General features: G+C 46.4%; 1 protein-coding gene across 7 annotated transcripts; it reads left to right on the forward strand.

The window, feature by feature from the left end:
* Positions 1–227: 227 nt before the first annotated feature.
* On the forward strand, positions 228–54,042 carry KMT5B (lysine methyltransferase 5B). 7 transcript variants are annotated; one of them, XM_070359723.1, is made up of 12 exons: positions 229–544; positions 20,290–20,525; positions 26,729–26,876; positions 30,197–30,265; positions 30,454–30,537; positions 34,562–34,727; positions 35,103–35,212; positions 36,662–36,828; positions 37,104–37,123; positions 37,205–37,341; positions 42,030–42,226; positions 49,710–54,042. In XM_070359723.1, exons 2-12 carry the CDS (start codon positions 20,366–20,368, stop codon positions 51,185–51,187), a joined length of 2,736 nt encoding a protein of 911 aa, XP_070215824.1. In that variant the 5' UTR covers positions 229–544; positions 20,290–20,365; the 3' UTR covers positions 51,188–54,042. The 7 variants fall into 7 exon arrangements, with proteins under 7 accessions (XP_070215829.1, XP_070215824.1, XP_070215826.1 ...); XM_070359725.1 differs by having other exon boundaries at positions 229–433; XM_070359724.1 differs by lacking the exon at positions 229–544 and adding an exon at positions 643–830.
* The last annotated feature ends 16,788 nt before the right edge of the window (positions 54,043–70,830 follow it).

Here is a 70,830-nt window from a genome sequence, read left to right on the forward strand (position 1 = left end):
TAAAGACCTAAAGCCCAGGTAGCGCCCGAGGGGCGCGCGGCAACGCCGCCTCCAGCCGCGATTTAAAGGGCAGCGAGAGGCGGAGGGATCCTTTCCGACCGCTCAATACGAATCCCTCCGCTGCGAGCGAAGCGAAGCGACGACTGGCCCCGTCCTCTCGAAATTCGCTTTTTTGTTCCTCCGCCGCGGGAAGCAGCCGGCGGGGGAACTCATTTCTTTCTCGGGTTTCTCCGCCTCCCCCACCCCCACCCAACCCCCAGTCCCGTAAAAGCAACAGAGGCGGCCGAAGAAGCGCGAGCTGAAGTGGTGTCCCTCCGCCCGGCCGAGGGTACTCCTTTTCGTGTCCTTCCACCGTTCCCGGGCGGCGTCCGAGCGGCTCACCGGGGGCGGCGACGCGTCTGCGGCGCGGACGGCGAGGCTCCGGGGCTATGAGGTGAGGGCGCCCGGGCACCGGAGACGGCACGCGCGGCGCCAGGACCCAGGGCGCGGAGTCGCCAGGCCAGCGGCTGCCTCCGGGATTCCCTGAGGCCGCGCGCGAGGCGAGGTGAGGCCCGCGGCGCGGGGGCGCGGGGGGCGCGGCGCGGTGGGGGCGGGGGGCTCCGGCCGCGGCTGGGACTCATTTCCCGACAGCGGATGGAGCGGGCGGTGCTGCGGCGGGGGCCGCCATCTTGGATTTTACTCTTCCCATTTTTCTGTGGAATTTTTTTTGGTGATTAATTTTCTTGGGGGACGAGAAAGTGTCGCCGGGCATAGCGGGGGCCCCCCCCCAGCGGCGCAGCGGCGGGGCGGCGGGGCCTCCACGCGCCCCGAGGAGGAACGGGTAGCGCCCGGTGAGCAGGGGGGCGGACGCCGGCGCGGGCGTGCGGGGGGCGGCGGGGCACCGGCCGCGGGCGGCGGGCTGGGGGCGGGCCGGCAGGAGCGCGGGGGGCGCCGGGCCGGGCCGGGGTGGGGGGGCCGGAGCCGGGGCCGCGGGGGCGGTGGGGACGGCGGGGGGAGGGGCGCGGCGGCGGCGGCGAGCGGGGGGCGCGGGCCCTGCAGTGGGCGCCGCGGCCGGAAGGGAGCGGTAGCGGCCGCCGGGCAGCGCCGGGCCGGCCCGCGGCCGCACGAGGGGAGCAGCCCCGCCGCTCGCGATTGGGGGACTCTGTTTTCCCTCTTCTCCAATGGGCAGCCGTGAACGGTCTCGCCCAATCTGCTGTCTCCGCCGCGCTCAACTTTGGGTTGTTTTTGTTTGGGCTCGAGCCTCATTCCTGGTCTCCTCCCGGGCCCGTCCTCCGCCCCGCTCCGTGCCTTCTGACGGCGGCCCCGGCACCTTGGCCCGGGCTGGCCTCCCTGGCCCCTGGCTCCCCCCGCCCCCTGCGCTTCGGCCCGGTCCCCCTCGGTCTGTGGCGTCTCGGGTCCCGAGGACACGCGCTGGTCCTCCCAGAGTGACACGGTCCCCTGCATCCCCGGAGATGATGATCCGCGTCACCCCCAACTGTGAGAGTGGGGGAAACGTGAAGAAGGTGACAACTGGACCTGACTTGCTGGAACGGTATAGAAAAGCACTTGGGACCCAGAGAAAGTCACTCTTTGTCGGTTTGGGTTCCGTTGACCCGGTTTTGGAGCTCTGGCTTCCGACCCATTGAGTAGGGGAAACTTTTTTAAGAATACTGAGGAGGCGAACGTGTGTTTTTTGAAAATAAGTTTTTCAGAACTTACCAAACGAAATTCTCTCCGGCGGCGGGGGGGAAGGGGGGTGGTGGGGATCTTTATTTAGAGTAGGACGCAGAGGAATTGATTGGTTGTGATTGTGCTACTTTTCATCAGGATCTTTTTCAGGTGTAAAGCGTTTTGATATAAACTACAATGGAGCATGGCTTAATAAGATCATTAGTGGAAACAGTTGCCAGCTGAAGCTTTTTTTTCCTTCCCCTTTTGGTCTTTAATAGTAAGAACACGCCTATAACTTTTGGTGATTAATTGTCCAAGTATAAGCATTGACTTTATTTTTGGGGGCTCCAAAATCACTGCAAATGGTGATTGCAGCCATGAAATTAAAAGACGTTTACTCCTTGGAAGGAAAGTTATGACCAACCTAGATAGCATATTAAAAAGCAGAGACATTACTTTACCAACAAAGGTCCGTCTAGTCAAGGCTATGGTTTTCCACTGGTGTTGTATGGATGTGAGAGTTGGACTGTGAAGAAAGCTGAGCACCGAAGAATTGATGCTTTTGAACTGTGGTGTTGGAGAAGACTCTTAAGAGTCCTTGGACTGCAAGGAGATCCAACCAGTCCATCCTAAAGAAATTCAGTCCTGGGTGTTCATTGGAAGGACTGATGCTAAAGCTGAAACTCCAGTACTTTGGCCACCTCATGCGAAGAGTTGACTCATTGGAAAAGACCCTGATGATGCTGGGAGGGATTGTGGGCAGGAGAAGGGGACGACAGAGGATGAAATGGCTGGATGGCATCACGGACTCGATGGACGTGAGTTTGAGTGAACTCCGGGAGTTGGTGATGGACAGGGAGGCCTGGTGTGCTGCGATTCATGGGGTCACAAAGAGTCCGACAGGACTGAGCAACTGAACTGAACTGAAGCATTTTGAAGAAGGAAGGGAATATCAGTTTTGCCTGAAATCATCACAGATAATTTATACCTGTGGGGGAAATCGAAGAGTTACTTAGTATAGACACAAATTTACTTTGTAGCCAAATGTTTAGGGCCTTCACCACAGGTGTGGTCCTGTCACTGTGGGGCTCCCTAGATTCCAGGATTAAAGTCCACAAACGCTCTGATCCCAGCCCTGTGGGAACTCAGGCCCCTTTTCCAGTTTCTAATCACTCAGCATTCTCTTCAAATGTCCAAGCTCCGGCCCCAGCAGTTTCCCCTTCTGCCATCTTTTGATGTCTTGCCCAGCACTCTTGCATTCCTGACCCTGGAATGACACTCTTCAGAAGGGCCTCATGAGAGTGTGACCTTCTGGGTAACTCTTCCACACCGCACAGAGCTCTTACACACGTGCAGAGACTGAGCCCTCAGGTTAGAAGGCACACCTGTGTGTTCCCTGAGCAGTTGTTACATTGAATTTGGTTATTTACCTGCCCATCCCCTCGTCTTTTTGGTAGCTTATTGAGTTATCTTCTCTGCTCAGAGCAGGTGCTCAATAGACACTTGATGAAAAATACTAACTTATTAATAGAGCTTGGTGATTTATATGTAGTTCTTCAAAATACGTGCATTCTATTATTACAACATTGTTTTTGTCAACAAAACCACTTAGTTTGAGAGCGAAAGGAGTAATGGGCATATTTACCCTTCAAGGGGAGAAGAGAGTAGGGCTTAATTTTTTACCCATAAACTTTGAAACTAAACTCAAAGTCATTTCCAAGTGCTGTCCTGCCTGTGTTTTCATTTGTCGTCTTGTGCACGCTGAAGTGCTTCTGTTCTAACTCTCCACACCGGAAGCAAATAGCAGTGGGCAGCTTGGGGGTCTGGTGGAATATGCCTGTAAAGGAAGTGGCTGCAGGTTGTTTGTGTCTTTGAGCTTTGAGTTTTGTGGGTGGGGCATGCTGGTTTACAAGTTTTCCCTTGGGTCCTACATATCTGGGATTGAATCTGGTTTCTCTGAGTATCAGTTTGTGGCCTTGTAGGACATGAGCATGTGGCCTGATTGTGTTGCAGAGTCATTTGTGTGTGTAGCGTGGTAGCAGCTCCCTGTCCACAGGGATGCCCTTCACACGGCTTAGGAAAGCAAATCTGTTCAGACAAATGCTGTCGATTCCGTTATCCTGTGCTGCCTGCCATGGATGAGCTTTACTTTCTCTCCTCTCATAAAATCCGTCTTTGGTGGGCAGGAGTTACAGGTCTCTGTCAGCCCTGGAACACTCTAATTGCTAAGTTTTCCACACGTTGTTAAAGATGGGGACCGTGTGTCTTTGTTCCAGTGTGTATCTTAGTTCCACAGATACACTGAGGAAATAATAGAGTGTGGATAGCTGTGTCTCAGGTGGAGCTCTGTGCAGTAGAAGTTTCATGTGTAAAGATGTAACTCAGTTTTTCGGCCTGATTTTTAGTTACTTTTTATTTGGAGGGAAAATGTATTTGCTGATGTGTCTTGGTGTAGGAAATGGTTTTAATTGCAATTAAAAGCACACACTTAAGTTTACTACTGTGTAAAACTAGCCAGTGCACTTTAAATTGCAAGTATTAGGAGTTCTAACCATTAAAACACAGTGATTTGAAAAGTAACTTTTTTCTTGGATAGACTGTCAACTTTGAAATCTTAAAAAACATACTCTGAAGCTCTTAAGTATGAAATGTGAATTGAACCCTGTTGTGTCATGACCGAGCTCCACGGAACAAGCTGTACAAGGAAGGGTCCTAGTGAACAAGTCAGGAGTTCCACTGGGCTTAGGCAAGTTTCACAACTTTCTTTAAATTCTATCAACTCTACATTCCGTCCCCCCTACCCCTCCCCCCAAAAAACCCTTTACAAATCTGGTTTTACTTTAGTTCTTACTATAAGCCCCTTCCCCATAATTTGGTGTTTCCAAGAAGATTAGAAGTGTTGGTTGGGAGAAAATGGTCATGTTTAACCAATATCTTAACTCTGTATTTTTCTACTAATGTGACTAGAGTTCGTCTTTGTCCAAATCAGATTACAGAAAGTCTGAGTAACTTTTCACTTACAAATGTATCTTGTTTTATTCAACAGACACGTCCTCAAATTTTAGTCACGCACATCTTATTTAACTTGCTTTACAGGACTTTACTATTTTAAAGGTGTGGAATAGAGAGAATCCATCTGTGCAGGAAAGACTCATTATTTTGTTTTTCTAAACCCACATTAATGTCTAGTTTAAAAATAAAAACACTTTTCTTTTGATCCCCATGTTGCTCAGAGGCAGTGGATATATTGTCTTTATATAGTTGGTGATGGAAGCAGAACTGTTTGCATTAATTCTAAAATATTCTCACAGAATGGGAAAAAAAGTCACTGATTTCCATAGTCATTGATGCTCTGAATTATGTTTTGCTTCATGATTTTCCTCCCATTGGGTTGAAGGGCTCCTGGGACCGCTGGAGCACTTTGGTCGCTCACTGCCTCTGTCTCCCGTGCCAGCCAGATTGGGGGCTGGCAGCGTCTGCGTGAGACGGACGCAGACGCGAGCACTGCACGGTCTTCTCTGAGGATGTGCATAATTTCATAGTATAGCTATACAGACAGTTCCGGGGCTGGATGAAGGGCCACCGGAGTAAGAATCGATACCCGTGTTCCAGTCTGCCCCTCCTTATTTGTTTAAAGCATTGATGGGGCCAAGCCTTAGTTTCTTCATCTGTAAAACAGCTAAACGTTAACCTCTGACATCACTTGCAGTTCTAAAGTATACTCTTTTACACTTAGTCACACCCATTTTCTCACTTCTAAGAGCCAACCTAATCACTTTGCCATCTCTCCAGTTGGTTTACATAGTTCACCTGTGTATTTCACATAGTCTCGCCTCCTTGTTTTGAAATATTAAGTTGATGGTACAGCTTACAATCAGGCTTCCCTGGTGACCCAGTGGTAAAGAATCCTCCTGCAATGCAGGAGATGCAGGTTCAATTCCTGGGTCAGGAAGATCTAGACAAGGAAGTGGCAACCCGTTGCAGTGTTCTTGCCAGGAAAATCCCATGAGGAGCCTGGTGAGCCACAGTCCATGGGGTTGCAAAGAGTCAGACATGGCTAAGCGAGGACAGACGCACAGCTTACAGTCAGTCGGGTTTTAGATTTTGGAGACGGGGACCCCAGAAGTTTGATTCCTCAGGTCTGGCTGGCTCACACCTCTCTGTGGCTCCTGTTTGTCAGTTGCGTTTCTGCAGGATGTCCTGTTCTCTGTATTAGGAGAGCACACAAAGGAAAAAGCAGGTGAGAGACCTCTGTGGGTGATGCACGTGACGCCAGTCTTGAGGTAGTCCTCCCAGACTTCAGCAGGACTCTCGAGTTCTAGACCCAGGCTATCTGTTTAAGGCAGCTTGACTTCAGGAAGGCAGCTTCATTCTGAGGTTCAGCCATCTCACGTGTGGTGACAGTACCTGTCTCACCTAGCTCATAGTGTTGCCAATCTGGGGAACCCTCGGTATGTGTGTTAGGATGAAACAAACAGCTGACCTGGGCGTCTGCATAGGAGCACCAGGTCTGTAGATCTCTTGTGACGCTAGGATTGCCTCTCAGGTCTAAGGCAGAAGAGCCCTTCAGGTGAAGGTCGTTCTGCTGTTCTGCACTCCTGCTCTGCTCATCAGATTCCTGGCTTTCTCAGGCTTCCCTTTGGTTTTGCAAAGGTCCCCCCCACCCCCACCCCCCCGCTCCGTAGTTGTCTTGTGCGGTTTCCCGAAAGCTGAAACTCTCGTGTGCCCTCTAGTGTTTCCTGGATGCAGACGGTATTCCAGCACCACGAACAGTGCCTGGTGGCTCCCAGGAGTTTGTTGATAAATCCTGGATTGAGTTGATTCTCAGTCTGCAGAATGAGTCATTTTGTCTGTCTCATTTTTAACAAGGTTGAAATATCTGATACAGTTTAACCTCTGAAGAGTATTTTCAAGAAAAGCCCTTATGTTGCATGTTGTGAAGGGATATGTATTTTTGGCAAGAAAACCAACTTACTGTTAGGAAGATGGAACCCCCTCCCTCCACCCACCTGCTGAAGAGTAAAGGGGGCTGATCCTTCAGCCGGTGAGCCAGTACAAACCCGCTTCTCCCTTCCCCTCAAAAGAGACAAAAAGACACCTCATTCAGTGGAGGATTTAGACCAAGCCAGTTGCCTCAGAAAGTATTCATTTGGTGGGTGTAGATAGATGCCGGAGTGTTTTTGATCAGAAAGGTGACTGGGTCTCTATTCACGCCTTTTGGTTTCTTCTTCGTGATCATCCAGTGGGAACTCTGTCCCACGTTAGTCCCTCCTGTAGCCTACTTGTCTCGTTTATAGCTCTTACCAGAACTTAGGTTTCACGCTTGTCTCATCTCACACTGCACCCTGAGCTCTGTGAAACCAGGAGCAATGTCTGTTTTGTTTTAGGGTCTTGCTTTTCACCTATGAGGCAAAATATGTTTAAAATTTCGTTTGAGTCAGGCTTATATTGCTTTCTTGTATGGTCAAGAGTGTATATGTAGTCTTTCAACGTGGCCTTTAGTTTTTTCTCATTCTCTTAAGGCTTCCTCTTATTTGTGAAATGAGGGTGATAATAGTCGTATAAATTATTGTATTTTTTAATGTTTTACGTTACAAATTGTGTAATTTGCTATTGTATGTTTATGAATATTAAAAACCTTGTATATTTAAGGTACTGTGATAGGGATAAACAATACGACGTATATGAAGTTATTAGCACAGTTGCTGGATCATAGTGCAAGCAGCCAGGTGGCCCCTGTGGCGCTCAGCTCTCCGTTCGTGTCTGAGCGGACGCTTGCTCAGCCATGTGTTGGGCACTGGTAGGCGCTGAGCAGCACATATCCCCAAACACTATGAGGTGGGGTGCTCCTGTGCAAGGCCTGTCTGGCTCTCAAGATGCCAGTGTGTGTTTCTGGCTTCTTTTCTTTTCTCTTCACTCCGTTTTTATTTCAGTGACCGTGATAAAGCTCAGAAAGTCGTCTTTTTGGTATCATGCGTTGGTAGCGTATTACTTTGTCAAGAAGTGGCAAGTCTGTGGCTTAGACAGTGCTGACTTGCTCGCTGAGCTGCAGGCTCCTGTCGCGCTGCTGCCGCCCAGTCGCATCCAGCTCTCCGCGGCCCCAGAGACTGTGGTCTGCCAGGCTTCTGTGTCCATGGGATTCCTTCAGGCCAGAAAACTGGAGTGGGGTGCCATTTATTGCTCTATTCACAGTCACTTCTCTCCTGAGTTTCAACATCTTAGAACACTGAGTACTGCCCCTTCCTCAAATTTAGCAAATCCAGACTTTCTCATCTTTCCTGCAAATGTGTTCCTTCTCCAGTCCCTAATGCAGTTAATGGCCACCTTGCAGTGTCCCCAGCTGAAACTTGTGTCCCAACTGGAGGCCTCTGACGTGAGTCCTTTCTATCCCTCAGCACCTGCATCTGGTTTGTCACTACGTCTTGCCCAGCTTGTGTTTGAAACATGAAGCCTTTCCTCTCTCCCCGTCTGTTGCTACTCTTCGTTGCATTTACTTCTTTTAAGTGGTCTCTCCCTCTGGTCACATGCTTTTCCACTAGCGGGATACTTTCTGTGAGTAGAGTTGAGCTTATTCTCTAGTCTTTGATCTGTATAACTGGGGGGAAATGAAGTGCCTCCTTTATGGGGCATGACAGTTACATGATAAAGTTAATTTAGGAAGCGCTAGGCAATGGCACTCCACTCCAGTACTCCTGCCTGGAAAATCCCATGGATGGGGGAGCCTGGTAGGCTGCAGTCCATGGAATCGCTGAGGGTCGGACACGACTGAGCGACTTCGCTTTCACTTTTCACTTTCACGCATTGGAGAAGGAAATGGCAACCCACTCCAGTGTTCTTGCCTGGAGAATCCCAGGGAGGGGGGAGCCTGGTGGGCTGCCGTCTATGGGGTCGCACAGAGTCGGACACGACTGAAGTGACTTAGCAGCAGTAGCAGGTGAAAGGGAGGGCTTTCCTGGTGGCTCAGTGGTAAGGAATCTACCTGCCAACATAGGAGACAAGGGTTCGATCCCTGGGTTGGGAAGATCCCCTGGAGAAGAAAATGGCAACCCACTCCAGTATTCTTGCCTAGGAAATCCCATGGACAGAGGACCTGGTGGGCTGCAGTCTGTGGGGTCACAAAGAGTTGGACACAACTTAGTGACTAAACAAGAGCAAGTGAATGGAGGAACTATTGTTGTTTTAAGAAATGGAGTTATGGTAAGAAAGATGATGTTTTATCAGATACACAACAAAGTATATTTATTCTGTTGTATCAAAATCTAGAGTTCCTCTGACTGTTAAGTTAACATGTGAGATGTATTCAGTGATGTTTAATTATACATTGGTGCCGGAAGTCACCCTCCTTCTCTTCAGGAGCAGTAGGAAAAGCAGAGCTGATCTCAACTCTGTCATAAATGAGCGCCTTGCTCCTTTTCATTTTCTTGAAACTCCGTACTTTTTCTAGTGGATGAGGTGGTGTGGTGTTTCTTTTTCTTGCGGGGATTACGGTAGGACGAGGAACGGGGACTTTCTGTTTGACTCTTGGAAGTTGTGTGAGTGACACACCAGAGTGCGGTCTTCTTTGTTTCTTCCGTAGTTACACGCAAAGAGGGGGCACTTGGAGACCTTTATTGTAGTAGCGGTTTCTGCTCATCTAATCCTTGTGCCGGGCTTCTCTTCCTTTTCCTAATGAGACATTAGCGAGGGTGAGTGACTTGTCCATGGTCATGTTGCTGGAGAGTAATGAATGGAGCCAGGGTGGGCCCCGGGCGCTCTGCGCCCTCCGAGCCACAGCCCACCCCAGGGTGTGCGCTGCCCTCTGCCCAGTCTGCCATCCGGCAGACTCAGTCTCGGCCCAAGACTCGGACTCAGACCAGGATTCACGTTTTGTATTCTTCTCCCCCTTGTCTTTGCCCATAAGAATCGATGATTCTTTGTTCTACTTCCGTCAGAGCTTCTCGGGAACTGTGGACTGTACTTACAGGGTCTTGCCACTAGGTGTCATCTGTTGATAGAAGAGTGAAATGCTCTTTGGGTCCCAGAGAGGAGGGTAACAAAGGAAGCGTCCTTGATTTTGTTTATGGGCACTCCTAGGTGAGCACGTGGAGTGAATGTGGAGAAATAGGGAAGGAGATTGGGGGCAGAATTTCCCTCGGCAACCACATCAGCTAAAACCTTTATTTTAGAGATAGCTGCTGAGACAGTTGGAGACACAAATCTTTCTTGCGTAGAATCCTTTGTTGTGATACATAACTGGTGTACGTACGGTGTACGTAAATAAGGTGATTTGAAGCAGTATTTTCTGTAGTGAGGAGTTTTACATGCTCAGTTGTCGATCAGTGGCCGAATAAGTGTAAGTGTTGTAAACATCTGATTGTAGACCTACCAGTGGTGGCTCTTTTGCTGTTTAAAATGGTCTGCTAAGTGAAAAATTTAACAGTTTTAATTCTCATCTTTTGTTGTAAACATATATGAATATATAATGTTCAGTACGATGCTTCTAAGGAAGGTCTTGGTTAACTGTGCTTAAGCACAGTGCATGAGTAATTCGATGTTTAGTTGAGACACCAGTTGTATCCTCACAATCCATACAGCTGTCTGTAGCCGTGTTGATACCTGCAGTTGAAGGGGGAAATGACCTTAAAAATGTATTTTAACAACTGTTTAAAGGTGCTTAACATCTCCTGTAATGTGTTGGAATTTTATGCATTTCTGGAGTCTAACTGGAATGTATTTATGCTTTGGTTTACTTTTTCACGGTCTCCGTATTGCTTTCCTGTGTGTGCTGTAAAATACCACAGAGGTGGTGGCCTGTAACGGCAGACTCGTCTTCTTTCGCAGCTGCGGTGGGCCGGAGGCAGGGGCTGGGCGGGGCTCCCTCCAGAAGCTCTCAGAGTCTTGTTTTTGGCCTCCCCCAGTGTCTGGTGTCCGTGCGTTCCTTTGCTTGTGGCTGCCTCTCCACTCTTGTGGTCTTCTTCTCAAAGTGTATGTGGTGTCAAATCTCCCTCTGCTCTTCTCTTTTAAGATCATTTGTGATGACATTTACGGCCCACCTGGATAATCTCTTTCATCTCAAAAATCTGATTTAATCATATCTCCAAAGACTTCTTTCCTTGTAAACTAACATTCACACATTCCAGATTAAGATATGATAGCTGTCTTTGGTAACCATTTTCCAGCCTCCTTTTGAGAAGTTATTGCAACTAGTAACCTGGTTCCATCCCTGGGTTGGGAAGATACCCTGGAGAAGGGAACGGCTACCCACTCCAATGTTTTTGCCCAGAGCATCCCATGGACAGAGGAGCCTGACGGGCTACAGTCTGTGGGGTCACAAAGAGTTGAACACGACTGAGCGACTTTGACTCCACTGGCAGGATTAGTGACGCCATCTCTAGCTATCCTTTTATCCTCACGGGGTGGCTGGAGTATTATTGTGCATTGGTGGGGAACTGCTGTCTTCAGGCACCATCCTCTTGCTGGTCTGAGTGGGGCTTTGCCTCCTGAGACTGCTTGAGAAAGCTGTTGAATTGACTGAAGCAAGATGCATATGAGTTTGTACAAAAGCTGGAAGAGAAAAGCAGAAATGATACTTTTTTAGTCGCTCTTTTACAAGTGTAAAGACCCGTTCTTTGCTCTAAAGTTTAGTGCTAGATGCCCGGTGAGCACAGAATCTGCGTGACAACTCCAGATTTGGAGCAGTGCCCTGCCCTAGGTGAGGGTTTTCTGCCAAATTACGGAGAATCATCCCTGAGACTTCCAGCACTACCACTGGTGAACTCTGACAGGTCATCTGAATTCTTGAATGAGATTTGTTTTCTGGCAGTGTTTACAGGAGCAAGTTTTAAGGTTACAGGTGTGGTAGCTTTCATGGTAGTTTTCTAACAAATCGGCAATGCACAGTTACCCTGTCAGTTAGAGTCTTAATGGAGCAGTAATGATCCCAGATGCTTCTGGTGGCTTTGCGAGGCTTCAGCTGGTCTCATTGCGTGAATTATACTGGAGGATTCTGTGGAACCTCAGCTGTATGTTGGATGCAAGTGAGTTTGGAATAGCCGTTGACAAAGACTGACAGGAATTCTTTGGTACGTATGTTATAGAGTCCTGTTGTCATTTTAGACTTGAAAGAACGGATAACCTATACGTGGCAGTTAGGTTTGTGACTGGAAAGGGGAGGGGACCTGTGCCGTGTTGGGCCTTGTGATGGGTTCCAGTGATATGAAAGTGTACCTTATCTTGATCGTGCTGTGTGGGAAAGGCAGGCATCATCAAGTAATACACGAAGAAGTGAGTGCAGTTGTGATAAGCACCGTGAAGGAGAAATATTAAAGCGCGTATCAGGGCAGCCTGCTGGGCTGAGGACTGGCCGGTGGGCGCGCGACGGGCAGAGCCCGGGGTGTGCTCTTTGCTCTTCTGGGGCGCGTGTCTGTCTGCGGTTTCCTCTCTGGACAATGCCTTTTATTTGTGTTTGTCTTCTTGTGCTTATTTTAAATATAAAGCTCCTGGGAGTCTGGCATTGTGACAGTGTGAGCATCAGAGTCCACAAGCATTGAAAACTTGTAGAAGGATTTCAATGACATTTTTTCACTTCCATCTGCCTAGAAGTCTGGTTTTAATTGCTGTGAGTAAAGTTTTAGAAATTGGCTTTAACTCACATACATATGGATGATGCAGAAGGATTTTTGTGAAATCTGTTTTATTTTCCTTTTTATACTTATTCTTTATTACAAGAGTAGTATATGCTTATTTTGAAAAGTCAAACCTTTTGAAGAACATGTCATGTAACAGTTAAAAAATTGCTTGTAATCTCCTTCTCTACAAACTGCTAACTGTTGGTGTACTGAATTGTTTTCTTAGCAAATTGTAACTGAATCACTTGAAAAAGGTTTGTTCTGCTTTTTCTCAATAAAGATTTTCAAAAGCCCTCTAGCAAGCTAGAGTCTGCTTTTAAAAACATGTTAACTTTTTCATTTCAGCCACTTGGGAAATTGTTTCCTTGTCAATGGATAATTTCTCTAAGATAAACTACCTTCAGACAAGTTCAGTTGGAAACTGGTTAGAGAGTTCTTGGTGATGTTACCAGAATTGTGTCAAAATTTTTGGTACTCTTTCAGAATTGATGTTTTCATTTTTATAACAGATTTTTTAAAATCCCGATTTGTACTTAGGATACTCAATGAAACTTCCTGTGCACAAGTTTTAAGTGAAAAAGAACTGAGAGTAGAGCTCTCAAATTGGAGGCGAGCCGATGAGCTCAAAGGCACGGCAGTTTTGGTCCTTGTGAGCGCGCATAAAGGACACTCTCACAGTGGGAGTCGGGAGCCTGCTGGCATTTGCTGAGGGTCCCTCACTGGAGATAGAGTGGGCACACCGTCTATGAAGCAACTCGGTGCTTTCTTTGGAAACTTGAAATTCAAGTATTAGGGGGACCGGGCTGTTTGTTTTTTTCCAATTATAAAGAAATAGGTTCACTGTAAATGTTTTGGGGAATAGTCTTTTTGATATTAATTCTGTTCCCCCAAAACAGCCATTGCTGTCTGTTGGTGATTTGGAATTCATGATGGGGTGTGTGTGTGTGTGCTTTTTACCTTAGTGGTATTAAAATGTGGTCAAACTTTCCTCTTTAAGCACAACTCTATAAAGAATTCTTTAAATGCTTTCCTCTTTAAATGCATCTCTTGTTTTAGCAGTTTTCTGGTGCATTTTGTATCATCATGAGTCGTGTCCCCTTTTCTTTACATTTGAATTCTCCAGGTCACAATACTGGAGTGGATAGCCTTTCCCTTCTCCAGGGGCTCTTCCCAACCCAGGGATTGAACCCCGGTCTCCTGCACTGCGGAGAAGGCAATGGCACCCCACTCCAGTACTCTTGCCTGGAGAATCCCAGGGACGGGGGAGCCTGGTGGGCTTCCATCTCTGGGGTCGCACAGAGTCGGACACTACTGAAGCGACTTAGCAGCAGCAGCAGCTCCTCATTGCGGGCGGATTCTTGACCAGCTGAGCCACAAGGGAAGCCCTTTACATTTGACAGTAGAGTCTCAAGCACGGGCGGCCTTCCCCACCTGTACTGCTCCAGTGAGACCCTTCCTTGTGCTTCAGTGTCAGATAAACTCCCAGGTGCGCTTCCCTGGTGACTTGGTGGTAAAGAACCCACCTGCCAGTGCAGGAGACACAAGTTCAGTCCCTGGGTGGGGAAGATCCCCTGGAGGAGGAAACAGCAAGCCACTCCGTTATTCTTGCTGGGAAATCCCATGGATGCAGGAGCCTGAATAACGACAAGAAGAAACCCCAGGGGCGTGTAGGGGTGAGGGAAGGTGTCCCATCCCAGAGCACAGTGACAACTGCATTTCCCTAAAGCCCGGTTGTGTCACTTTTGTGACACCTATAAAAACGGGGCAAAGCCTTATACAGACACTTTGGAATTCCGTCCATCAGCATACTTGGGTGATTTTAGTCCCTTCCTGATAACTAGTAAATCTGTTCATTTAAAAACTTAACAAAACAAAGATCCTGAGAAACTCTCAAAGCATGCTGGTCTCAAATTGACCTATCCCCACCCTCTGAATGTTACAGATATCTTTTCTGACAACTGAAATTTAGACTCTTTTTCTCTTATTTGAAGCAAATGAAAAGAACTTAGGACTCTCTTTACTCATGATTCCTTTCTGCCATCTAGTTCTTTCCCCATGAGCTCATGTTTCAAGACATTATGTCCATTTCAGAAGTTCTTTGTCCTTTCCAAGAGAGGCTCACAGCGGCCCAGACCCTCAGAGATCTGCCTGATGAGCCCCGCAGCCAGTGCCCAGCCGGGCCTCCTTCCTGAAACGCGGGGCCCTGATTTACTCTTGCTTCGCCTCCTTCCTCACTCTTTGCTCCTCCGGGTGTCCTCAGCTGCTGTTCCATCATCTGGAGTTCTATATACCTGGGCCCCCTTGGCCCTTGACATCTTTCCTCTATACTTCTCCCTGGGAGATTTCACTTGCTCCTGTGGTTTGACCTCTCACTAGTCCCCAGCTCCCAGGTGTGTACATCCAGCCTGGACCTGACCTCCAGGGCCTTGTGTCCGGCTGCCTAGACATCTCTGCTTGGTCTTTTTTTAACAGATCCCTCAAACACGACCAAACCAAACTCCTCCCCCCCGCCCCACCCCGGCCCCTACCAAAACCTGACCTTCCTGTGGTCCTAGTCACCTGTATAACTTCTGAGTCCCTTCTTCCATTTGCAAGCATATCTGAGACCTCTTTCTTCCGCACAGTGTTAGCAAATCCTGTTTGTCAGCAAAACCTTCTGAAAGGATCCCTGAACTCACACTCCTCCCCCGCTCTGCTACTGCGGGCCACCAGTATCCATCTCTCCTCTCATTTACTGCTGTGGTCTCTTAACTGCTTTTTCTCTAGTCCTCCCAAATTGTTAGTTGCTTAATTAGTGCTGCTCTTCCGAATGCATTCAAGCTCTTCTTCATAAGAGCAGCCAGCAGAGGCCTTTACCACTCAGCTCCCATCCCTACTGTTTTCTCACTGAGAGTTAATGCCTAGGTCTCAGCCAGGGTTTGGAGGCCCCCGTCAGTTGTTTTTTCTGGGACCCTCCCTGGCCTGCCTCCTGCCCTCTGACCCCCTCCTGTGCCGCAGGGCTCTGCTGGTCCTTCCTCCCCCAGCTTTGTACCTGCCCTTTGCCTGTGCTCGCTCTTCAGTGCTCCCGGTGCTTCTCCCTGCCCCGCCTGGGTTCCACCTAAAACACCCCCTGCCACTTAGAAATGGTTTTATTTTCTTCAAGATGCTGGCGTTTATTTGCTAATTTGTCATTTTCTGGAGCTTTCTTCATTAGAATTTAAGCACAGATGAGGGCAGAAGCCTTGTTTGCTGCATCCTCAGTGACTGGAGTGTAGTAGATGTAATAATTTTCATGAATTTTTAATTGGGAAATCAGAACAGAGAGTGATTTGTAAGTTGTTAGGCCATTTAAGGAATAGCCAGTAGTCCTTTCTTAAATTTTTTTTTCTGCCAATTTTGGGATGAATTTGAGGTGATTTTAACTTCTAAATACAGCTCAGATACTGTCAACCACGTCAAGACCATGGTAGTATTTCCATGTGAGCCTGCTGGGTTCCAGGCCAGAGAGACTGCACCCCTCCTCTGTTGGGAGGGGGAGCCACCCCGTGTCTTGAGCTCCTGTTTCTCCTATGAAAATACCTACCTGTGTTAGCTTTTCAAATTCCATCTCCACCTTTAATATGAAAGTGTTCTTCTAGCTCATCGTTTTGTGGGAATGATCATGCCAACAAGAGCAGATCCTGTACTCATGAGGGCAGAGCAGACGATGACCTGATGGTTAGTAGAGGCTATGTTTATTTTGAGCTAAGAAGTTATGCATAGCTCCCAATCTCTGCTAGCTTTACTAAAACTGCTTTCACAGAATATTCATTGTGAGCTGAAGTCTTTTGCTGTAATGATAGCTGTTGTTATCCAGACGAGTGGAGAGTATTGGCGCCTCTGCTAGAATATGGAATACACCCAGACATACGTGCAGTGTGTTCATTCTAGTGGAATTCAGCCACGTCTTCTGATTGACAGAGTGCTCGTTATGCTTTGGTTCCTTAAGTTCAAATAAAATAGTATCAGTTGACTGTAATATAATTGAGACACCCCGGGTTATGCATTTGCTCCTTTTTTTGGTCATTAACTTACATTTAATTGAAATTATGTGTAAGTTAGAGTGGATCTCAGTCTGTTCTCCATGAACTGAGTTAGCGTGTACTACTAAAATGATTTATTGGTGAACTTTCTGAATTCTTGGGAGAAATTGGGTTGACAGGTATAATTTCCTCAAATTAAAATTTTTATTCTTTAATTTTCCTTAAAAATTTGACATCTCTTCTTTGCCCTAGTAGATAAACAAGTAACTTAGAACAGGTTCAGACCCTGGAGTTGCATCAGAATCACCTGGAGGGCTGACTAAAGCACGGACTGCTGGGCGTTGTCCCAGGTTTTCTGCCTTTTTCCTCTGACTGGGAGCTTGGCTGGGGCTGAAGGGCTCTCTGGGGAGGTGATTTGCTCGCTCTTTTGTCTCTTGATTCTGTCTAAAGCCGCATTCCTCTTTTCCTTTTGTATCACTGAGGAGTATTAGGACTCCTAAAAGAGGCTTCAAAACACGTTCTCTCATCATTGTCTGTAGGTCGTGTGTTATCAGTATACGTAGACATCCTTGAGATGAACTTCCTTCTTAATGTTTTCTCTGGAGGTACAGAGTCGGGTGGACCCGAAAGCACTGTGGTAGGTGCATGGGTGGTTGCTGGTTGTGAGAGCTGTGCCGCCTGTGCCAGCCCTGCCCCGGCTGCCAGTGCCAGCACAGGCACCTTGAGGAAGAAGAGAACTGGAGGTCAGGTTATAATTTATAGTCCAGAAAATACGGATGCGGCAGCTCCTGTGAGGCAGTTTAGATCACATTCTGATTTATTTATTCTTTCATCAGTTGAGTGCCTTTGATCTACTTTGTGCTATGCTAAGGAAAAGAAAAGTAGGTTCTTGACCTCAGGAACTCTCAGTCCCTTGAGGAGGAAGACTGTTGTTGTTCATTCTCTGTCATGTCTGGCTCTTTGCAACCCCATGGACTGCAGCACGCCAGGCTTCCCTGTCCTTCACTATCTCCTGGAATTTGCTCAGATTAATGTCCATTGAGTCGGCAATGCCATCCAACCATCATCCTCTGTTGGCCCTTTCTCCCCCTGCCCTCAATCTTTCCCAGCATCAGAATCTTTTCCGATGAGTTGGCTCTTCGCATCAGGTGGTCTGAGTGTTGGAGCTTTAGCTTCAGCATCAGTCCCTCCAATGGATATTCAGGGTTGATTTCCTTTAGGCTTGACTGGTTTGATCTCCTTGCAGTCCAGGGGACTCTTAAGAGTCTTCTCCAGCACCACAATTCGAAAGCATCAGTTCTTCAGTGCTCAGCCTTCTTGATAGTTCACATTCGTGAACTCTCACATTTCTACATGACTAGTGGAAAAAGCATACTTTGACTATACAGACCTTTGTCAGCAAAGGTCTAATATGGTGTGTGGGTTTGTTGTAGCTTTTCTTCCCAGGAGCAAGCGTCTTTTATTTTCACAGCTGTAGTCACTGTCCTCAGTGATTTTGGATTCCAAGAAAATAAAATCTGTCGTTGCTTCCACTTGTTCCCCTTCTCTTTGCCATGAGGTGATATGACCGGATGCCATGATCTTAGTTTTTTGAATGTTGAGCTTTAGGCCTGTATTTTCACTCTCCTCTTTCACCCTCATCAAGAAGCTCTTTAATTCCTCTTTGCTTTCTGCCATTAGAGTGTTATCATCTGTGTGTATCTGAGATATTTGATATCAAATATTGTTGATATTTCTCCTGGCAGTCTTGATTCCAGCTTGTAATTCATCCAGCCCAGCATTTCGCACAGTGTACTCTGCATTGAAGTTAAATAAGCAGGGAGACCATGTTTAGCCTTGACATATTCCTTTCCCAGTTTTGAAACCAGTCCATCGTTCCATGTCTGGTTCTAATTATTGCTTCTTGACCTGCATACTGGTTTCTCAGGAAATAGGTAGGTAAGGTGGTCTGATATTCCCATTTTTTTAAGAATTTTCCAGTTTGTTGCAATCCATTCAGTCAGAGGCTTTAGGATGTCAGTGATGCAGAAGTAGATGTTTTTTGCAATTCCCTTGCTTTTTCTGTGATCCAGCGGATGTTGGCAATTTGATCTCTGTTTCTTCTTCCTTTTCTAAATCCAGCTTGTACATCTGGAAGTTCTTGGCTCGCTTACTGGTAAAGCCTAGCTTGAAGGGTTTTGAGCATTACCTTGCCAGCATGTGAGATGAGCATGATTTTAAGGTGGTTTGAACTTTCTGTGGCATTGCCTTTCTTTGGGATTGGAGTGAAAACTGACTTTTTCCAGTCCTGTGGTCACTGCTGAGTTTTCTAAATCTGCTGGCACATTGAGTACAGCTCTTTAACAGCATCATCTTTTAGGATTTGAAGTAACTCAGCTGGAATTCCATCATCTCCACTGGCTTTCGAGGTGGCAGACAGGCCTCCACTCTAAGGTGACGTAAGGGCTTTCACCCAGTTTTATAGTGGGGTGTCTACCTGGATTTGGGAATGAGGGTCAAGGAAGAGTTCCTGGAACGTGTAGGAATTAGACAAAAAGACCAATTGTCTAAGTGTAAATATAAGATATTCTATCGTTGCTAGGAGATACTGTTTTATTTAATAAAGTATATTAGTTCACAAACATTTAGCCTGTAACTGATGCCTCAGTATTTTACTTGCCGTTACCTATTTAAGCTGCGACATTTTTCTGGGTTTAGTGAAGCCCACAGGAAAAATCAAAAGATTGGTACAATAAGAGCTGTAGACTAACTGAATTTAAATAGTGAAGGAACTAAGAGAAAATACATCTTTGAGAACAATTTAAAAGTATTCTTGATATGGATCAGCTGGTTTTTACCTTCTTATAGCTAAGCATGTTGCTCTAACACACATTCTACCTCGCTGAATTCACACAGAATTCCTGTGATTTCAGAGAGACTGGAGGTCAAGTAAAAAGTAATATTTCGTATTTGTGTTGGGTATCAATAATTATCTCCGGCTCTGCATTTCTGGGAGTCGTTCAGCATAATTTATCGTGTACTTTTCTGTGTGTTTGGGGAAGGTGAGGGAAGATGCCCTTTGCTGCAGTGAGAGAGCCTTGGGCAGCAGCGCTGGGCTCCTCTCTGGACGCTGCTGCAGGCTGGCTGTGCTCGTTGGGTGTGCTGCCTCAGTTCCCTCTGCACGTTGAAAGAGTTGTGCTGAAATCCTAAAATTCCCTTAGCTCTGTTGTTGTACTTTCCTTTCCTTGAGCCTTTTTAGCCTGATTTATATTAAAGCGTCATTTGTAATGAGGTGGTGACGTGGACATCCTCTCATTTCACTACCAGCAAATGCCATCTATACTTTCTTTTCCAAAGGTCCTTACATGTGATAAGCATCGCTCACTGTCCTAGTCATTTTGCCCCTAAATTCAGCTAGTTAAAATTCAGATAGGGAAAAAAAAAAAATTCAGATAGGGAAACCACTGTACTAGCAAATATAATAATTTCAATTTTTGTTGCCAATGTAAAGAAAGCTAAGGCAGGTATTTCATAATGAGCAGTATTTTGATATTTGAATGTTGGTCTCTTAAATACCCTTAATGCTGATTTCAGACTAACAAAACTCTTGTGGAGAAAGCATAACTTAGATGCCTTTTCTTCAGCTCCTCAAGAAGAGAAGAAGCAATTTTTCTTTTAGTTTATTCACAGAGTTAATACAGTTTTCCAAAACTTGTAGTTTGAGCAAGCTGTTGCTATCTAGCTATACCTAGATATCACGGTAATAGAAAGCAAAAATGATTCTTATTGGTAACTGAGAGATACCTATTTATTGAACACTTACTAGTTACCGGTCGCTGTTAGCACAAGCAGTGAGCAGGGCGGAGCGAGTCTGGGGGCTCTGTAGGCCTCAGTGTGGGAGGGGGGCGGCCAGGACAGTCTGTGAAGAGTGAAAACACAAATTGTGCAATTACTTTTAATACTCTGAAAATTGCTCAGGGGTCTGGGTAGCATGGTCTTTTATGTATTTATCTCCCCATTTTATTCTGTTTTTCATGTTTTGTTTCTGTTAGGAGAGAACGTTGAAATTATTCTCTAAGCTATTTGAAGAGAGTGACTAAATGCACCTGGGTCAGGCTGTCTGTGGGTATGAAGTGGTTGGGAGAATCCAAGAACATGGTGGTGAATGGCAGGAGACATGGAGGCAAGTTGTCTAATGACCATCAGCAGAATCAATCAAAGTTACAGCACTCGGGAAAGGACAACGTGAAGGCTGGCAGAAACGCAGGCGAGAGGAGGTCGAGCAGATGTATGTACACGCTTCAACTGTCGCTCTCTCGATTGTGATTCGGGGCAGGCATTCTCCCCGGTTTGTCATGTGTGTTCTCTTCTCAGTTAACAGTATGGTTCTTTTACTCTTATTCTCATCAAACATTGTGTACAACTCAGTTCTTAATACAGTGTTTTTATATCCATAACTTTAAATTATATTTTGTAGAATTTATACCTGAATGGTTGCTTTGTTCTTTTAAAAATATTAAAGGACTGCTATTAAATTTCTTTTAAGTTTAAATTGTGTTTTTTTATGTTTGATGTAAATGTAAGTATGTATTTGAAAACTTGTAGAGTAATATGAATGATAAAGTCAGCCTTCATTTACATGTTAAGTGGAAGTTAAGGCAGCTTTTAAAATTGTCACCGTTTCTTCTATTTATTCAGAGTGAATAGTTTATCCTAACAGAAAAGGACTGTTGACAATGAATTACTTTTTTACCTCAATATCTTTTGGTTGATAATGAGGCTACATATTGAGAGTTCAAGAAAGTGTAGATTTGATCCATATTTCATAGCTCTTTTAAGAGTAGTAAATTGCCCCAGGATAAATGTAAACCTGTGAAGATGGACAGCATTACGTTGGATGTTATTGGGCAAGAATGGTGCAAAAAGAGTGTCAATGATGAGGAGATGCATCATCTTAGATAAAAGACTTTAGTGACTTCATCTAACACCAGACCCATAGAATACACGGAGCAAACACTCACAAAACTGAAGGAAGGAATAGACGATTCAGCAATAATGTGGGACTTCAGTTCCCCACTTTCAATAATGGATAGATAAGCAGAAGATGAAGGACAGAAGACTCAAACAGTACTCTAAACCAGCTATTCCTGACAGACCTCTGTAGAACACTCCACTTAACAGGAGCAGAACACACATTCTTTTCAAGTGCACATGAAGCATTCAGCATAGACCATAGACTAGGCCATACTTTAAGCCTCAGTAAATTAAAAGGATTGAAATCATACAATATATGTTCTGACCACAGTGGAGTAAGATTAGAAATGAATAACAGAGACTTGGGAAGTACACAAATATGTGGAAATTAACTCACTCCTAAATAACCAGTGGATTAGAGAAGAAATCAGAAGGGAAATAAGTAAATAGTTTGAAACGATTGAAAATGAAGATACAACATACCAAAAACTTACGGAATGCAGCTAAAGCAGTGCCTGGAGGGAAATTATAGTTGTGAACACCTGTATTTTAAAAAGAAGGAAGATTTCAATCGATAATCTAACCTTTTACCTTAAAACACCAGAAAAAGAGCAAAACTAAACCCTAAGCAGGAAGAAGGAAGGAAATAGAGTAGAAATTAACAAAATAGAAAACAGAGAAAATGGGCAAAGCTCAAGAAGTTCCTTCTTTGAAAAGAAGAATTGGCAAACCTTTAAGCAGGATTGATTAAGAAAAAGAGAAGACGAAGAATCAACAGCAGAAGGGACATTACTGTTGTTGTTCCGTTATTAAGTCACGTTCAGCTCTTTGCTACTCCATGGACTGTAGCACAGCAGCCTTCCCTGTCCTTCGGTGTCTCATGGATTTTGCTCAAACTCATGTCCATTGAGTCAGTGATGCCATCCAACCATCTCATCCTCTGCCACACTCTTCTCCTGCCCTCAACCTTTCCCAGGGTCAGGGTCTTTTCCAATGAGTCAGCTCTTTTCATCAAGTGGCCAAAGTATTGGAGCTTCAGCTTCAGCATCAATCCTTCCAATGAATATTCAGAGTTGATTTCCTTTAGAATTGACTGGTTTGCTCTCCCTACAGTCCAAGGGACTCTCAAGAGTCTTCTCTAACACAACAATTTGAAAGGAACAGTTCTTCTGGAGGCTGTGGGATTGAAGGACTTTAGAAAAATGTAAAGAATTATAACAGAATACTATGAACAGCTGTATACCAAGAACTAAAATAGCTTAGATTAAGTGCACAAATTTCTAGAAAGTAATAAATTACTGAAACTGAATTAGAAAGAAATTTATACAAAATCTGAATAAACCTATATAGCAAGTAAAGAAGATTGAATCAGTAAGTTTAAAATCAAAAATAGAAAACACTACCTACAAAGAAAAGGCCAGTATTATCCTTGTACCAAAGCCATCATAAGAAAAGGAGACCTACCGACCAGTATCTCTAATAAATGTGGATGCAGAAATCCTCAGTAAAATACTAGTCAACCAGATCCAGCAACAGATGAAAAGAATTCTGTAGCATGCCCAAGTGGGATTTATCCCAGGAATGCAAGGTTGGTTTAATGTCTGAGAATCAACTGATGTGATATCATATCAATAGAATCAAGGACAAAAACCGTACTATCATCCCAATAGATGCAGAAGAAGTGTTTGACAAAATCCAACATCCTTTCAGGATAAAAACTCTCAGCAAACTAGGAATAGAAAGGAATTCTTCAACCTGATAATGCTTAATGTCATGTATAATGGTGGATGGTTTCTCCTGAGATCAGGAACAAGACAGAAATTTATCCGTTCTCATCACTTCTGTTTAGCATTGTACTAGAAGTTCTGACTACAGCAGTTAAGCAAGAAAATGAACTTAAAGGCATCTAAATTGGAAAAGAAGTAAAACAATCTCTATTTGAAGATGACATGATTCTGTATATAGAAAGTCCTAAGGAATCCTCTAAAATATTAGAATAAATGAGTTCAGCAAAATTGCAGGATGCAAGTATACAAAAATCAATTGTATATCTATACACTTTCAATAAAGAATCCAAAAGTAAAAGTAACAGTTTCGTTTAGAATGGCATCAGAAAGAAAGAGCAATAAATTTAATATAAAGTGTAAAACTTACACTCTGACAACTATAAAACATTATTGAAAAGAAATTAAAGATCTAAATAAATGGAAAGACATCCCATATTCATTGATTAGATGACTTAATATTGTTAAGATGGTAATGATCTACAGATTGAATGTATGCTGTACTTAGTTGCTCAGTCATGTCCGACTCTTTTGTGTCCCCATGGACTGTAGCCCATCGGGCTCCTCTGTCCATGGGATTCTCCAGGCAAGAATACTGGAGTGGGTTTCCATGCCTTCCTCTAGGGGGTCTTCTCAACCCAGGGATTGAACCCAGGTCTTCTGTCTTCTGCATTGTAGGTGGATTCTTTACCATCTGATCCACCAGGGAAGCCCAAGAATACTGGAGTGGGTAGCCTATCCCTTCTCCAGGGGATCTTCCCAACTCAGAAATCGAACCAGAGTCTCCTGCATTACAGGCAGATTCTTTACCAGCTGAGCTACCAGGGAAGCCCCACAGATTGAATGTAATCTCTATCAAAACCTCAACTGGCTTCTCTGTAGAAATTGACAGGCTGATCCTAGAACTCTTAAGAAAATTCAAGGGACCTATAATAGCTTAAAGAGTCTTGAAAAAGACTCAAACTTGGAAGATTCATACCTTTCAGTTTCAGAGCTTGCTACAAAGCTGCAGTAATGAAGACAGTATTATACTAGCATGTGGATAGACATATATTCATGAAATAGATTTGAGAATCCACAGGAGACCCTCATGTTTGTAGTCAATTGATTTTTGACAAGTGAAAATGAAATTAAGTCAGGAAAGAATAGTCCTTTTAGCAGTTGGTTCTGGCCCAACTGTATACTCACATGCAAAAGAATGAAGTTAGACCGAACCTCAGACCATATGTGAAAAATTAACTTAAAATGGACCAAAGACCGAAATTAAATGCTTAAACTATAAAACCCCCAGAAGAAAACATATGGGTAAATTTTCATGACTTTGGATTAGGCGGTGGTTTCTTGGATATGACACTAAAAGCACAGGGATCAAAAGAAAAAGGATAACATGAAATTCACTGAAGTTGCAGACTTTAAGGAATACTATCAAGAACGTGGAAAGACATCTTACAGAATAGGAGAAAATGTTTTCAAATCACACATCTGATAAAGGACTAGCATCCAGAAGAAATCACTCCTGTGGGCTTCCCTGGTGGCTCGGTGGTAAAGAGTCCACCTGTCATTGCAGGAGGCCAGGTTGGATCCCTGGCCTGGGAAGTCTCCACAGGCCATGGGGCGGCAGCTACGGTGGTGTGCCACAGTACTGAGCCTGCGCTCAGGAGCCCAGGAACTGCAGCTCTCGAGCCCATGTGTGCGACTACCGAAGCCCGGGTGCTCCACAAGAGAAGCCGTCGCTGAGAAGCCCGCACCCTGCAGCTGGAGAAAAAGCTCACACAGCAACAGCGACCCAGCACAGCCAAATCAATTTTAAAAAGAATTCTTACAAGTAAATAATAAAAAACAATTTAAATTTTTAAATGGGCAAGGGATCTGAATAGACAGACATTTCTTCAAAGATATACAAATGGCCAATACATGAAAAGATATTCAAAATCATTAGTCATCAGGGATATTCAAATCAAAACCATAGGGTACCCCTTCACAATCAGCAGGATGTCTGAAATCAAAAGGACAAATAGTAACGAGTGCTGGTGATGGTGTGGTGAAGTTAGAGTCCTCATACACTGTTTTTGGGAACATAAAATGGTGCAGCCACTTGGAAAACAGTCTGGCAGTTTCTCAAAAGGTTCAGCATAGAGTTACCACATGACCCAGCAGTTTCCACTCCTGGATATGTACCTAAGAGAGTTGAAAAACATATGTACTCACAAAAACTTTACTTGAGTGTTCATGGAAACCTTATTCATCATAGCCAGAAATGGATACAGCCCCTGTGTTTCCATCAGCTGATGAATCAAAAACAAAATGTGATCTATTCATACAATGAAATATTCTTTGGCCTTAATAAGGAATGAAGTACTGATGCGTGGTACAACGTGGATGAGCCTTGGAAACATGCTAATTGAAAGAAGTCAGTCACAGAAAACCACGTCATATGATTCCATCTATGTGAAATTTTCAGAGCTAGGCAAATCCATACAAACGGTAGATTAGTGGTTGCCGGAGGCTGTGTGGGAGGGAAAAATGGACAGTAACTTCTAGTAGGTATGGAGTTTCTTTTAGGGGTGATGAAAATGTTCCAGAATTGTTTGTGGTGATGGTTATACAATTCTGTAAATATGTTTAAAACCATATTCTGAATTGTATACTGTAAATGGGTGACTTGTATGTGAATTAAATTTTAATAAAGCTGTTATAGAAAATATAACTTTGATAGTTGTACACATACCTACATGCAGAAGTTTGACTTGAAAACGAATACTGACCCTTTGCCAGGGACTTACATGTAAGTGTTTGTTTATTTACTTATTGGGAGAGTGGGTGACATGGTTAGATCTCTCGCTTTGTCTCTCATTCTTCCACCTTTTAATTTTGAGAGGCTTAAAGTTACACTGCTGGTATCCTCTGTAATTACATGTGCTGGCTCCATGGAGACTCAATGACATGTACGTCAAACTTAAATCAGCACTGATGAAGCTTCATCCGTACAAATTTAGTCTTCGTTTCCTCTCTTTACATTGTGTTTTTCTTACACAGTTAAACCCATTTACTTTAGTTACCTTTTTCAGTCACTTCCCTATTTTTATCCGTTCCTTCAAAATCTGTTTCAAACGGGTTAGTTAGAAATAGGCCTCTTAGTCTCTCTCTACCTCTCTCCCCTCTTCTGCTACCTAGCTCTGTAACCATAGGCAAGTTTCTTAACCTCTGGGCCTCAATTTCCCGCATAGTGGGGATGATAATCACACATCTGCCCAAAAGCAGAGAGCTGAAGGTGTAACACCTGGATGTTCCTTTTTGGCGCCTTTGAGATCTGCCCTTCTGGCACTGCTTGCAGAGGGGTCTCGTGCTCCTCTTGTTTCCTTCTCACCCCAGCCCCGTCTGCAGTGGCCCTTGATGCTGTCTTGCTACTCTGACGAACATCTGCCCGTCTCCTGTGTCAGCTCTTCCTTGGATGGGCAAGTAAGGCATCTCAGCCAGGGTATCACAGCTATCTAGACCCTGTTCTTGGGGAACTTGATAATATTATCTAACGAAAATGCTCTCAATAATTGAGTTAATTTACTGGATTTGGTTTTTCTATTTTTGCAAAGGGTACTCAGTTTTTAATTGGTAAAATTGAAGTAGCAGTTTTAATTCTTAATTACTAACTTGAATGGGCAGTGCAGCTGAAGGTTTTTAAGGTAGATTTAAGTAGTATTCAGTGCGAGTTACTTTCTCTCTTCTCTTCTCACAGGTAATGGGAACTCAGGCTTTGAAGGACAGAGTCGATATGTACCATCTTCTGGAATGTCTGCCAAGGAACTCTGTGAAAATGATGACCTAGCAACCAGTTTGGTTCTTGATCCCTATTTAGGTTTTCAAACACACAAAATGAATACTAGGTAATTTTAAGTCTTTATTCTGAGTGGAACAGATGATGTCGTTGAACTTGAGAAAATAGATGGTTAATTTTAAGTCAAAATTTAAAGTGACGTTAAAGGAAAGTTTTTGTTGCAGAAGAATTTTCCAAGTGTGAGCCAAGAAAAGCAACAAAAGCTTCCAAGAGCTGTGTGTTTTAATTCTGTGTTCTTATTTTATCTTGAGATGGTTCTATTAAAATATAAAGTTGGAGGCATATCTTTATATTCTGTTTTAGATTTGATGAGAATTATCTTAGCTGAAAGAAATAGCTTATATGCATCCTGTACAATCTTGAAAATGTGGATGATTTTTTTCCTACTTAAATTAGGTGGCATCAGTTTTTTTCATGATTTTATTACAAATTTTTCATCTTTTAAATAATTGCTACTATATATAGGGAATTTTACCATTATGTTTTATCTTTGAGACTCAGTCATTAGAAGTAAAGATGTGCTTATATTCAGTATGCAGATAAAAAATGTTAATAAATCTGTAACTGCTTTATTGAATATTGCATGCCACATATATAAAATACTACATAACTCTTTACATCTGTCACCCTTTAAATTTCTTTAATTGTCTTAAATATCACCTTGCTCCCAAAAAGACCCTTTGATAATTTCATAATTAACTGCTGCCAAGCACTGAAGTCAGACCTTTACAACTTTTTGTTGCCTCTTAATGTCCAGAGGGTTTTGAAATCTGGTGGAAAAGCAGGACAGTGGGGGTTCATTCAGAATGTGGAGCGAATTCTGGGCCTCTGTTCACTCTGGGCTGCGTCATACCAGTGCTGAGGCTTTGTAGCTGCCATGTCAGGCACGGCCCTGGAGGGACTGGATCACCAGGCGGATGGTCACCAGTAACTAGTTGGGGACAGGTGCTTAGAGGAAAGTCATGTGTTCATTTCTTCCTCTTTAATTCTGTCCCTTGTTAGAATTAAAACAAGATAATTCATTTATCAATTATATTCTAAATTCCCAAAGAAGTAATTCCAGTTAAAACATGCCTTTGGTATTTTCATGTAATTTCCTGCCATCATATATCTTTACTTACTAAAACGAAGTGAAATTTGGAATGAACTTGAGATTATTTAACTGGTTCCCTGCCGTCAGAGGGGCACATAGATATTCTAAAATCAGCAGGATTGGATGCCCTAGTGCCTGACTGAAATCTAGCTTGTATTATTCTGAGTCGGAATCACCTATTTCCCAGTGAACATAAGAGGCCAGGGCTCATTCTCCTACTATTAGAGTCCTAGTAGTATTTAACTCACTGGTTAGCCTGGAAGAAAAAGTGATACACTCACTGTTTGACCTAGTAGTCTAGTGGCATTCAGAATATTACCTCAAAGGCCTGTAATTATGGCCTGGAGTCATCAAGAAACAGATTATGTTTATTATGCCTTGTATCCTGAAATATGGAAGCATATAAACCACTTTTAGAAAGTTTTCCATCAGAATTACAACAAAAGTTTTAATGGCTTGGGAAAGAACTCCACGTATTCTGAAGCCCTCATGCTTTGACTGTCCCTGAGGCTGAAGAGTTACCTGTTACTGGTTTCTGTAACAGTAAATAACTCATGTTTTCTGTAAAAGTCCTCCTGGAGAGCTGCTGCTTATAATCAGCTTACATATGAGTCACTTGGGAACCTTGATAAGGTACAGGTTCTGATTCAGTAGCTTTGAGGTGGGGCCTGAGAGTCTCCGTTTGTCACAAACTCCCAGTTACACTTGGGAAGCAAAGTCCCAAACCATCGAGCCTGCTGAGCCTTGTCGCCATGTGGTAAGTGGGTAGAAGCTCCCTTATCAGTAGTTCTGGGACTCATTTTAAGACATGTAGTCCTAAAATGTAGAGTTTAGGATTACCACACAGATATTATTATTAAAACTTTAAATCTTACTATACCCAAGTACCCCAGGTTCATATTTTCCAGTGCTTCATTTGGTTCTACTCAAACAGCTCCTAAAATAGCCACTGATGCTGCAGCTAGTGCTGCTGCCCCCGGTTAGACTCCGTTGGCCTAGTGACAGGGTCACTGCTTGCAGTGCGGTGAGCGGTCAGTGCCGCTGCGGCAGGCACGGCGTGCTGCCGCCTCAGTAGAGGCCTTCATTCATCCTTGGTGGGTCTGTTTGAAAATAAAGCTGTCACTTATAGTTCTTTATCTTCTGAGTGAGAATTTGCCAGAATGCCACTTAAACGATTTTCAAAGTTATTTTATAGACAGTAAGGAAACTTTGCAGTGTTCTCTTTGAATAGTCATACATACTTTTGAAATTATTATTTTTTTGTGGACTTCTCTTTCTTTGGGGTGCAAAGAAGTGACTGGAGGATGTGATTGGAACTGGATTTTAACTCTCCAGGTTATCTTGTTACTTATAATAAGTGGCTTCTTTGTTCTCATGTTTATTGATCTGTGATTTGATCTTAGTTTTTCTTTTTTTTTATGCCCTCTTCTTCTCTTCTACTTACTTCAGTTGTACCTTCAGGGATACTGTTCAGAAACAGTGGATGTTTAATTATTTGAGATATTCCCAAACTGGATATGTTATGAATTGGTTATATTTTAACCTTAGCATATCCCTGTATTTACTAACAAGGCAATCAGAATTGTGGCATGAATGCCTAGAAATGGCATAAGCAAAATAGTAATTTCAATTTGTCAGGAAATGTTTTGATTTAGTTGATTTTTGTCAGTTATAAAACTTAAATTCATCCTTTTAACCAGAAAATAGAGTTGTTAGTAATACCTCTATAATGATTTTTAAAAAGCTAGTGGAGAGATGAAGGTCGTGAAACAGAAATAGGTGTTGTCAGTGATGCCCCATTTTTCAGGCCATGTGACCAGTGATTTCACAGTATCCTGAGGAGCTGGGGGGACATCACACTGTGCAGAAATGGGAAGAGTCCTCTCAGGGCACAGACTTCCGCCTGTGCAGTCCTCACTTACCTAATTCCACTACACTAACCATCTAATTTTTTTTTCATTACTTATATATTTGATATCCACTGTTTTATCATTTGTATTCACTGTTGAATGTGAACTTATAAATCACTTTAAATGTCACTTTAATATCAAGTGTTTGACTGGAAAGCATAAAGAAAGTTTTGAACTTTTAACTTAGTATAATCAAGGATAAAATGTTTTGTGGGAAGGAAAGAATTTTAGCTTCCTGGCCTTTTTTATCATTTTGAGCCAACCTGTGGCTTCTTAAAGTTGTTAGATATCACAGCATGTTAGGGATTTCTGATACATCTAATATTGTATAGTTTTTTATTGTTGTTTTTTTTTGCATTTATATAGCGCCTTTCCTCCGAGGAGCTCAAGGCATTTTTCAAAATCTGACAGTTTTTCTCACAACAACCCTGTAAGGTAGGTAGAGAGCATTACAAACAGTAATAAGATACAAACTAACTTGTTTGAGCCATTACAATGTTCTTCTATGTTAAGTAATTGGAGGTGTCAGTGTAAACAAGATTTGTAGAACATTTTGCAAACCTTTTGAAGATTTGGTCTTTAGTATTAGCTATATTTAAAAAACCACTTGTACTCCATAACAGGGTAATTTTAAGAGAAATCATTCATCCAAAGATCAGGCGGCACTGCATGGGATTAGCTGAGCACTGGTTGCAGGACTCAGCCAGGTATGTTTCCGGTTGTTGTTTACTTTCAGGTCAAGAAGGAGCGAAGAGCTGTCCTGGCGGAACCTCCGCCCCCCAGCGTCTCGGAATGTCAGCTTGCAGTTAAACTTTGTTGAGAGGGGGAATGTGTTCACGATGTTGCCTCACGGTTTTATTTCATATCTTAAATATTTGAGCATGTCTCTCTCTCTCCCTCCCCCTCGCTCCCTTTTTCTGTCCCCTCCTCTTTCCCCTCCCTCCAGTCGGCTCTTGGTTTACATGCTCATGGAGGGGCACAGTAGTGCAGCTAATGCACACCTGCAGCTTTTCTTCATGGCCACAGTGGTCTCTTGGGTTTGGAAACAGAAAAACCAAATAGCAAGAAAACCTGGGAAGTCAGTCTCTGGAAAGAGTGGGGAACAGGTGTGTGGGAGTGTGAATTCATATGTTTTTTTCCCTGCCCCTTTTAATAGTAAATAATTGTAAATGCCGTATTTTTAAATTTCCTGTACCGGCCATGGGATCAGAGAAGTGTGGGAAGAGAAAAATAAATGTTTGGTTTATTTAAAGTTGCAAATGACCTGTTAAGAGGGAGGAGGGGCGTGTTGATTTGGAAATGCCAAAGGCCTGTTTCTCTTGCCTGCCCCGCCACCCCATACGCAGTTTGTTTGCACTCCTCTGGCTGTGCTGTCAGGGCACCAGGCAGGCCGGCTCAGGTGGGGCTTGGTGCTGGTGCTCAGCTGTAAGTCAGATCCCGTTCTCATGCTCAAGGGACACAAGAGGGCGCTCAGGCTTCAGATGAGAGCAGGGCCAAGACCGCCTTGGGTAACAGTCCCCTCCTTCCAGCAGCTGGCCCTCATTGGGCCTTATTTTTCTCATTTATGGAGCCAGACATAATTTTTTAAATCATCTGAATTTTCTTCTACCTTTAGGAGCCAGTTTGTATGGGAGATTTAGCGTGACTGTATTAAGGAGAAGACAGAGCATATTTTTCTATTCAATAATAGAAAGTTAATTTTTTCCAAGATCCCCCATGCCTTTTGCTCTGGACCTGATAGTTGTAACAGCCTTGTTATTAAATAATTTTTATTCCTCACAGTTTTTAGTATAATGGGATTTGACTTGAACTGTCAGCCAGGTGATTTTCATGTTCTATCTGGTTATTGAAAACAGCTGTCTCTTCCCCTTCCTGTCTGCACCCAGTACTGTTTTCTTCCTCCTTTTCATCACTGTCATTTCATGCCTATAGCAGCCAAATATGACAGTAAGTTTGGACTGCAAATTACATTTTAAGTAAAATGGAGATTCTTGTCCAGTGGGCAGCAAGGGGATAGTTAGGGGGTTTGTTTGTGTTTGAGGCAGTAGAAGTCAGGAAAGCGGAAAAGAAAGTCACAGGTTGTGTGGAAGGTACAATATATTAGTAACTCAAGAGGTGGTGGTTGTGTGTTGGTTTTAGCGTATTGTCTGGCATCGTGTTGTTTTTGTTGTTTAGTTGCCCAGTTGTGCCCAACTCTTTGTGACCCCATGGACTGCAGCACGCCGGTGCTCGCTGTCCCTCACCATCTCCTGAAGTTTGCCCAAGTTCATGTCCATTGCGTTGGTAATGCCATCCAGCCATCTCATCCTCTGATGCCCTTTTCTCCTCTGCCCTCAATCTTTCCCAGCATCAGGGACTTTTCCAGTGGGTCAGCTGTTCTCATCAGATGACCAAAATGCTGGAGTTTCAGCTTCAGCATCAGTCCTTCCAATAAGCATTCAGGGTTTCCATCACAAGCAAAGAGTAAACCAAAGGGTAGCTGAAAGGTGTCTTCAGATAGCAGGTTTCAGAACGTGGAGAGCGCACATGAAGCCTGTCAGGAGTTGCTGGTGTCTGTTCCAGGTCTGTGACTTATTTTTTGTCATGTTCTTAAGATTTTGAGGTGAATATAGTCCTGACTCTGATGTGTGCAGCCATGCAGTTACTTTATAGGTATCGCCATTGGTCAGTCCTACATTGAACATGTAACGATTGCTGTGGCCCCATCACTTAACATCATGTATTATTGCTCAGAGGGAACTTTTGCTTTTCTCTTTACTGTGCAGAATGTGAGTTTCTGTTTCCCATCATTTGGTATTGCCTGGAGTGGTGTGCCTCAGCTAACAGCTGCTGAGTGGTCTTATCTGTCCTTCCTGTGCACGTAACCCCATAGTGCAGGGTTGCAGCCGGAAGGGTTGAGTTTGGGTTTCTTAGTGAAACCCAGTGTTGACAAAATCACTTGTGATGGCCGCAATTCAAAAGTAGTTTAATACTGTAACTGTGTGGAAGTTTGAATACTATCACAGTTCTGCAGATCTGCATTTTAGTCATTCCCTGACATCATAGTCTGACAGTCTAGTTAAAGACATTCTGAATTGTCCAGAGGACTTGCACCCATCTGTCTGTGAGGGCTGGTGTGCTAACTGATTGAAATGGGAAATAAAATAGGGCACTGTTTCTTCATGTACTATCTCTAGAGCTCCTTTGGATCCTTCTGTTAGGAGTCGCGAGAGCTTCCTAACCCTGGAGTCTGGGGCTCGTGAGTTTCTAGAGGTGTCAGTGTGCTCACCCACCTGAAGGCCTCTGAAGATCCTGCCCAGTAAATTGTATTATACCTATTCTCTTCCTCGCATCTTTGCCCTTCCTTGTTCTGTAACATTCCTTGTCCTGTTGCTCGCCAGCTGACTCCCTCAGCCCTGGTCATCTCTTTGAATCAAGCCTTAGAATTTCTGCTAAGGTCCTCGGCTTAGAATTTCTCTCCTTTGCCTTCCTCCTCCTGGTTCCTTCCTGCCTCTAGCAATAGTCTGTTTTTTCTTTAGAAATCTAAATTCACCACTTTCTTCCTTGTCCATACCAGTGTCAACCCCAAACCATGCTTTAGTTATAACCTCCGCACTGTGAAGTGCTGCAGCAGTGTTGTTTGCACCACATGAATGTGTATTTGCACACTGATCCTTGCTTCTCTGTTTGATGCACGAATACGTCTTTCAGTCCCAGCAAAGTTTTCCGTAGAACAGTAGCCACGTCGTCTAGCTTGTATTTTTCACCATAGCACCTGTATGCACAGCACCTAAAAATAATCCTTGGTGAAATATTGTGGCTTAAAATCGTACTGAATCTTAATGTATTTTACTTGAAGAGCAGTCTGTAATTCCTTTTTTTTGTTGGCTGTTAATTTTTTAAAAAGCTTTAAAATAAACTACATTAACTTGAGAAGAAGTTTTGAAGTCAAGCTCCAAGAACTTTTAATCGTAGTGCACATTTCATTGAGAACATGGCTTTAAAATGAGTAAAACTTAAGTTTTACTTGGGCCAGGATTGTATCCTGTGTTTGACATGCCTGGCCATGTAGTGTTCTGAAGTCGTCATAGCTGATTTTACGAAGATGCCTTCTGAAATTTTACCCCAGCAGTTTTTCCTTCGTCACCACCACAACAGCACCACCCCTCAAGTTGTACTCTTGCGCGCTTTTTGTTCTTGGAATGCAGTTATCACAGACTCCTTTGACGTGGCTGGTAGAACATCCATCCAGGTGTGTTTCAGGGCCTGTCAGGAGACTTAGTTCGGGGTTCTTCTAACTGTACATGGAGGGTGTTTTTGTTTATGGCATAATTTTTCTTACTTCATCCTCCTCCTAAAGCTCAGTGCCCTGCACTCTTCTGGCTTGATTTTGCATGTTTTAAAAAATTCTTGTCCTTCCAACTCGGTTAGATGAACTCTATCCTAGATCTCTTGTTTTGTACCTCCCAAGTTGGGTGACAGTTAAAAGTCTGAATTAGCTTTCATTTGAATCACCTGGTCACCTCTTGGTTAATGAGATAACACTGAAATAAAAATACTAAAGTGCAGTTTGAGGAAGGGAAGTTGTATTTCTTGGTGATCAGTATTACTTTAGTACTCGTTATCCAGACTACTTACTGTTCTCTTGTTAGGTCTGGCTGTTATTTTTAGGTTACTTTTTTCTCAAGATCTTTTAACAGTGGCCCAGGGATGATGGAAGATAACTAAAGTTGTTGTTTTTATTTCTTTCAGATTTCGGCCTATTAAAGGAAGGCAGGAAGAACTCAAAGAAGTAATTGAACGTTTTAAGAAAGATGAGCACTTGGAGAAAGCCTTCAAATGTCTGACTTCAGGAGAATGGGCACGGCACTATTTTCTCAACAAGAACAAAATGCAGGAGAAATTATTCAAGGAACATGTGAGTTTATTGAAAAAATTAATGTTTCTCTGTTTGGATAAGATTAAAGGAAACTAAAATGTAAATTTTAGTGAACACTGACATTTTAAATCCAGTTTTCATAAAACTAATTAATATGAAGGTCTAATAATACCTTAATTTATGACTATCCATAGAGAAGACTTCGTTGTCTAGAAATGAAACTTTCTGTGAACTTTTAGAGTAACATAGCCAAGTCACCAAGTATACAAATACGTGAAATTTTGAAATAACAATATTTGTTACTTAATCTTAAATTTTTTCATTGATGGTGGTGGTTTGCTTTTATAATTCTGAGAGTCTAGCAAGATAAATAATTTAGTGTGAAGTAAGTATCAAAATTTTTTTCTGTTTTAGGTATTTATTTATTTGCGAATGTTTGCAACTGACAGTGGATTTGAAATATTGCCTTGTAATAGATACTCTTCAGAACAAAATGGAGCCAAAATAGTTGCAACGAAAGAGTGGTAACTATTATACTAGTGTAAACCCATAAAATAATCTTGTTTAAAGTTCTGTCTCAAATTACCATTCCTGTGCTAAGAAAGCGTGGGAAGGGCTAAAACTGGAGCTCGCCCTAAAGGAGCCAGTGCAGGGCCAGCGCCTCAACCCAGTGACTTGGGGTTGGGACGGTGGTGAAGTTGGAAGCCTGAGTTGAACCAGGTCCTACCTCTAAGCCAAGTGGTTTGTGTTTTCCTCTTAACAAGTCCGGATGCCTGCTCAGGGACTGCTGAAAGGTTAGGGGTTGTGGGGTTAGACGACCTAGCTTCCAGAATCAGTCTTTCACTGGCCTGTAAGAAAGGTCACATATGAAGTTCTAATGGTCCAAGGACTTTCATGTGTAAAAACTGATTAGCACATTGCCTGCTGAAAATACGTGTGTGTGCCAGCTCAAACACATGCAGTGAAGGTGACCCCAGGTAGGAGGGGTGAGAGCCATACAGGAAAGAGAGTATGTGGTTATATCTTTCTTCATTAGAAAGAAGAATGCCTATTCCCTGCCTTACCCCCAAGAAGAAACCTGTAGCCTCTCTCTTATATGACCCCCGACATTTTTTATAGCAAAAATGTTAGGGTCAGTTACCTGAAAATGGAATGTTAAAGAGCCTGACTCCTGGCCTCTTGGGAAAAATGTGTATGTACGTGAGTGAGCGTGTCTGTCTGCCATGGGATGGTACCCAGCCTGCTGCTGGGCTCTCGTGGCTCCCTGCCTGGCAGGTGGGTGTGAGGTTTGAGGTCTTGGGTTCTGACTGCACCATCTAGGACAGTGGCCCCAGTCATGCGTGGCTATTGGACTTCTGAAATGTGGCTGGTCTTAATGAGTTGAGAAGTGCTGCAGCTGTGATAAACATGTCAGATTTTATATTGCGTTTCTCACTCGTATTTCACACTGCTGACCTGCTGAAATAGCATTTGGGTTGTATTGGGTTAAAACATGCTGCTGAAAGTACTTTGACCAGTTCCACTTGCCTTTCTTCCCACAGCCTCTAGATTGGTGCGTGATGGGCTCGCGCTGCATTTGGCTGGTGGTGCTCCAGGGGGCGGCACCCCAGTTCTGGGTGCTCCTGACCCTTTGCTGCTGCTCATCTGTGTCCTTCTCCAGGGTCAGCAAGCTGAGCTCAGTGCAGCGGCTTTCTGAGTCCTCCCTGCCTGCAGAGCACAGGGGCTTCTGAGGTGTAGGTAGCACGGTGCCTGCAGGCCTTCCTGGTCTCCTGTAGGGATCAGGCAGCTGCGCGAGGCTGGGGGGCTTCCAGGGAAGAGGAGAGGTTATCTAGGTGTGGTCAGCGTGAGTCAGTTAAAACACGCACAGCTAGGTCTTCTCAATTCCTGGTATTTATTGGACAGGCTTATTTTATTAAAAGAAGCCTTATTATTTATAATTACTAGTAATTTTTACCATCACATATTTTAAATAGGAAACGAAATGACAAAATAGAATTACTGGTGGGTTGTATTGCCGAACTTTCAGAAATTGAGGAGAACATGCTGCTTAGACATGGAGAAAACGACTTCAGTGTCATGTATTCCACAAGGAAAAACTGTGCTCAGCTCTGGCTTGGTCCTGCTGCATTTATAAACCATGGTAAGCTCTGTTTCTGAGGTGTTAGCTCTAGTGTTGGGTAGCGCTGCTATAACTGAGAGTAACCTTAACTGTCTTCCTTTAAAAGAGGGTTGGAAATGGAAATTGTTTTTGCACAAACTTATGAAAATAAGTCTTCTTGTAGTTTAACTCGAGATCAAAAACTTCTATCAAAAGTTGGGAAAATTATGTGGAAAGCTTATTTCAGATTTCTATAATTGTTCGTGTTTCAGATCTTATCTACAGTTAATTGACTTTATCTTTTGGACATTTTTCAGATTGCAGACCTAACTGTAAGGTAAGCATAAAAAATACTTTATCTCAAGTATTTTGTCTTTGCTTCAGGTATGCGTTTCTTAATGAGTTCATTTTATTTCAGTTTGTGTCAACTGGTCGAGATACAGCATGTGTGAAGGCCCTAAGAGATATTGAACCTGGAGAAGAAATTTCTTGTTATTATGGAGATGGGTTTTTTGGAGAAAACAATGAGTTCTGCGAGTGTTACACTTGTGAAAGGTAAAGTATCGATTGATGCCTGATGATTGTGAGAATGAGTGTACGCCGTCTTCTCATCGTTTAGATGGCAGGGATAGTCTTCTGTGTCCCGTAGCATCACACCCAGGACAGCAGACAGGAGCAAAACCAAAGAAGACAGAACTATGTAGGGGCGCCAGTGCCTGGCCTTTTAATATGTTACAGTCGTTCCCAGCTGTTACCCTGTTGAGTGAGTCAGAATACAGATATGCTCAGGAGAGAGTGGGAGACGCACACACAGTTCCAGGGCGGGGTTGCTCCAAAGCGGCAGGTGAGAGTCGCCACTGATACTCATTTAAAGACCCCAGGCTGTGTCTTCTGGAAGTCCTGTGTTTTGATGTTCGTGCTCTTCGCGATTTCTGAGTCCTACTGCTTGATGAGGAACTTCCTTTTGTGACACATCAGGACGGCTCCTGTGGAAACCCCCCAAGTCTGACTGAGCGGGACTCCTTGTCCACACTGCTCATCTGGTGGCAACGTGTTTGTAGAGCTCGCAGAGGCAGCTTCACTGGCTTGTCTGGGTTGGCATAGCCACAGGGGGAGCACTCCTGGATTCGGTTTTGTTATTGTTTTAGTTTCTTAATTGAAATATAGTTGATTCTCAGTATCATGTTAGTTTCAGCTGTACAGCACAGGGATTCAGTTATACGTGTGTGTATACATATATACATTCTTCTTCAGTGAGCACACGTAGATCCACTGAACCCGTTTTACGTGCTGTGTGAGGTACCGGGTGCTTTACTCTCCTGGATTCAGTCCTCGGCCGTCCTGGGAGAGGATAGTAGAGTGGGACACTGCGGGTGCAGAGACCCACCTCACCCTGACTCAGAGCCTGCACTCTCGCCGCTTCATGTTTTTTGCACACGGGAGCAGATAGGGGGCGGTGCTGTTTCTCTCATTGTGGACACCCAGCTGCCAGCCTCCTGGCCTTGGGAAACATGCTGATTCCCCAGAGCTCGGCTTTCTCTCCTTTCTGGGCAGCCAGAGGTCTCTTGTGTCGTGAGAGCAGAGGCATGGAGCCGTGGCACAGCCCCAGCAGTTTCTCTCCCAGCTCCCAGGCCCTTGACTTGAAAGGATGGCAGGAAAGGAGGGGTTGGGAGTGTGGGGGGATACAATTTATCTTTTTATAAAATAAAAAAATGGTTCAGACATTGGTTGAATCGTAGACCAGTCCACAAAAAGACCCTTTAACCCACAAAGTCGTTTAATTACAGTCGAATAACGCTTTAAGCCACTGTGCAGAGACAGCATGGCATAGCCCGACCTGAGGCCTGACATCAGCGCCCTACGTTGGGATCCTGGGACTCTGCAGTTTACTAGCTGTGTGGTCTTGGGCAGCTTAGCTGCTTTGGTGCCTTAATTATACCATCTATGAAATGGAGATAACACTAGGGTATCACAGGGTTGCTGTGAGGATCACATTTATCTCACAAGAAGTACATAAAACACACAGTTAATATTCAGGTGTTAGGTGTAAAGGTATTTTGTGGTTTCTGGTCATTTTCCTATTAGAATGTAAGTTCCATGAAGGCAAAGATTTTTATCTTTTTCATTTATTGCTATGTTGCTAGCATCCAAAACAGTACCTCACATGTAGTAATGACTACGTGCTTGATAACTGTTTGGTGAATGAATGAATGGAGCAAATGATACGCTGAATATGTTTAGGAGTCTTCCTACAATGTAACTGCATACACAGGAGTCCACACCAGCCGTGAGACAGCTCTGCCACTGGTTCAGGACTGCACGTGCCATCATGTTCCTTGGGCAGCTTAGCTCTCCCTGAGACTGTTTCTTGCAGGTCAGGTGGGCTGATCGTGCCTACTCGACAGGGTTAGTACAAGGAATAAATAGAAACGTGCAAATCGCTTTTAAATGGAAAGGCTCATATGGAGCAGTAGGCACGGCTTTTATCAGACTATTGGAGAGTTTGATTTAAAGGTTGTCTGGGAATATTCTTGAAATCCTCAGGAACAAATTGTTTCTGCCTTTCCAGAAATTAGGTGAGAGAATGAGACCAGTCAAAGGAACTCGTTCAGTTACTCATCATCTAGTTACTGAATAGTTCTCATGTTAAACCTCGTCCAGGCAGGGTAAACGAGGCTAGCACAGTGCCAGCTGTGAGAGCAGTGCTGTGAAGGGACACGTGGTGTGCTGGCTGCTGAAGGGTAAAGACAGGGGCCTGGTGAAGATGGGAGAGTGCAGTGTTTACAAGGCCCTGACATCATGGGTGCAGTGTCCAAAAGATATTTGATGCATGCTTCTGGGCAGTAACCATCCTGACACAGTAGTAATACTTTTCATCAGTAAATAGTGCAAATGTAACTCTCGAGAATTTGAAGAATAAAATCTAGTGAGGGATTGAAGAATATGAAGTACCAAAGTATTTTAAAGTATGATAAGTATATGAAGGACTGAAGTATTTTAAAGTGTATGAGAGTATGTCTGATGGTGACCACATTTTGCAGTATACTAGGGCCACTTTGCTTTAATAGGTATTAAAAATTTCTGTGAAATAATTGTGTTCAAAACCTAATGATACTGGCTCAGATATGAACAAATAGATAAGAGGACATGAAGCGGAGCTCGGTGTGTATGAGATCTTAATACCATGTGTAGGGAAATGATGATTTCTTTAACAAAAGGTGGTGGTATAATTCATCATGGGTCTGGAAGAAAACCAAGCGTACCTCCCATCTCATATCATATACAAGATAAATTCCAAATAGATTAAAATCTTAAATTTAAAAATTAGGTAAAATGATTAGAAAAATTTTAGACTTATATGTCTAAACTTAGTAGTGGAATTTTCTGAAAGAAGTTAGTATAAGAAATGGTGAGTATGAACATTTTTGAATAGCCAAAAGCAAAAGTTAGATAAATGATAAACTGGAAGGGAGGAAAAAGCACACATACGGCCACGTTAATAACCCAGGGACACAAAGCTCCTAGAGCTCATAAAGAAAAGATAGACTCCACTGGAGAAAAGAGGGGTATGGAGGATGCCACACAGAAAATGATAGCTGTGAACGAGGTAAGTAAAACAATAGCGAGATACTCGTTTTCACCGTCAGATCGGTAACATTGACAAGTACACCCCGTGCTGCGGGTGAGGATATGGAGAGACCGGCCCTCACACAATGTCAGTAGGGCTGTAAAGTGCTTTAGCCTTTTGGGAACTTATTCTGGCAATATTTGTTCAAAATAATAGCACCCTCTTATCTGGCAGTCAGTTCCATATGGAAGAATCTGTCCTGTGGAAATAGCACACTGGCTAGTATGGATTTGGTTTCAAGAGCAGTGTAGCAGCAGTGTTCATGGTGGCAGGCAGACACCAAAACACTACAGGTTTCAGTCATCACATCTAGTGCTTGAGTAGATGGTGATATGTTTAGTCTGTGTAAAAGGTACAGCTTTCAAAACATGTTGCGTTCAGAAGTGCTTGTGCACAATAAAGCGATAAGAGAGCTGGGGTGGGAGGAAAGGAGGAGAGCTGCCTGCTGAGTGGAGTGTGTGGTGTTACCGATTTGGGGTTTCTTTTTGCTTAAGGAGAAACAGCAGTGGGTCTAGGTGTGCAGCTCGCGGCAGAGCAGCAGATGAGGTGCTGGCAGGTGGTTAACACAGGTGCCGGAGCTATGCACATGGAGACGGCTGGGAAGCTCGGGGAACTTCCGCTTTGGGGAGGCAGAGCCAGGGATGGTCTCACCTGTTGCAGCAAGTACATATCACTGTCATAAGTTAAAAAGAAGAAATCAAGGAAGCAGAGAAGCAGATGAATAGTCATTTTACTTTAAAAAATCAATTTCCAGATAATTCCACCCATGATCATTTGTTTTGTAAGTAAGTATGGCCCATCTTGGGCTTCTCTTCAGCTCAGCAGTTAAGAACCCACCTGCCTATGCAGGAGATGGTAGGTTTGATCCCTGGGCCAGGCAGATCCCCTGGAGAAGGAAATGACAACCCACTCCAGTATTCTTGCCTGAGAAATCACATGGACAGGAGCCTGGAGGGCTACAGTCCATGGGGTCACAAAAGTGTCGGACGTGGCTTAGCGACTAAACAACAATAGGAATAATCAAAGCAGGTTACACATCATCTTAGCTAGTGGTAAAAACAGGTCTTCTAATGTCTGTTATTTAGTAACATTTTGTTAATGATGTTCATCCAGTAACTTTAAAGGAGGAATTTTACAGTTTTCATTACTCCAGAAATGAGATTTTCACTAAGATAGCCTAGCCTTCCTAATACACAATTTCAGTTAGAATTTATTTGTATCTAACGTTATCTTCTAAGTAATGACTTAGTTTATGGAAATTCTCTAGTTTCTCTTTTAATTTCTGCATTCTCAATATTCAGCAATGGAGTGTTCAATTATGTAGAACAAAGCTAGGATATAATTAACGGGTGGGTTATTTTTACCTACACTTGAAATTCTGCAGGTCCAATACCTTCTCAAGTGATTGACAATAGTCATAACAAAGTGTTTTAAGTCTTTGGGGCATTAATTTTATCTCCATATTTATTTCGAGAGTCCTAGACTTGGCAGCTTGCAGTAATTAAACCTCATCCGTTCATCTCACCTGCTGATGTGATGTGGACAGGTGCTCTCAGCAACCAGGCTGACGGCAGTGAGTATGCTGTTTGTGTAACCTGTGCTGTTTCTTTTTCAGACGGGGAACTGGTGCTTTTAAATCCAGAGTGGGACTGCCTGCGCCTGCTCCTGTTATCAATAGCAAATACGGACTCAGAGAAACAGATAAACGTTTAAATAGGCTTAAAAAGTTAGGTGACAGCAGCAAAAACTCAGACAGTCAGTCTGTCAGCTCCAACACTGACGCAGACACCACTCAGGGAAGAAACGACGCAAGTAAGTAGGGGAGGTTCCATAAGCGTGTCTTTTTTTATTTTTTAAGTATTTTCACAGAGTTTGCTTTCTAAAGCATGCTTTAGTAGTTTTGATCTTTTGAACATTGAGAGCAGCCCTGGGATTCATGCACTTCACCAGCACTGCAAGGTTCTAGAAGTGATTCAAGCACAAAGCAGCCTGTATCATGCCTCCAGATTCCAGATGGTACTCAATTGTCTACTTTTCTTGAATATACTTGGTAACAGGACATTAAATTTCTTCGTCATGTGTTCCAGGGTCATCATATGTTTGACAGAAAGCTTTCACGGTGTGAGTTTCTCTGTAACGGTGTTGTTAGGTCTGCGAGAAGCCAGAGGACGGGGCAGCAGCACACAGGCGCTTGCGTGTTCTGCGCTGGCCAGTCTGCTAGCAGGGGTGGTGGACTTGGGGGCTCGTAGCTTCTGGCCTCAAGGCTTCCACCTTTTTACTGCCCACTTGCCGTTTTCAGAATGAACTGACCCAGTTCGCCAAGCCACCAGTCCCCAGACTCAGAGTTGTGGTAGAGCAGCAGTTTGAATGTCACTGTACTGTGATGAGTTGTCCTAGCCACTGCCGAAAGTGGGAAGAGAGATGGAAAGGAGAAAGGGACAAGCTTTAAGATCCCAGTGGCTTGTGGGGGCAAGACCTAATGGAAACTGGAAAAAGAGAATGAAGAATAAAGAGAAAAGAAAGAAGAAATCCCCAGTGAGCATAAGAAAACACGTCATGTTTGTGGAGCTTTGACATCCTGGAACCATTCTGATCGCTGCTGATCTTCATCTGGGTGACACCAGTTTGCTCTAGTGGCCACTAAAGCAGTAGGCTCTTCAGTCTTTCTTGTCTCTGATAGGAATAAAATTTTAAAGTTTTAACTTGATAGTCCCCAGAATATGCCTATTTTAGCACTATAAATGTCTGTACATACTTCTGAGCAGTAAGTACCCTCTGAGGTCTGACTATTTTAGACTCTCTTTCCTGTCTTCTGATGTTTTCAGCCCACCTCTGGGTGCTCTCCACTACAGAAAGTCCCAGAGAGAAGGGACGGTGTCTCCCATGATGGTGAACGTCACTGCCATGAGTTTCCGAATCAGCCTGCTGCTGGAGTCGGAGGCCAGGGCTGACCTCTGTAGAGTGGAAGGCAGTGCTGTTCCTCTTCAGTCTTTAACGTCCAAAGTGAAACAAAAAGAGCAGTTAGTTTGTCATTCACTGTTGACTGTTGGTTTTAATAATAAATGCAGCATAATCAACATTTTGTTTTCTGAGTCTGGTTCCTTGGTGAAACTGGAGACTTCTGAAGCCCCTTTTAATAAGTGTCTACATGATAACACTTAGGAGTGAGCCGCCATCCGCAAGTAGAGATGGCCCCGACACTGTCCACATGGCTCGTGACGTTGGTGGGGGTGTTTTGTGTTCTGATGCATTAACTCTATTACTGATGTACAGATACTGAACTCAGTACACCACTTAGTTTAAAAGATCAAAATGGAAAAAAAAAATTTTGGAAGGTGCTGAGTGTTCTATTATGTGACCATCTCAGGAATATTTGTTAATAAAGCAAGTATGTGTTCAAAGTCTGCTGTTGTTAAAGAGAGAGGTCAGGCCCTTCTGTCAGGGACTTCAGGCCTCAGCTCCAGAACCCAGCCAGCGCACAGTAACTGAGGAGCTGACTGCCACTTCCTAAAGGCTGGAGGGGGCAGGTGATCCTTTGAGCAGTGGTCTCAGCATTACAGACTAGAACTAGCACTTTACTGTGGCTGCTCATATTAGGGCGCTTCCTGTATTCAGATTACCTTTCTACAGAATGGCTGTCTTGAGTTAATCAAGGGTTGGTGTAAGTAACTGTGAGGGCCATGAGACAGTTACTGGACGTGGCCAGGGGCTCTGAAGGAGCTCGAGGCTTACTCCAGCCATCTCTGAGAACCTTGTTCACTAAGTATATTTGTAGCAATATTTCTAAGGCTCTTCCAAGTGTTCTTTTAGGCTGTATTTCTTTTGGTGTTTGTGTCTTGACCATGCTCCTCTACCTGTTGAAAGGATGACCTTTTGAGTCTGCAGTGGGTGCAAGGCCAGAGCTGTCCAGCCTTTCTCCTGGGCAGCATGGGCGAACCTCAAGTGTACAAATAGGAGGTACCCATCTTATCCTGCGGTTTGCTTAGAATTCAGCAGCTCACAGCTGGAGAGGAACTGCTTTCTTTGAACAACATACACGTTCTTCTTAAAGAAACATTTTTGCCTAGTTGGAAGAAAAATTCTTCCTTCCATGCAGCTCCTGTTGTGGAATCTTCTCAAGAACCACAAGTTGACTGTTTGCTTTAGCATCCAGAGAGGAGACAAGAGAGCCATGTTCACAGAATGAGTCCACAGACCTGAACTATACGCTCTTAATAGACGATTCAGGGTTTTTTGGTTCTTGTGCCTCAGTGGCTGGGCCACTCCCCACAGTGCTGCCTCAGGGTGTGAGTGCAAGTCCCAGAGGACTCCCCCCAGCGGAATCATCTCATTCAGCTTGACTAAGGAGCACCCATCCTGGAGATGGACTGGGCCACCACTTGTCTCTCTCTCCCGCCACAGACATCTCTAGTGAGTTTGAATGCTCTGTTCTGCTGAGCCTACAGGCTGCTTCCTAATGCTTTCCAATACCCTGTTCAGGCAGACATGCCCGTGGTGGTCCCATGAAGCGGAGCCTGCTTGTGGTGCCTGATAAATTCCTGGAACTCAAGTCCTTAGACCCCATGTTGTGAACATCTCGAGCTGTGTGTGGCCTCATGTTCCTTTGGTCCCACTGTGTGTATGTTTGAGGCTCTTCCAGGGCAGGCATGGATCCAGCCCAAACCTTTGGGGTGCTTTGGCATTTTTTCACTGTGCTTGTTTCTGGCTGTCATTCTTGAACCCCACGCAGAGCTGCCTGATGATTTTGAGGACATCCTGAAGTCACCACGATAGCCATACCGTGGGTCCTTTACCAGGAGCTGGCACTGGCCCCATAATGGCTCTGTGGTGTGCCTTAGAGGCCACGTGACTGTGGTCAACATCGAGCCACAAACCTCAGTTCAAATCCCATCTCTGCCGCTTACCAAATGGACACTCCTGACAGGCACGTGAGTCCACGTGCACCTGGTTTTCATTTGGGGTAATAGCTCTTACTTCAAAGAATGCTTATTAGGATTCAGGTCATACTAATTTGGCCATCTTGCACTGTACCTAGTATATACTAACAGCTAAGGGTGTGTGTCTCCACCTCAAATCACTGTCCAGGTTAATGCGGTTGGGGTTTGCCCCCACAAGGGAAGGGTACCACACAGTGTGTGAGTGCTGAAGCCAGGGGAGCACCACCCTGCCCGCCTCCGCTATATCGGGATCTTCAGTCTCTTGATAGACTTTTCTTAGTTCAGCGCCTCGCCTTCAGCCTGCTGTTGCTGGCACTCCCTGTGCAAGAGAGGGTAGCAGCACCTCTGTGGGACGGTGAAGAGCCCTGGGCACTTAGTCCCGTTGCTCACAGTTGTCTCACCAGCTGTGCTATTTCTGTCCTTTGACTTGAGCACACCTTTGAGCTGGGCTTTTGATAAGATAATGCTTTTCAAACAAAATGAGAATACACCGATAAATACATAAATAGGTAAGTGAACTCTACTGCAGTAAGATATAGCATCGCCTACAGTCTCTGTTGTGCTCTTTAGAACACAAACGTACTAAAGGGCTTTGTAAGTGGTTCACTGCAGTCAGCTAACAGCCTCCTGGAAGGAGGAGTGCAACGGGAAGAGCCCAGATTCAGAATCACCACACAAGTGAGGTTCATCCAGGGCTTAAAAGGAAGTGCCGAGTGTGGAGAACCTCAGCTGCCATGAGGAGTCATAGGAGGGTAACCTGTCAAGAAAGTCATGAAAGGCTTCCTGAGAGAGGTGTTTGCTGAGCTGAGTCTTGAAATGGGATGAGAAGTTGGCCAAGTGGACCGTACTCAGAGCAGAGGGAACATCCCAGATGAGGACGTGAAGAGCAGTGTAGGATTTGAGTCAATAGTCATCAAAGCTGGAATAGAAGGGATGTGACCGGAATTGAAAATTTTGGACTTTATTCTTAGGTCTTAGGTTATGGGAAGGTTTCAAGCCCAGAAGTGACTGAAAGTCCTAGGAAAATCACCCTGGGCTATGTGGTGGGGAGTGGAATGCTGGGGAAGCAGTAGGGGCAGGGACAGGTGGGAGCCGGCGCCAGAGTCACGGCAGGAGATGGTGGCATTGGGAATGGAGAGGGAGGTGGGTCCGGCAACAGTGCAGAAGTGGACTCTTGGAGATGTGGCGGCCGGCATCAGGGGTGATCTCCCCGTTGCTGCTCAGGCAGCTGACTGCCTGGTGCCGGCGGTGAACCAGATGGAGAACAGGAGGAGGAGCGTGAGGCTTGGTGGCGAGCTCCCTTTGGGCATGTTGGCTTTCGAGGGGCTTGGGAGACCACCTTAGAGGGAGACCAAGGTCCCGGGGCCATCTGGTGAGGTGAATCTCTAATTAAGGAGGGATTTGGGCTAGAGAACGCTGTATGGGGACTGCCAGCATGTCAGTGTGGACAGCCCGGACAGAGGGGCCACTTATCCCTGGGAGACTGAGTTTTGAAGGGGCTTAGGACACAGAGGCCTGCGGAGTGCAGGCCACAGGGCAGATGGAGGAAGACTGCCAGGGACAGAGAGACGGCCAGGGGACGGCTATCGTGAACAGCCAAGGAGAGGGGCCGCTCAGGAAGAAGAGTGGCTAGCAGTGTCTCCTGCAGAGAAACAGCAAAGGTCCCAACTGAAAAGTCTTCATGGGTTTTCATGGCAAGGAGGCTGTGAGAGAGATGGCCAGAGCTCGCTCTTGAGGGCAATAAACTGGATCCAAACTTCAGGGGGATTGCTGTCAAGGATACAAGAAGTATGTAATCATTGCAGAGGGGTGATTGCAGGTCTGAAACAAGAACCGTGAAGCTTGGTCATAGAATGGTGCTGGAAGAGCCATGGAGAGGTCACCCAGCAACCACATTGAGAAGGACGAACACCAGAACACTGGTGCATTTCCATCAATAAACACACCTCCACTCACCTTGTAGGAAGCCTTGTAAGCATAAAGAAATCCTTTAGCAAAAGGATTCCCTGGATATCCTTATACTTTAAAAATAATTTCTGGCAAGTTCTGGGTAATTCCAATTCATGATACGATGGTTCTCAAGTTGAGTGGCGCCAAACTTTACTGCTACTACTATTCCAAGAATAAGTTGCCTCACTGGTGGCAGCCTGCAGGGAGAAGTGTGTTCTTAGTTCAGTCAGGGGATATTGTTCCTGGGATTCTGCTGGTTTGGAGATCCCAAAGCCACTTATGAACCAGTTCCTTAGTACAGAGACTTCTGTTCTTGGTGGCCTGATACTTTTGGAATTCTGTTAGACATTCTTGCTCCTCTCTCAATAAAAATGACCTAATGGTAACCTAACTTGCTCAGCCATGCAGAAGGAACAGCAGTTGCCCTGGGTGACCCCCAGCATGGAATGAATGATAGTTTTGTTGGGAAGTGTACTGGGCTTAGCCGTAGTAAACTAGTTTTCATTCTCTGTTTTCTCCTAAGAGGTGGTGAGTATTAGTTTGGTCACCTCAACATCCCTAGTGAATGATTTAAAGAGGTATTTTGATGGGAAGAGGTCTTCAGGTGGGGGATGGGAAGCAGACGAAGTCATGGAGAAAAGGGCTCCTGTAAAACACTATAACAGATCCAATGTGTAAGTAGAGAGAAAAACAGAAGGCAGGGTAAGAGGTTCACCATGGAGGGAACTTAGCCTTGAGTCACATGTAAGCCTTTTGAGAAGCCCTTCAGCTGTCATATTAGTTTCCAGGTTTTGTCCCCACAGGGATTGTTATAGCCTTTTGGGATCCTTGTCCAGAAGAAGGAATTTGGGTTCCCCCCATCCCCAGAATGTGACTCCAGCTGTGCACTCTTCCTTCTCTCAGTCTAGTCGGCAGCGGGCAGTCACTGGAGGGATGGGGTGAACTAAACCCTGCAGCCTCAGAGTCTCTGCAGGTGCTCACAGCCCTGAAGAGAACAGTTTCAACAGTGCGATATTTGGGGTAAACAGCTACTGGGAGTGACAGTATGCGGTTCTTGTTCAGTTGCTAAGTTGTGTCCAACTCTTTGAGACCCCATGGGCTACAGCACACCAGGCTCCTCTGTCCTCCATGATTTGCTCATCTTCATGTCCATTGAGTCGATGATACTATCTAACCATCATCCTCTGTCATCCCCTTCTCCTTTTGCTTTCAATCTTTCCCAGCATCAGGGTCTTTTCCAGAGTCAGCTCTCTGCATCAGGTGGCCAAAGTATTAGAGCTTCAGCTTCAGCACCAGTCCTTCCAGTGAATGTTCCAGGTTGATTTCCTTGCTGTCCAAGGGACTCTCAAAGAGTCTTCTCCAACACCACAATTTGAAAGCATCAATCCTTCAGCATTCACTCTTTATAGTCCCAACTCTCAAATCGGTACATGACTACTGGAAAAACCATAGCTTGTCAGCAAAGTGATGTCTCTGCTTTTTAATATGCTGTCTAGGTTTGTCATAGCTTTCCTTCCAAGGAGCAAGAGTCTTTTAATTTCATGGCTGCAGCTGCTGTCCACAGTGCTTTTGGAGCCCAAGAAAAGAAAATCTGGCACTGTGTCCACTTTTTTCCTTTCTGTTTGCCGTGAAGTGATGGGACCGAATGCCATGTTCTTAGTTTTTTGAATGTTGAGTCTTAAGCCAGTGTTTACACGCTCCTGTTCACCCTCACAAGAGGCGCTATAGTTCCTCTTTCTGCTATTAGAGTGGTGTCATCTGTGTATCTGCGGTTGTTGGTATTTCTCCTGGCAGTCTTTTGATTCCACCCTGGGATTCATCCAGCCTGGCATTCTGTATATGGTTCTTAGGATCTCTTTCTCAGTTGAAGACATTGTGATGGAATTTGTCTCCTGGAGCCCTTTAGTTAGTGTTGCTGTTCTGGATTACTGGTCCAGTACTATGCTTTGAGTTAATGAATAATGGATTCTGGAAACATTTTAAATGATGAGTTTAAGAAGAATTTATGAACGAAAAAAATACTAGTTTTGCTTAGCTTTACTTCAAGTATTTTCTGCAGTAAAATATTAAACCAGGAAAAGAAATCCTCAGTTTGGACTAGTGTCCTGACAAGCTTAGAGTGAAATCTAGGTCCTTGCTGTGCTAAGAACTCTTTAACCCTGAGTTTACTTACCTGGAACGTGAATCGATGTTTCTTAAGTTAGAGGCAGAAATTAGAGGGATAATGTAAAGAAAAACTATAGGAATCTCTTGTGTGCAGACAGAAGCTTACTTGGGGCCTGTGTACCACCTGTGTGTGGAATTGAAACACTTCACAACTAATTGTCTGGGTCTTGGCATTGTTTTGTTGAACGTTACTGGGTTACCCAGACTGGTTTTCACCCTTATTTTTTCTTTTAACTTTACAGCTTCTAACCGAAAATCTTCAGTTGGTGTAAAAAAGAACAGCAAGAGCAGAACATTAACAAGGCAGTCTATGTCAAGAATTCCAGCTCCTCCCAACTCTACCTCATCTAAGCTAACTCCTATAAATAATTCCAGGGTACCAAAGAAACTGAAAAAACCTGCAAAGCCTTTACTATCAAAGATAAAATTAAGAAATCATTGCAAACGGCTGGAGCCGAAGAGTGCTTCTAGAAAACTCGAAATGGGAAACTTGGTACTGAAAGAGCCTAAAGTCGTTCTGTACAAAAATTTGCCCATTAAAAAAGAGAAGGAGCCAGAGGGACCAGTGGAGGCCACGGTGGCCAGTGGGTGCTTAACCAGACACGCTGCGAGAGAGCACAGACAGAACTCGGAGCGAGGCGCCCCTTCGCACGCGGAGGGCGCCCCCTGCACCTACACAACCAGGCGGTCCGTGAGGACGAGGATGACCTTGAAGGAGACCTCCGACATCAAGCTTGAACCAAATACGCTGGAGGGCTACAGAAGTGACTTGACAGAACCTTGCCCAGATGGCGGCGAGCAGCCCGCTCCCGGGGCGCCGGACGAAGAGCTGGCCCACGAAGCTGCACAGAAGGGGGAAGCCAGGTGTCCTAAGAGCGACAGCAGCACGTCCAAAAAGAAGTCACAGCCGGGTAAGCTGGTGCGGCAGCTGGCAAAGGCAGAGGAAGCCAGTCCCGTACACGAGTCCCCGGGCAGGGCCGGCGCGGGGCCAGAGGCGGCTGGGGCCCACCCCGACTCGGGCGAGCACAGCGGCGTGGAGGGCGTGCCCGGGGGCTACGCGGACTGGGCCCCTTCGCCCGTCAGTGCTTCCATGGTGACGTCAGAGAGCTTCAAAACAAAAGACGGCTTCCGAACTGCGAAAAGTAAAAAAAAGAGGCGGATCACGAGGTATGACGCACAGTTAATCCTGGAAAATAACTCTGGGATTCCCAAGTTGACTCTTCGCAGACGTCATGACAGCAGCAGCAAGGCAAATGACCAAGAGAGTGATGGGATGAATTCTTCAAAAATCAGCATCAAGTTGAGTAAAGACCATGAAAATGATAATAACCTCTATGTAGCAAAGCTTAACAATGGATTTAACTCAGGATCAGGCAGTAGTTCAACAAAATTAAAAATCCAGCTAAAGCGGGACGAGGAAAGTAGGGGGCCGTACGCCGAGGGGCTTCACGAAAACGGCGTGTGCTGTAGTGACCCCCTGTCCCTCCTGGAGTCGCGTATGGAAGTGGATGACTACAGTCAGTACGAGGAGGAGAGCACAGACGACTCCTCCTCCTCGGAGGGAGAGGACGAGGACGAGGAGTATGACGATGACTTTGAAGACGATTTTATCCCTCTGCCTCCGGCCAAGCGGTTGAGGCTCATAGTTGGGAAAGACTCTATAGATATTGACATTTCTTCCAGGAGGAGAGAAGATCAGTCTTTGAGGCTTAACGCATAATAAGCTCTTGGTCTTAACTTGACCCGGGATAACTACTTTAAAGAAATAAAAAATTCCAGTCAATTATTCCTCAACTGAAAACGTTTTAGTGGCAGCACTTCTATTGTCTCTTCACTTATCAGCATAATACTGTAGAAAGTGTACAGCGTACTGACTCTTCTTAAAAAAGTCTGATTTGTGCAAATTTTTATTGTACTTTTTAAATAGCCTTCTTATGTGCAATTCTAAGTTAGAGGTAAAGCCCTGTTGTAAAATAAAGGCTCAAGCAAAATTGTACAGTGATAGCAACTTTCCACACAGGACATTGAAACCAATAATGTGGCTACACAGTTTCTTTTTTTTTAACTTTAAAAGCATCAACTGGCTCTTTAATATATGACTAAACAATAATTTAAAACAAATCATAGCGGCAGCATATTAAGGTTTTCTAGTATATGCTAATATCACCAGCAATGATCTTTGGCTTTTTGATTTATTTGCTAGGTGTTTCCCCCTTGGAGTTTTGTCAGTTTCACACTGTTTGCTGGCCCAGGTGTACTGTTTGTGACCTTGGTTAAATAGCAGACCATTGGGTGGGAGTCAAATTGGTTTCTTTAAAAAAAAAAAGTACAGTTACATGCGTGACAGCTAATTTTCAGTGCATTACATGTACAAGGATAGCAGTGCGCAGGGTGAGTTTCGATGCAGCGTATTTATTGCTTGTCATGTAAATTAAGACCTTGTATTTAACACTTTTCAATCCTTTTAGATAAAATTGTTCTTTGCAAGAATGATTGGTGCTTATTTTTTCAAAAAATTTGCTGTGAACAATGTGACTACAACAAGCAACATTTATCTAATGAACTACAGCTCTCTTAATTTGGGTCTTCGAGTTTTCTGTTGCACTTGTAAAATGCTACAAGGAATATTAAAAAAAAACTATTCACTTTAACTTATAATAGTTTATGAAATAAAAACATGAGTCACAGCTTTTGTTCTGTGGTAACCTATAAAAATGTTCGTCTTTGAAATTCAGTGTAAAGAACTGAAAACAGTGTATATGTTGTAAATATTTGTGTTGTGAGAAATTTTTGTCATAAGAAATTAAAAGAACTTACCAGGAAGGTTTTTAAGTTTAGAAATATTCATGCCAATAAAATAGGAAATTATAAATATATAGTTTTAAGCACTGCATCAGTGGGAGTTCTTGGCTTATGTTAGTTTATGTTTGAAAATATCAAAGATTTTTTTTTTTTTACTATATTATCAGTTAAACAAAAAAGAGGAGTCAGATTTAATTTGTTTTTGAAGCACTTTGAAAAGAGAAATTAATTTTTAAGTAACTTAATGAGCAAATTTTTGATTACTACTTTATGTTCAATACCAACCTTCCATTTCTCTGAATTATTTTACAAATCATTGGACAAAGAATTTGAGAATATAAATCTGTAGCAGGTGTTTGATACCAGTGGGTCTCTATTTCTGGGAAATGTGTACATGTGCTTTCGGATATACAGTGTTCCTGAGTAAAATCAATTTAGGGAATTCGTGTAGTGTCTAGAAGAGTAGCCCATATCTTAAGATACTGAAAGGCCTCTGCAGGTAATGAGCAGTCCAATGGGAAAACCTCAATGCTTACTGTTAGGACTTCATGATTCCTGCCAGCTTCTGGGTTCTTGGGGACATAATTTAAGTTAAGTTCCTTAAAACTATTGCTGGTAGATTCCAAATAGAAACTGGTAATATTCGTAAAGGTTCTCTGAATTTAAAATGTTCCCCTCCTTCTGTCCTTGAAGGAATTACTTCCGTGGTCTCCTCTCGTCTCGTCCCTGTTTGTACGGTGCAGTTACACCCCTCAGGTATTAACGTGGGGTCAGGTGGCCCACCTCCTCGCCCACTCACACCCCCTTGGCTCACTCCATCTAGAATCTTCACCTCTCGAAGTCGGGCGGCCCTGCAGGTCTGTCCCCGAGCACTCAGAGCACTTTACAGACTCACCCAGCACTCCCGAGTCTCTGGGTGGCCGTGGGGGGTGGCAGGGGGGCTCACGCGCCAAGGTCACGCTTAGACCCTGCGTCCGGGAAGCACCGGAGCACAGCGGGTCACCTTGATTGGTGGGAACCCCACCTAGTTTGCAGTCTGGAAGAGGTTCAGAGACGACATCTTGAACCATTCTTTTGGAATACCAACGATAGCCACTTCAGGAATTTTCAGTCTTAAAGGAAAAAGTAACAATACTACATTTCCCACTTTTCTCCATTTTTTAAGCTTAACTTTAGTAACTTATTTATGACATTTAACTTTACTGAGGCCCCGTCTTTGGGGGCCAACCTTCCCGTGGGTCCGGAGCAGTGATGCCCGGCGGTCACTGCCTCGGGAGGTGGTATGCACAAGCGCTCGGCAGCCGTGGCCGACGCCTTCCAGGGAAACCTGACTTCCGTTTTTACAGTGAGGGGCCTCGGAGTTGGCCTGCCTGTGCTGTAGGACTCTGTGTGGAACGGCCAGGTCCACACAATGCCGACCACTTGGAAGAGGTTGCAATCAATAAAACTTCTAGCCTGAGCTTATGCAATGATTGGTAAAGATTGTGGCATTGTAAGAATTAGGAAACGATCGTAGAAATATATGTAAAGTATTCAATTTTCAATCATTTTTCAAATTACTGTTTTAAATTGTTTTGCTGAGTTGTAATACTTTTGAGATAAAATGTATTCCTTGTACTGAAAGAATGAAAAAAAAAAAGGACTTTTTCAGCATTTGAGGTAAGTTCTTTAACGTTTCATTAAAAAAACATTTTTTACAAATATTTTGTACATGCACTTGCAGTATTGAGGTTAATCATTTTAATAAATTCGGAAATTAAAACAGTTTGGCCGGTGTTCACTGTATCTGAGAAGATCAAAGTGGTGACTTTGTCCACAAGGTTTTCATTTGCAGTAGAATTTATAAAAATCACACTTTCTGAAACTTTTCAATGTCTCTGCATGTTGAGTTTTCCGAGCCCTGGTCTCCTGCTCTGGGGCCATTTGGTTCAGATCAGGGTGAGCATACGTTCCTCCCAGTAGGGAGACCACTTGTAAATTGCATACCTTCCCATTCCTGAACCTAAGAAAGTTAACTAATGGTTCCTGACTTCTTCCCACATTGAACTGGACAGAACTGGTGCATCCAGGACTGGTGTGGGTCCCTCTTTCTCTCCCAGTTACTGTAGCAAAACCTAGTTGAGAAAAGACTGACTTAGGAATCAGGAAACCTGAGTTTGCCCAACTCTGCAACATGTGGGTGACCCTGAGCAAGCTGTTCACCCCCAGACCGCCTCTTCGAAGCACCTGTAGGTCAGCGTGGACACCTGGTCCTGTTGCCAGTTAAGCTGCAGGGTGAGCCGCGTCCACTCTCAGGGCAGTCAGCGTGAGAGGCGCAACCAGGCTGGAAAGACTTCCTGAATAATTGAAATACCCACATGAACTTGGGTTCCCAGTGCAAAAAAAAGCTAAGAGGTGGCCTGGTACATCCACAGCCACTCTCAGAAGCTCGAGTCTGCTGTCTGCCCTGAAGCAAGTTGCTCCTTCTCCATAACCAGTGGGCCTGCCGCCCACAGTCCTCACGTGAGTTGTTTCTCCAGTGCCGACTGTGAATGTGCACCCATGGTGTTTGGAGTGAGGTGCAAGCCTGCCTCTGACCCCAGCTAAACCCCAGAACTGGGAAGTGTGTCCCCTCTTGCAAGGGAGGACGAAAAGATCTCCAGCCTCCTCCCCCGATGTCAGAGCTTGGGCATCGCTTGTGTTTGCTAGTGACGGGCCCAGAGGGAGAGTGGGTTTTGACTCTTCCGGAAGGGGCAGGCTACATGGGCAGAATTGGGAAGGGGGTGCAGTCTCCTGCTCGAGCTCCCTCCACCTGCCTTCTTGCATGTTGCCCCTTGCACTCTCCCAGGGTGTTAAGCTTTTGTTCTTGGAAGCAGTTGGAAAGCTGTTATCCTGGAAGACAGTAAAAAGCCTACAGCCTCATCAAAATAACTTTGGTAAAGTTTTTATTTTACCAGACCCTGTTTTCTCCTTGTCATATTTGTGAGTTTTCCTGCTCAGTTGCAGTGGACAGTGGCTTCTGTCTTTTGGGGGTCACCTACCCTGTCCTGCTAAGGGGAAGCAGAGTACTGCTGGGTCTGCTCAGGCGTGCAGGAGGGCTGCCCTGGTCTGAGCCCCTGAGCAGGCTCCGACCAGAATGGCAGGTGCAGTCTCTCTGTGGTTCTCATGACCTGCAGGAGCCCTGTCTGGGGAGGCCCTTGCAGGAGGAGCCAGGCAGGTTGAGGAGAGAGCAGGCGAAGAGGACGTTTGAAGGTAGAAATGATGAAGATAGGAAGGCGGTGCAAACAAGCAGGTCTGACCATGGAGACAAAACTTCCACAGGGTGGGGCTGGCGGTGGGGCGTGATTTCCTCAGAGCCAGTGAGGAGGGGTCGTCTTAGGATTACAGGTCTGTCTTGGCAACAAGAGGAAAAGAGATGGTACATGTAACGGGGAGCCAGTTCCAGCACTAGGTTTCTATTCGGTCTGAAGTCGGAGGTGAGGTCTGATTCATTGGAAGGACTGATGCTGAAGCTGAAACTCCAATACTTTGGCCACCTGAGGCGAAGAGCTGACTCATTTGAAAAGACCCTGATGCTGGGAAAGATTCAAGGCAGGAGGAGAAGGGGACAAGAGAGAATGAGATGGTTGGATGGCATCAGTGACTCTATGGACATGAGTTTGAGCAAGCTCCAGCACTTGGTGATGGACAGGGAAGCCTGGCGTGCTGTAGTCCATGGGGTCACAAAGAGTTGGAGACAACTGAGCTACTGAACTGAACTGAGGAGGTGAGGTCGGACCTCCTGGTAACTCAGCTGGTAAAGAATTTGCCTGCAATGCAGAAGACCTGGGTTGGGAAGATCACCCTGGAGGAGGACATAGCTACCCACTCCAGTATTCCTGCTTGGAGAATCCCCATGGACAGAGGATCCTGGCAGGCTACAGTTCATGGGGTCTCCAAGAGTCAGATCCGACTGAGTATTAAGCACAGCACAGCACAGGAGGTGAGGTCATCTGATTGGGAGGAGATGAGGGGCCCAAAGCTTCAGGAGCATGGAGAAGATTTGAAATCAAGAAAAGGGAAGGGAGCTGACTGCAGAAACCCACTGTGAAGCATCACAGAAGTCTAGGTACCAGTCAGGGTTGTAGGAACGCATGGGAGCGAAGACTGGTGGCGGCACTTCTCAGCACAGGGAGGAGGCTCTCAGCCAGGTGGGGGACCTCAGAAGGCAGCAGGGCTGGAGGCTTTAGGGGGGCGGGAAAGGGCTTGAATGAAGATGGCTGGCATGCACTCGGGTTAGGGAAGAAGAGTCTGCAGCAAGAGTGGGCCCCTGGCCAGGGAAAGTAGAGTTGCCCAAGGCCTGGAGGTACTCCTGCAGTCAATAGCTCAGCAGTAGCTGGACAAGCACCTGAGGTTGGAAGGCAGGCTCTCAAGGCTAGAAGAGTTGCATTTTCAATGGGGTTTGGGGAAGAGTGTCATGGTCCTGAGTCGCCAGGACATTGAACAGAACCAAGGGAGCCAGGATGGCAGCAGATGGCCTCGTCTGTGAGCCCTGGGAAGCAAGCAAGCACTCCCAAAGCCAGAGAGAGCTGAGCCTGGGGGGGGACAAACACGGGTAGGGGGCACTGTGTTCAGGTAGGGGCGTCTCATGGACTCTCCCTGCCCACCTCCAGAGCTGGGATAGTACATGCTCAGTAACTGCAGTTCAGAGAAAGGCTGAATCAGTCTGCCCAAGGCCACGTGGCTGGTGGCAAGTGGCCGCTGTGGCCCCAGAACACCACTCCAGGTGGAGTCCAGCCAGGACCGCGCTGACGGGTGAGGCTCACAGAGCCAAGGGTCACTCCAGCCTGAGTCTGGAGGCCCCACCTTCCCCGGGTTAATTCTGCAAGCGTCCGTCTCCTAAGAATTCCCCTGTCTGCTGACAAATAGCGATCACTGCTTTTTACCCTCATTTCCATGCGGTTCCATGGGGCCGGGAGCACTTTGTCCAAAGGTTATCGTGCAGATATGTGGGGTGACCGCCCACTTTGCCCAGAGTGGGTGAGGCCCCCACCCGTGTTTGCTGGGCCCCAAGGGGTGCAGGTTTGTCTGTATGTGAAAATGTGAATCAAACACGCCTCTAGACAGCGGAAGAAAAAGTCCAGGGTTTCCTACAGCCTGGTGAGCCTGTGATTGCAGTGGTGACAGTGACCTCACACAAATGTCCAGGTGGGGAGGAGGGACCAGAGCCGACCAGGTGGTTTCTGTGTTATTCCCCGAAACACACCTGCGTTACCCTCCGGGCAGCTGGCCTCTGATGGGACAGACTTCGGACGCTGTGATGACAGGCCCGGGCGGCTGGGCTCCATTCTAGGACAGAAAGCTGATTTCTGCATCTGAAGCCCCCTGGGGAGGCGGGTTCGCCTGGGCTCGGCCCCCAGCCTGGGGAGATCGGGCTCTGTGGTTCCTCCTGGCCCTCCCTGGGGCTGTGGGCTGGACGTGGCCGCTGGCAGAGGTCCCCGGGCTCGAGCCCAAGGCTGTTACCTTCCCTCCCCTCTTCTGGCAGGTGGAGGAGGCCCTTCGCAGTCGCTCTCCTAGAAAACCAAACAGAAGATGATTTCCTGCTCTCGCCAGTTAAACCACATTTTTCCTCTTGGGGTACAAGGGTGAGGGACGGATGACTTGCTAGCCTCCAGGTGGACTAAAGCTGGCCCTAGAAATGACCCGGTCTGGGGTCACAGCTGGGTTCGCAGCTGACCTCCCACTCCCCGCCCACTGCCCAGGCTGCCCACATGACTCCGAGGCAGCACGTTTCCTGGCTACGTGAGCCCTCTGCTCTCTCTGTCCTCCCTGTACCAGGGGGTAACACTGCCACTTGGCTTGAGGGTTAAGTGAGAACACCGCTTGGGCCTTCATGTGGCGCCTGGCCAGCAGTGCCAGCTCAACAGCCTGCATGGCACTCCCTGTCCTCAATGTCCTCTGACCTCTGCCCTCGCCAGCTGTGGTGGTTATTTACTCTCTCAGCCGTGTCCGATTCTTTGTGACCCCATGGACCATAGGCCGCCAGGCTCCTCTATCCACGGGATTTCCCAGGCAGGAATACTGGAGTGGGTTGCCAATTCCTTCTCCAGGGGAATCTTCTCGAACAAGAGATGGAACCCACAGCTCTTGCCCCATCTCCTGCATTGCAGACAGATGCTTTACCGCTGAGCCACGGGAGAAGCCCTCTCGCCAGCTGACCCCTGCTCAAAGGGCCTAAATCACAACCCCCTCCATCCCAACCTCAGAACACCAGCGGCCGGAGCTGGTCTCCACTGGTCTCCGCTGTTACCGTGGCACCAGGTGATTTCAGTCCTTTCTCCCTCCGCTCATCAAAGGATGCTGTTCCATCCCCCTTCCTCTCCTGCTTCCGCAGGGATCTCAGGTCCACCTGCTCCCTTGACGCCCTTCCCTTCTTGAGCACCAAAGACATGAAAACCGACCCCCCGCCAACTCCAAAGGCACAGGAGTGATGGGGCCCCAGCCCTTCCCTCACAAACAGCAACTCAGCATGAGAAGTGCCTGACTGCTGTGTGAGCAGTCTGATGGAGTACAGAGGAGGGGACCCCCACTTCTACTGGGGAATCAAGGCAGGCTTCAAGGAGAACTCAAGATTAAGAATGACTCTGAGGGGCGAATAGGAGTTCGTAAACTCAAAGAGCAGAGAGGCAGCCAACGCGTGGAAAGTCCTGGAGATGGGAGGGGACAGGGTGTCCTCCGGGAAGGAAGATGAGCAGTTCAGTGTGGCCGAATGTAGAAGCTTTCAAGGAAATACTAGAGGTGGGCCCCGCCCTCAGCCCCGAGGAGCCTGCGTGGGGGTGGGAGGGAGACAGGCCACCTGTGGGGTGAGTGGGCAGTGTTCTGGTCAGGCATCCTTGGGCCGAATTCTGTCTCTATTGCCTCCTAATTTCCCAGCCTTTGTCTCCTGTTCTGTAAAATGGAGACGGGAGTTGTGTCCAACTCATGGATCAGAAAGACACATGGTGATCGGTAACTAACAGATGCTTTGGTTCCTTGGAGTCCAATTCTCCCCGTTTTATAATTGAGGGGATACAATAGATGCTGCATTTTGATCAAGGTCATGCAGGAGCAGAGCCAGGACCCTGTGGTTCCAAATGTCTGTTTTGAAAAACTTCAAACAGAAAGTCGCGAGACTAGTAGAGTGGATACCTGTACGTCCGCCAAACAAGATACAGTTACTCTGAATAAGGGAGCTGGTCAGACCCAGGTCCAGTCCAGACCTCCTCAGTCTTCCTCCAGACCCCAGCCCCACCTGTGGCCCCGCATCCCAGGAGGCCATCAATATAGAGAAGAACACTGCCCCCTGGGAGGGACCATGCCTTGCCGGGGGTCACACAGCAAGCAGGAGGCAGAGGCGGGACCTGGACTTGCAGTAGTACAGGCAGCTCAGCCCCTGACGCTGGCCGCGGTAGGCAGTGCCCAGGCAGGTCTGCCCTGCGGCCTGAATCAGCGGCCAGCCCAGCCATCGAGTCGGCTCCTGTTGACATGTGATAACAGGTGTTTGTTTAGCCGGGGCCACTTGCCAAGGGGGTTAATGTTCAACTCCCTCCAACCCTGGAGCTGCAGGAGGGGGCGCTGGGTAGTGAGACCCCAGGCCAGTGCTGGGCCCACAGCCTTCTGCCCTTTCCCCAGGCAGGAGTGGGCCTTGGCCTTGGGGAGGTGAGGCCTCCCAGGGTCTCCTGGATCTCTGGGAGAGACGCACAAAAGCAGCAGGTGGGACCCTCTTGCCCTCCTGGAGGAGGAGGAGCCTGGGTTGCTGAGTGGATCAGCTTCACAAAAGCCTACAGGAGTCTGGATGGGGCTGATGTTGGGGGCCCTGGGGGCTCCTAGCAGGCCCTGGTGGCCTGAAGTATGGGGACGGGGTGGGGCTCCATCAGTCCCACCTGGGGCTCCCTTGGTGGTCTTTGCTTGCTTTTCCCTTGGCCTGGACCCCTCTCTGCTCTCCACCCCACCCCGATTTCCTCTCTGCTCAGCCCGAGCCCTGGTACCCTAAGGGGTCCCTGTGGCCGGACACGTATCAACCCCAAGAAGGCCTGGGCAAGGGGTCACAGGTGATGGGAGGGGCTTCCACCACCCCCCACCTACTCCCACTTCCTGTCCTCATAGGAGGGCTGGCAGGGGTCAGGTTACCCCTACACACACACACAAAAAGCCAAAGCCTCAGGCTGCCTGCAGCCATGAGACCCCTGGGCCAGCCTCTCCCCCAGGCGAAGCTGGACACACAGGGGCCGCTGGCGAGGAGGGGCCGAAGCAGACGTGACCCCAGGACACTTGACTCCACACAGGAGCTCCTGGGGGGAAGGAGGCGGGGAGCAGAGCCTGGGCACCCCCCGGGTCTGGGGTGGGGGGCTGCTGGCCAAGGGGGACATGGGCGGGGGCTGCAGCCTCTCCGCTTCCACATGCTGCGGCCAGCACCGCCAGATGGGGCCAGCGGGAGAGCAGGGCACAAGCCATCCTCCAGCCGCACCCACCCCCGGCTCTGGGGACAGAAACGCCTGCTTCCCAGGGCTTCCCACGCGGCCCTGCGAGCCCTGGGCGCACAAACCCAGCCTCACCCAGCTTCAGGGAACCTTCCAGATTGGCCTAGGGGCAGCCAGGAAGCTCAGGGAGGGAAACGGGCCTCCTGCGGGCCAGGGTCTGCCCGGGGCAGGGGCGGGGCAGGCAGGAGGGACTGACTCTCTCTCTTCGGGCCAAGCGCCCTCCCCACGGGGCAGAAAGTGCATCCAGACCACGGAGCCAAGCTGGAGGCTCGAGAGGACGGGCCACCTCGGCTGCCCAACCCAGAGATAAGGAATACGAGGGGCCGAGGTGGCGGGTTGCCCAGAGGCCCTTGGGGTAGTCCCGCCCCACCTGCCAGCTGCCTGGCCCCCGGACAGTGGGCGGACTGAGGACAGGGGGGCGGCGGGGCTGGCATCTGGCCCTCAGCCCGAGAAGAGGAAGGCCGGGCTGCCCTGCGCTGAGCGGGAGTGTGGGCAGCCCCAGGTCAGGCCCTGGGTCAGACTGCAGCCTGGGAGGCAGTGAGCTATGGGCCACGTGGCTTCCAAAGGCCTTGGCGTCAGCTGGGTTGAGAAGGGCCTCATCTTGGACTCTGGCCAAGGGAAGCGGCGGAGGACCAGCCCTGGCCACCCCTGGACCACCAGCCAGGCCCTCGCTCCGTGATGCGATGCCTCCTCCCACCGACATTCCTACATTCGTGGGGTGTTTGCTGAGCCACCCTGGGCACCTGGGAATCACTGGTCCCCACCCTTTCCCAGAGAAGTCCTCGTCCACAGACAGACAGACAGAGAGACAGACACACACACACGGACACTCTGTGGTTAGGGCTCTGATGAGGGCAGCCCAGGGGCCAAGATACACACGGGACAGTGGAGAATGCAGCAGGGAAGGCTTCTCAGAGGAAGTGTCCTTTAGGGGAGGCGCTGGGAAGGTTCTCAGCTGTCCCAGGAGGAAAGACCCCTCCCACTGTCTCACAGCACCCCCACAGCAGCCCCCTCTCGGGGTGAAGAGCGGAGGCCTCAGGCACGGCCCCCGACCTCTGCTTTCATGACATATGGATGATATGTTCAAAAATATTAAGAGGGGAGGCCCTGAGGGAGGGGGTCATAGAGCCAGGCTCTGGGGTCAGAGAGACCTGGCTCTGAGCCTGGGCTCAGTCACGTGCCAGCTGCAACCTTCATCTTTCTGAGCCTCAGTTTCCTTATCTGTAAAACGGATGCTTGCGGAGCTTGGGGGACGGTTAAATAAGAGGACTGGCTTCATGCACTTGGCATGAAGGTGAAAGTGTTAGTCGCTCAGTCGTGTCTGACTCTATGCGACCCCATGACTGTAGCCGGCCAGGCTCCTCTAGAATACTGGAGTGGGTTGCCATTCCCTTCTCCAGGGGATCTTCCCGACTAAGGGATTGAACTTGCATCTCCTGCATTGCAGGCAGTTTCTTTACCGTCAGAGCCACGAGGGACTCGCACTTAGCCTGGTGCCTGGCATTTGCTCAGCTCTTGATAAGCCCCAGATCTTGGCTGTTAGAAGAGGTCCCCCTCCCCCGAGATGGAGGGCCCTGCAATGAAGGCTGGCCGGGGCACTCAGTGCTTGTGTGCAGGGAGAGGACCAAACGCTCCCCTCCCCCGAGAGGACGTGCCTTCGCTCACGGCTTCCTGGACCTGAGCTGACAGTCAGCTGCTCCGGCACGTCTCGGCCGCCTCCTCCAAAGTCCACCAGCCCCTGCTGCCCAGGGGGTAAAGAAGCCACTGTCAGCAGGGCTGGGACAGGACCGGCAGGGGCCCTGGTTCCCTTGTCAGGGTCACTTGCTACCTGCCCCTTTGTGAGGCCATTCCCCTTCTTTGGAACATTCTGAGTTCATGTGACTCGGGGTGGACCACACATCCCCGTCTGACTCCGGGGCTGGCCAATCAGAGCACCTGTCCCCGGGAACTATGACCAAGTTAGGGCAAGGAGACACAACTGTGGGACTTTGGCCGGGACCCTGAGGCAAGGGGCACTTTCTCTCCACTGGGGTTGCTTCATCAGCAGGAGGGGAGCGGGAGCTGCCGCCCACGTTCTTGTCACCATGGTGGGGGGTGGGGGGGAGGTTGGATTCAGCCGGCTTTGCAACCCCAGGGACCTGGGCCCAGGTCCTCCAGCCCTTCAACACCTCACTACCGTGCTGGGCAAGCCAGGCTTGGTGATGGGGTTGGAGGTCAGGTCACTGAACTGCTGAGTGACCCAGGGCCAAGCACTGGGCCCCAAACCCACAGACCCACAAGACAAACAGAGCCGGGTTTGAACCCTGGCTTTTCCATTCTGAAGCCAGTGTCCCCAACTACTTCCTTCAGTGACCGCTCCAAGCTTCTGCCAATGGCCAACTCCCTCCCCTGCCTTGTGAAGCTCACAGGCCTGGGCCAGGGCTGCCCGGCTCCACTCGGTGGCCCCAGGGTAGAACAGAGGACAGCTGGCAGCTGCTGCACCTCCCATGGGACGCTGCCCCCAGCAGGCCTGGGCACGCACAGCAGCAGGAAGGGCTTTTGCCACTCCTGGGTTTGAATCCACACCCTGCCATCTCCTGGTTGTGTGGTTTGGGATACATGATGTCACTTCTCTGAGCCTCACTTGTTTCATCTGCCAAATGGCAATCATCATCATCATCATCACAACTAATTGTCTGCTGTCACTTAAATGTTGGCGCTGGGCTTGCATTTTCCATTTGTTATCTTATCTTGGTTTCTCCCACACCCCTGTACAGTGGACCTCCCCACTGGTATGTTCTGAATGAGGAAGATGCCTTTAGTGATTGGGTCAAATTACACATATGCACAAAATACCACAGACCCACAGAACTGACAGAGCTGGTTTTTGAACCCTGATTTTTTTGTTCTAAAGCAAGTGTGTCGCCAACTACTTCCTTTCTTTTTAATTGAAGTAGATTGTGTTCGTTTCACCCAACTATTTCCTTTAACACCTTCCTTACCAGGTTCTGTTTTAGGTAAGTTTCAACCAAGAAAGTAAGATTTCAAGCAGAGAGGGACTGAACTCAAGCCCTCAGGGGCTGCGAAACCATGGGAAGAGCTGGGGGAGTAAAGGGCGGGCTCTACCCCCACCCTAGCCTTTGGAAATTGGCAGGTGTGGGAATTGCACCACAAGGGAGGGTGAGCCCCAGGAAGAGCCCACAAGTCACTTGCTATTCTGTCGCTCAGTCGTGTCTGCCTCTTTTTGATCCCAGCATGCCAGGCTTCCCTGTCCTTCAGAGTTTGCTCAAACTCATGTTCATTAAGTCAGTGATGCCATCCAACCATCTCATCCTCTGTTTTCCCCTTCTCCTCCTGCTTTCAGTCTTTCCCAGCATCAGGGTCTTTTCAAATGAGTCAGCTCTTGGCATCAGGTGGTCAAAGTACTGGAACTTCAGCTTCTGCATCAGTCTTTCCAATGAATATTCAGCGTTGATGTCCTTTCGGACTGACTGGTTTGATCTCCTTACTATCCAAGGGACTCTCAAGAGTCTTCTCCAACACCACAGTTCGAAAGCATATGTTCTTTGGTGCTCAGCCTTCTTTAGGTCCAACTCTCACATCCATACATGACTACTGGAAAAATCATAGCTTTGACAAGATGGATCTTCGTTGGCAAAGTAATGTCTCTGCTTTTTAATACTCTAAGTTTGTCATAGCTTTTCTTCCAAGGAAAATGCATTTTTTTAATGTCATGGCTGCAGTCAGCATCTGCAGTGATTTTGGAACCCAAGAAAATAAAGTCCGTCACTATTTCCACTTTTTCCCCATCTATTTGGGACTGGATGCCATGATCTTAGCTTTTTAATGTTGAGTTTTAAGCCAGTTTTTTCACTTTTCTCTTTTATCCTCATCAAGAAGCTCTTTAGTTCCTCTTCTCTTTCTGCCATTAGAGTGGTATCGTCTGCATATCTGTGGCTGTTGATATTTCTCCTGGCAATCTTGTTTCCATCTTGTGATGCACCCAGCCTGACATTTCACATGATGTTTTCTACATATAAGTTAAATAAGCAGGACGATAATATACAGCCTTGACATACTCCTTTCCCAATTTTGAACCAGTCCATTGTTCCATCTGGCTCTAACTGATGCTTGTCGACCTGCATACAGGTTTCTCAGAAAGCAGGTAAGGTGGGCTGGGATTCCCATCTCTTTAATAATTCTCAGTTTATTGTGATTCACGCAGTCAAAGCCTTTAGCGTAAACAATGAAGCAGAAGTAGATGTTTTTCTGGAACTCTCAGAAGTCCCTGAGCAAGCGTCAGATCCGTCTCCTGGAGAAAGCAAAGGAGGAGGAGTTGCAGGGCAGACCATCAGTCTGGGGCAAAGTCCGCGCCTGCCTCTCCATAAGACAGAGATGTGGTTACCCAGGACCTCCGGCAGCAGAAAGAATGGCACCCAAGCTGATGCCACTGTCCAGGAGCAATTCAGACCCTGGGTGGTCTCTGAGTCCAGCAGGGGCTTTCAGAATGTGGGGACCAAAACTGAGTCCTGTAAATGTTGCTTGAGACCCCTGGGGGAAGAAGAGAGTGAGTGACTGGAGGAAGTAGAACAAAGTGCCCCCCAAGCCTCCTGACCCTGAGAGGTATGAGGGAAGGGCTCTGGGGGCTCCACCCCAAGGTGGAGAAGGTGACCACAAGCAGTGTCCAAGATGAAATGTGGGAAGAAGATAACAGAGAAAGGGGCTTCCCAGGTGGCACTAGTGGTAAAGAACCCTCTTGCCAATGCAGGAGCACAGGAGACCTGGGTTCGATCCCTGGGTTGGTAAGATCCCTTGGAGGAGGACATACTCCAGTATTCTTGCCTGGAGAATCCCATCAACAGAAGAGCCTGGCAGGCTACAGTCCATGGGGTCGCAAAGAGTTGGACACGACTGAGCAACTTAGCACGCAGGAAATAGAGGAAGAGCCTGGGCACTGTGTTATGCTTGCACGTGTATTTCTACAAAAAGCTTTAACAGATATGAAATGATCAATGAGTTCATAAAAAAATGCTCAACATCACTGATCATCAGGGAGATGTAGATCAAAACTACCGGGAGAGGGACTTCCCTGGCGGTCCAGGCGTTAGGACTCGGCATTTCCTCTGACAAGGGCCCAGGTCCAATCCCGGGATGGGGAACTAAGATCCCACAAGACACGTGAGAGTGAATGTGTTAGTCGCTCAGTCATGTCCGACTCTTGACGACCCCAAGGACCGTAGGCCACCAGGCTCCTTTGTCTATGGGATTTCCCAGGCAAGAATACTGGAGTGGGCAGCCATTCTCTTCTCCAGGGGATCTTCCCAACTCAGGGGTCGAACCCAGGTCTCCCACATTGCAGGCAGATTCTTTATCATCTGAGCCGCCACCAGGGAAGCCCCACACAATACACGTGGCATGGTCAAAAAGAAAAAAAAAAAATACCAGGAGATACCACTTTACACCCAATAGGATGCCCTTCTTTTTCTACTTTGGCTGCACCAGGTCTTACTTTAGTTGCTGCATGTAGAATCTTGAATTGCGGCGTATGAATTCTCAGTTGCAGCGTGTGGGATCTAGTTCCCTGACGAGGGATCCAACCTGGATCCCCTGCCTTGAGAGTGCGAAGTCTTAGCCACTGAACCACCAGCTAAGTCCCTAGGACTCCTATTTTAAAAATGGAAGCTAGAGAGAAAAGTGTTGGTGAATTGTGGGAAAAGCACAACCCCGGTGCATTGTGGGAATGTCACGTGGTACAGTTGTGGAAAATTGGGTGCCGTTCCTCAAAACACTAAGCACAGAGCTCCCATTTGATCCAGAAGTTCCACTTCGCGGCATATCCTCCAAAGAACTGAAAGCAAGCACAGGGACAAGTATTTGGGCACCAGTGTTCCTGGAAGCGTTATTCACAGTAGCTGAAATGTGAATTCATAACCTGACAAAAGCTGTGCCTTGTTTCTTAGAGTGGTTTGCAGTCCAGCTGCAACGAATATTTGAAATCCTGGTTCTTGGACACCACTCACAATCTACTGAAGCAAATCAATTTGTTTTTCTCTTTTTCCATGTTTTAAAAAATTTTGTCAAGTGATTCTGATGTACCTTATAAGTTGAGAACCACTGATCTGGTGATCCAGGTCAGAGGCTTCCACACTAGGCTGCATATTATTACCTGAAAACTTAAAAAAAAAATGTTTCTGGAAGATTTTTACTCATTAGTTCTTAGGTAGGGCCTATGCACATTTTAAGAAGCCCCCAGATATGTCTGATCCAAGAAACCACTGGTCAAGACTTTCCAGTGATTTATAAGGAATGAAGTAATTTGAAAGCTACCCACATAACTCTTGGGATTAATCTTATGAATCAATTCTTAAACTACTGCTTTTGATTTAAAGTCAGATTTGAGACTGAAATAAAAAGGCAGGAAACAGGTATAGAATTTTGGTAAATTGAACTTTTGTGACCTATTTTAAAACAAATCATATTTATTGAATGAATGGCAAGGCACATGTATTTTTATAAATGTATTTACCTTTTGAAGATTTCTTAAAATGTCTACAGTATGTATTAGCATCCACTATTTTGGGGACTTCCCAGGTGGCGCAACAGTAAAAAAATCTCCCTGCCAATGCAGGAGACTTTGTAAGAGACCTGGATTCGATCCCTGGGTTGGAAAGAACCCTTGGAGAAGGGAATGGCCATCCACTCCAGTATTCTTGCCTGGAGAATTCCATGGACAGAGGTGGGCCCCAGTCCAAGGGGTCGCAAAGAGTTGGGCAGGACTGAGCGACTGAACACACACAAAAGGTGGTAACAACCAGTGTCCGTCAACGGACAGACAGATTTTTAAACCGTGATCTAACCATATAGTAGAATATTTTTTTGGTCTAAAAAGGATTAAAATTCTGATATATGCCATAACATGGATGAACCTCAGAGACATTGTGCTAAATAAAACAGGTCACGGATTTCCCTGGGGGTCCTGTGGCTAAGACTCTGCGCTCCCAGCTCAGGGGCCTGGGTTCAATCCCTGGTTGGGGAACTAGATCCCATGTGCCACAACTAAAGATCCTATATGCTGCAACGAAGACCCTGCAAAGCCAAATAAACAATTTTAAAAAATTAAAATAGGTCAGACGCATATTGCATGGTTCCACTTATATGAAGTCCCTAGAATACACACATTCACAGAGACAGAGAATAGAATGGTGGTCACCAGGGCCAAATGGAAGGAGGAATAGGAAGCTGTTTAAGGTGTACAGAGTTCTCAGTTCTGCAAAATGAAAAGAGTTCCAGAGACTCAGTGGACAACAATGTGAATTTACTTAGTGCTACTGAGCAGTACACTTAAGGATGTTTAAGACGGTAAGGCTGGTTGTCTCAGATGAGAAGGTCCAGGTTCCTAGGACAGGCAGAAGAACAGCGTGAGGACCCCACTGGGCCCATGGTCATGAATTTGAAAGAAAACCAGTTGAACCAGTCTCAGGATGTTAATGCAGAACGTTCAGCTTTCCAGGGGCAGCTGAGAAGGGCAGGTGAGGAGGAGCCAGTTGGGTTTGCCTCGGGTGGGGGTTTGCCAGGTGGATGTAACGGAGGAAGAGAATGATGTATTAGGAGAGGCCAGCTGCTGTAACAAAGAGCCCCCAGATCACCCTGGGAAGTACCACAAAACTTTGCTTCAAGCTCATGTTAAAAGCCTTCTTTGTTCCTAGTCAGGGGTCTCTCCTCCAGTTCCCCCCTTCTCGTGATGCTGTTGCCTTCTCTCTGCAGCTCCCTAGATCACCAGGAAAGGGGGAGAAGGTGTGAAGGCATATCAAACATTTAACCTCCTTGGCCCTGGAGGGGCACGTTTGGCCTCTGTGTGTGTCACAGTCCATTCATGTGGTGGGCAGGCAGCCTTTCTTCCACGTGGAGATCCAGGAGAACAGGCACTTTGGGGTTTCTGTGTTTCTGTTGTCTTCAGCTGCGCTGGGTCTCAGTTGCGGCTCATGGGATCTTCATCGTGGCAAGCAGGATCTAGTTCCCAGACCAGAGGTTGAACCCAGGGCCCCCTGCCTTGGGAGCAGAGTCTTAATCACTGGGCCACCAGGGAAGTCCTGAAGCAGGCGCTTTGGCAGGAGTGCCCCTGCCCTGGCTTCTCCCCCTGGATCCAGGGAAGCAGGAGGGCAGAGAGCCTCCCCCAGGACACAAGGAGTCTCGTGGTCCTAGCCCACCACAAGGGGAGGGGTTCCAGGAAGTGTCATCTTCCCATGTTCCCAGGAAGGAGAAGGGATCCCAGGTAGTGGGAGTTCTCATGGAGTCTCTGCCAGGAGGGTGGGTTTAAGAGAGTGTGATAATTGCAGCTTGATCCAAGGGTTGAAAAAGATCAGAAATGGTAGCCAGAGTGCTTCCTTGGGGGTCCAGTGGCTAAGACTCTGCACTCCCAATGCAGGAGGCCTGGGTTCCATCTCTGGTCAGAGAACTAGATCCCACATGTCACAATGAAGTTTGAAGATCCTGTGTGGGGCAACCAAGACCCAGCATAGCCAAATAAATAAATACTTTAAAAAATAGGAAGAAAGAAAAGAATAGAAGTGGTAGCCAGGGAAGGTCCCAGTGGAGCACACTAAGATCAAACAATAGGAGCTGGTGGATCCAAAGTAGGATGCTGTAAAGGGCTATTTCTGGTGGTGAAACAGCACAGTTCAGTTCAGTCACTCAGTCGTCCATCACCAGCTCCCAGAACTTGTTCAAACTCGTGTCCATTGAGTTGGTGATGCCATCCAACCATCTCATCCTCTCTCGTCCCCTTCTCCTCCTGCCTTCAATCTTTCCCAACATCAGGGTCTTTTCCAGTTGGAGCTTCAGCTTCAGCATCAGTCCTTCCAATGAACACCCAGGACTGATTTCCTTTAAGACTGATTAGTTTGATCTCCTTGCAGTCCAAGGGACTCTCAAGAGTCTTCTCCAACACCACAGTTGAAAAACATCAATTTTTTGGTGCTCAGCTTTCTTTATGGTCCAACTGTCACATCCATACATGACTACTGGAAAAACCATAGCTTTGACTATATGGACCTTTGTTGACAAAGTAATGTTTCTGCCTTTTAATATGAGACATATTAAATAATGTCTCATATTAAATAATGAAATAGCACAGGGCCCCCTGCATATGACTCAGTGCAGGTGAACGTGTGGACAAGAGGCCAGGAGTACAGAGTTCTTTCTCCTTTCACCCTCCAGCTGTGGGCCAGGCTCTGTTTGAAGCTCTTGGTAACTATTCACTTATTTAATCCTCTAACAACTGTATGAGTTAGGGGCTCAAATTGTTCCCACCACCACCGGTATCCCAGCACATGCTTTCACCGAGGAGCAGCCCATGGAGGAGGACGGGGACTAAGGGGTCAGTAGAGGCAGCGGCCAGCACAGGTGAGAAGGGAGGGGGGTGGTCTCACGGGCAGGAGGACCAAGGCTTCGGGCCTTTGGGGGAGGGGTCGCTGCGGGGCCTTAGCCCCAGTCTGGAGGCCTGGCTTCCTGGGAGAATCTACTGGCAGATTCCACTTGCCTTCTGGGAGGGAAACCTTTGCCCCAAGGCTCCAGGAGCTGCCCTCGGCCACCCCCGCACCCTCCCCCGGCCAGTCTGGCGCCTCAGCCTCGGGCGCTGCCTAGCTGTTATCTGGTAAATTATAAGCTCTAATTGCAAAAGCGACTTCATCAAGCCAGTCGGAAAAAACCAGAAAAGCCTTTAGCTGCTCCTGATGAACACGGGAGCGGCTCCTACTGGGTCCCAAGCGCGGGGAGGGGGCTTGTAAAGCAGGGGAGGCCTGTGCCCGCAGCCACCCGCCCTCTCACCGACAGCGGTGGCCTGGCGCAGGAATCCTCCGCCGCCCTCCTCCCCACAGCCCCTGACCTTGGAATTTGGCCTGGCAGCTGCTGGGGGGTGCTGGGTACGGTGGCTGGTCTCTAGGACCCAGTGGATTCCAAGGCTGCCGCCAAACGCCCCTCTGCCCTGTTAGATGGCTCAGAAGCTGGGCACCGGCCAAGGTCACACAGAGGGTCGCCAGGGGAGCTCCACCTCCGGGAGGCTCCTTCAGACTGAGATGGGAGTGGGGGTCACCAGGGACAGAGCTAG

Source organism: Bos mutus, chromosome 22, assembly GCF_027580195.1.
Source record: "Bos mutus isolate GX-2022 chromosome 22, NWIPB_WYAK_1.1, whole genome shotgun sequence".
NCBI lineage: Eukaryota > Metazoa > Chordata > Mammalia > Artiodactyla > Bovidae > Bos > Bos mutus.

What these genes read in the sequence shown, in the direction of transcription:
- KMT5B (XM_070359723.1), top strand. Translation starts at nt 20,366, where the DNA reads ATGAAGTGGTTGGGAGAATCCAAGAACATGGTGGTGAATGGCAGGAGA. An exon ending in TGGTTGCAGGACTCAGCCAG is followed by an intron (nt 30,538 to 34,561) that starts GTATGTTTCCGG and finishes TATTTCTTTCAG; the next exon opens with ATTTCGGCCTATTAAAGGAA. An exon ending in TGCTGCATTTATAAACCATG is followed by an intron (nt 36,829 to 37,103) that starts GTAAGCTCTGTT and finishes GACATTTTTCAG; the next exon opens with ATTGCAGACCTAACTGTAAG.